Source organism: Lynx rufus, unplaced genomic scaffold, assembly GCF_022079265.1.
Source record: "Lynx rufus isolate CCGP_SWC_20201006 ecotype Redwood Valley unplaced genomic scaffold, mLynRuf1.p SCAF_3, whole genome shotgun sequence".
NCBI classification, from domain to species: Eukaryota; Metazoa; Chordata; class Mammalia; order Carnivora; family Felidae; genus Lynx; species Lynx rufus.
In genome coordinates, this window is record NW_025814845.1 from 132,587,136 (window position 1) to 132,659,224 (window position 72,089).

Consider the following 72,089-nt stretch of genomic DNA (forward strand, 5'->3'; position numbering starts at 1 on the left):
CTTCTCTATTTAATTTATAGAGTCAATGCAATCCCAGTCAAGATCCCTGAAAGTTACTATGTGAATATTGACAAATTTATTTTAAAGTTTCACTAGAGAGGTGAAAGACTCCCAGAGTGATATGTTTCAAAAAGACTTAGTAGCTAACTGAAGAGCCTCCCATTGACCATAGGGGAGACAAAATAATAATTAAAAATTATATAGGAGAAACACAGGATATTTAGGGTGGTGAAAATACTCTGTGTGATACAATAGTAGTAGATACGTGCCATTATACATTTATCTAAACCCATGGAATGTACAACACTAAAGAATGAACACTGATGTAAATTTTGGACTTTGGGTGATAATGATGCAGGTGCATCGTTCTAACAAATGTACCACTCTGGTGGGGAATGTTGATAAGGGGAATGGCTATGCATGGGAACAGGGGCTAATCTTTGTATCTTCCCTTGATTTTTCTGTGAATCAAGCTCTTATTTAAAAAAAAAAAGGTCTTAATTAAAAAAATCTAATTAATAGACATTTTGGAGGAATAAATACCATAATTCATGAAAAGCATTTACTACAGTGTCTAACAGACAGTACTGAATCATGGTTAGATATTCTTCTACCTTTTATTAGATTACTAAATATGTTTCAAACCCATCTACTCATTCTCTCTTTCCTGCCTTTCCCACAGTTTGTCCCAACTCATATTTCTACTTGAACATTACAATAACTTAGTACTCTATGTCCCATTTCAAGTCTTGAATGCTCCCATCTATTACACTGTGTGATTTCTCTTACCTTCAAGGCATTACACATAATTTTCTTTTCTCTGTTTTAATCCATCTTCTCTTCTCATCTTTATCTTTCTAGCACCTACTTAAATCTTGGCTTGTAAATTAGGTGTCTGTTTCTCTGAAAATTCTTCTCTGACTCATACCCTCCTCTAATAGAAGCTTTTCATACAAGGTATCATGGAATATATTCTACAAAATTTATCTTCCTATCTTCGTTTCTATATTCCCCAACAGATGGTAAGATTCTTGAGTTCTGGAACCTTAATATCTGCCAGGTTGACTACTATATTCTCAGTGCTTAGCCTGATGGTCATTACAAAGGTACTTAACACATGGTTTTTGAATAAATGAATAAATGAATTCCTAATCTATTTATTTTTGATAAGACATTAATAAGTGAGAATAGCTCGTGGCCATAGTTTCCAGGACATCTAGGCATCCCGATCCCACCCCTTAGAAGCTGCTAGAAATTTTTGGTTGGCTTGCTTATATATTTTTTAAAAACAGAATCCCATTATAAAATCAACAATTGACCTTTGATATTGTTTCCCGGTTCTATTCTGTTTGTTCCATTGTGATTGTTCTTGATAAATATTAGAATTTAACAATACTTTCCCAACAACTGGCATTAATATCTGTAAAAATTCCTCTTTAGTTTCTAGGAAAATATTTCCAGTGAAATATGCTTCCGTTTTTGCTTTAGAGAGGGTTACTAGGTGATATGGAATGTAGTAAAGAAAATATATAACTTTAGAATACTACACATTGAGATTGCAAGCCTTCCATAGTACTTAAGAGATCACATTTTCCTAACATAGACACTACACTGAGAGACTTCAGTACTTACGGCTTCCATATGGCAGGCCTGACAAACAAAGATCATCAATCTGTTCTCAAAAATAGCTCGATGCTTGGACTCAGACCTTGGGGAAATATTTCTTATTTATGGTGATCTAATATGCCTCTAAACTTGCCATTATTCAAGGTGTACGGTTAAAAAAAAATAAATGTGTAGCTGCTGGTTGGAAAAAATGCATGAGGAAGACAATGAAGAAGAGCTGCAGATTTCATCCTCTGTTATTTTCACCTGAAGTAAAGAGCATCCATGTCTTTCAGTTCAAGCTGATTCCACTCTTAATGCCTGATTTTCTCCCTATAGTTCTATTTCACTTTATTTATATATTTTTTAATGTTTATTTATTTTTGAGAGAGACAGACAGAATGTGAGCGGGGAAGGGGCAGAGAGAGAGGGAGACACAGAATCCCAAGTAGGCTCCAGGCTCTGAGCTGTCAGCACAGAGCCCAACGCGGGGCTCAACCCCACGAACTGTGAGATCGTGACCCACACTGAAGTTGGACACTCAACCGACTGAGCCACGCAGGCGCCCCTATTTCACTTTATTTAATGACTACCTCCTTGAAAGCAATCACTGTTAGATTCATCCTTCCCATTTCCTGTTTTATTGATCTCATAATTTCAGATCAGCTTTTATATTTACTTTCCCAGATGCCTAACTCTAGGACAACAGTTCCTATGGGTCATTTTTTGTGTTAAAAGTTTAATTTTAATATTTTCTATTATGAGGAACTCAACTCACCAGAGAGTACTATGTTTTTCTTAAGAACCCTGTGTTTATTTTCCTTCCTCAGGATGTACATAAAAATGATACAAATTGCTCACTATATCAGTGTTCTCAAAAGTGTTTTTCTTGAAACACTAACTAACCCCTGGGATGTTAATATGGTCAAACACATTTAGCAAAAATATTGTAAAAGTTACACATCTCTTTATTGTAAGACTTCTCAGGGTTCTTTTTTAAATATTTATTTATTTGGGGGTAGAGCACAAGTGGGAGAGAGAGAAGGGGACAGAGAATCTGAAGTAGGCTCTGTGCTGACAGGCTGACAGCTGTGGGGCTCAATCTCACAAACTGCAAGATCATGACCTGAGCTGAAGTTGGACACTCAACCAACTGAGCCACCCAGGTGCCCTTTCTCAAGGGTTTTAATAAGCTAATGTGAATTGTGACTCTCTAAGACAAGGTAATGTATGCAACATTTCCCAAATTTATTTGCTACTTTGTCTTAGATGTTTTCTCTGAATAGTTTGTGGAACATTTAATAGAAAAGCCTGCACTAAATATCATAGCAGCCATACAGTAACTTTTAATTATTCTTCAGTTTTTAATTAAATCAGGCAAAACTTTTAGTAAATTACTATACTGGTAGTAAATGTCCAAGTGTTTTATTCAGTTGAGGCCAGTTCATTTTCCATTTGACTTTTACAAAATTTATATTCAGAAGTGATACATAGAAATGAATTTCTTGACTTTATTTATTGTTTTATGTTGCTCCAAAGAGTGAATTCTATGTCAAATACCAAAAAAAAAAATGCTATTTTTTTCTACACCAGTCAATAATATTTTATTGCGTTTAATCAGAAAGGGAAGATCTACATTTAATTCTACTCATCTTTAATTAATCTATTCAGCCAGTTTAATAGTGACCACTATAGTACAATTAGTTCAAAAGGGTCTGTAAATACAATGATGAAAAAAGAAACTCTAGTCTCAGGGAACTTTAGGCCAGGGAAAAGCGGGTCTGTCTGCTTAGAAAAGGCAGAGATTGAGCTAATACCTGAAGGACAAGGAGACAGACAAAAGATAAGGAGCTGTCAATACATCACATCTAGGGAACTCAAAAAGCTCGCTCTTCTGAAGGGAACAGTGTGAGGAAAAGAACATCTTCTGGACATTCTTAGCACATGGTTCCAATTACAGCAGTGGCCTTAGTCTCTTTCAAAGACAGGGTCTTAACTTGATCCCATAGTTTTCTGATTTCTCCTATATAAAGGGTAAGTAAGGACAATGCTCATTAGACTGATTCTTCAGTTCAGTAATGAGTCTCTGAGAACAAGACCATAGCTAATGTACATACTCACAATAAAATAGGGGAGATTCTATGTGAGGGAATGAACAGCACCATTATTTTTGTAATACTAAATATAAGGGAAAATAGAATGCAAAATTTGGAAGAGAAAGAAAATTAGGAGAGGTAGGAAAGTAGATGGGAGGAGAGATGATAAGCTTTTAGAAAAGAAATCATATTCATTTCATTAAGAACCATAAAAAGTATGAAGTCTTAATATTCGGTGGTAGTGAAAACTGGAAAACATATATACATCATTTTTGTACACTGAGTACTGTCTTAGGCAGAAAAGAAAGATGGATATATGAATAAAATTATTAAGTATAAAACATTTCTGCAGTTTAAAAGCAAAAGATAAAGGCAAGTACTTAAATCAAAATGATGCCAGAACTCACAGAGCAAGTATATATTCTTCCCATCTGGAAATCTTTCTCGTCATTTCTCCATCTCACTTGCTTAAGATTTCCTCTTTTCTGTAACATAAGCAATGCTCCATTGAAGTTTTTTTAAACTAGAAAAAAAAAGAGGATTAAGGAAACCAATTTACTGAACCAAGTGGCAGGGTTTTCCGAACTTTTTGAAAGGCATATCATTGAAATGTAGAAGGAGGATCTGAGGCTTGCAAAAGTAACAGAAGAGAAAAGCATTAAAAGAATTGTTTTCTGCAAAGCTCTGTGGCGTTGGACAGGAATAGGATGGGAATAATTGCTAACTTATACAGCTATTTGTATGAACTGAATAGTGTTCTCAGAACTGTATGCATCCAATGCTTTAACTTTCTAAATGATTCCAAGAGATAGATTCCATTATTGTCTTCACTTTAAGAATGAGGTGTTCAGATACAGTGTTAATGCCTTGCCCCAGGTGACATAGCTAGTAAGTGACACAGAACAATTGAAATCCCTGGATTTGGCCTCCAGAATCTACAATCTTAATATTGATGCTAAACATATTATAAACACTAAATGATAATATTTTCATATGTTGGATACATTTTATAAAATCAGATATTTATTATAATTCTTTAAAGAAAGGACCCAAGCATATAAGGGTAATTGCCTAGCCAAAACATTTAAGTTATCTAGTTTGTTGTAACTTGTGTTCAAGGCCATGCTTGAAAGTATCAACCTATTAGTTGATTATTATAATATCTTCATAAGAAGCAGATCAAGTACCAATTCTATTCCTTAGGTTGATATATGAGTGCATCTATATATGGATTTATTTATTCTATACCTCATTTTAAAAATTCTAACTGTAAGCCAAGATTAAAATAAATAAATAGGTAAATAAATAAAGCAGAGAAAAATTAAAATAAACGTTCAAAGTGTAAAATGAAGTCAATGTTAATAGTATGCAAGTCATAAGATCCTGTCTACTTATGAGAAAAGAACCTACAAATTTTGTTTCAAGATTCCCATCTGTCTATACACACACATGGAAAAACAGAAATTTGTCAGAAGAATCATTGCTAGCATAGAAAAAAGAAATAAGCTTCTCCTATGGATTCTTACAAAGTAGTAACTATGGTCCAAGTAGTCAAGGAATAATAGTATTTACCACTTCCTTTATTAAATAAATAACAGATTTCATTTAGTAGTTGTTATTGTTTTATAATGCCCTTTGTTGTAAGCTGATAACACTATTCCAAAGCAAAATGCAATAAAGTTAATTTCTATATACTACCAGAAAAATAGAGACCAGACACATTATTCAGTAATGTTATAGATTAACAAAGCTAAACATAAAATATTTTATGAATGACAGTAAAATATATATATCATATATAAACACACACATATATAATGAAACAGCATATACTCTTACTATATGAGATGTACTCTGAAATTTGAATTTTATTTTAAGATCATGAATATTTAAAAGTTGGCTGGAAGCCATTAAATAATTTCTTGACCTACAAATATCTTATGACCTATGGGTTGAAAAATAATAACCTTAATCAAATTTAAATCCCACATTACCTGTTATTTTTCACATAATAAAACTTGATAGATACTGAACCGAGAAGTAAATTTTAATTTTTATTCCCTAAATAGAAGTTGGGACATAAATATTATATTTTAGTGATTAAAGAGGAACATTTTCTTTCACAGTTTAACAAAAGTCTGGATTCTGGGGAAAAGTTATTACCTTCTCAAGATGCAGAAGGCTGAAAATAATCTGACAAAATACTATATGTGATTACTCAAACTTCAGATAAAAATGAGCCAAGGGAACAAATATGAGTCCGACAACAGTCTAACTCAGAGAATCATTTTTAGTTTACTCTAACACTAGTACAAATGCATGATGAAGCCCCAAGATTTTAGGTTATTGACTGTAGCTTTAGAGATTTTATACTCAAAATTAAAAATCTCAAAGGAACCTTGTTAATGTCTAACTTTAAGAAGTGTAATATCTTTGTAAAGTCTCAAAAATAAACTGAGTTTTAAAATATACCATCTATTTGGTTATGGGAATAGTAGATTAAGAGTAGTACAAGTAAGATGTTACACTTGCAAAAGCACCCCAAAAACCACACAAAACAAACAAACAAAACTGATACACTCACATTTTACAAATGAGACCCATCCAAGAAACACTGGCTCGTGGTGTCCTGGCTAACTAGGAAGTATTTTATAGAACTGGTACATGGTAGGGAACCAAAAATATGCTTCTAGAATTAATTGCTTGCTTGTTTGCTTGCTTGATTGATTAATTAGAATTAGGTAGAAAATGCCACTTGCTTTGTCTAGTTGCTAAGACAACTAGACATAAAAGGATAACTTTTATAGAAGTGAGCCACATCTAGGCTACACCTGTATATTTCTCTAGTGATCAAAAATTCATAATTAATACATGATGAAATTGCAAAATATATTTTTCACTTAATGAAATAAAAGCAATCTTAGGAAAAGTCTACAAAAATTTGAAATTCTTTGAAATGTTCCTTGTTGAGTCTTTTGAAACTATTTTATGAATTTTCTGCTTTTATACTTTCTCTTAAACTACCAGCTAATGACTGGTTCAACTAAGATACTGTATGTAACTCTAATAAATTCTATCATTACTGTCTTCTCCCTTCATCTTTCATCTCCATTAATCAGCACTAAAAGTAAATGATTTATTATTGATCATACACTATGAAAATGTTAGAAATCAATGTTAACAAATAAATACAGAATGATTAATACAGAAATGGTTAGAACACAATTTTGTCAGAGATTTGAAATAGCACTTGATAGGGCTAACAAGTATCACTGTTTACAAAAAGACTATGACACTCACACATTTCTTTCTCTTAAAGATAGAAATTATGGCACTTCATCTTATAAGTAGGAATTTATCATTTACAGGAAAGAACACTGTAATAAAAACATTCCTTTTTCCTGGTGGAGTTGTAAAACTAATGAAAGTTGTTTATCATTTTCTCATGCATAAATATCAAAGCTAATGCTTGAAAATAAAATTTGTAAAAGCAGTATTTTAAATTATATTGGCAACTCAAAAGTTACCTCAACATTGTCAGAAGAATCTAAGTGGATGCTTACTTACTTTTTACTATGCTTACAACTCATTTTTTCATGCCTTTCCAAAGTTTTGCATTGCATAAGAATATCTAAATCAAAAGGAAAGATATGCCTTTAAAATGCATTTGCCCAAAATCCTCTAGTTTTCTTTTGATTTTTGAAAATGCCATTTCCATGCCCTTTGAAGTTTAGAAATTAATCTCTATCAGTTATGAGCATAAAGCCAACTCCTGATTATTTATTTTGATTAATAAATTCACTTTATCTAACTGTGGTTTATTTCTAAAAACCTCTAGACATACGTATTTTCTCTTAAAGCAGAATTAGATCGTTATTTTATCCCTAACTGAAGTAGGCATAGGTCAGGCCAAACTATATTTTCCTCTAGAATAGAAAAAAATTAAAATACTATTTATAAATGTAACTTTAGGAAAATAAAACCACAATAGTTACCCTGAATAATAAGGAAAGTGAATGCATACAATGGACATCCTTTCTGTTATGAAGATGAAAACTGATTCTGTTCCCATTTGCCATTTACTAAATCTTTAAGAAACCGTGTCTGTTTTTCACATTTACCTAGGAGGTTTTTAAAAGACCAGTGAATAAAGTAAAACTCGCTGTTGAAAATGAATTAGCACCATCCCCGAAAGAGTCAGACCTCACATAGGTGCCAAATGAAAGGCGTGATGACCCTCATAAACACCTTGTGTGAGTTAATAAGAGTGAAGGTTGATTTCCATAATGACTCCACATTTGCATCTGTTGCATATACCACTCAGGGTGCACCATAATATAGGCTGTACATGGTGCAGGTTGGCAAAAATCAACTGTGAATCAGGCAGGCTGTGATACTCATCACTTCAGTAATAAAAATGACCATGCAGACTTTGTATCTGGCCCAGCGCCCAAGTAACAACCATTAAATTGGCTTAACAACCACACAGCCTTTGAAGCACACCATCTGCTAGTCATCTTTGTTACTACTTCCTCCTCCTTGTGACTATATACACATTAATATACCATCAAGTATATCCTTCCAGAAGACCCACCTAGGAGAAGATGAAAAAGCAGATTCCCTCACTGATTTCCACTTCTGTTACCAACAGCCTCTGAGCCAAAGGAATAAAATAGCATGGAGTTGAATTTGATTATTCAGAATCGAAAAGACAAAGATAAAAATGTGAGAAGAAATAATATATTTTTAAAGGCTCTGCTGACCTGGAAAATAATGAATTGCAGGCCAGAAGCTCAGTGATCATATTCTTCAACACAACCACGGACTCAAAGCATTAAGATGAAGAGAAAGGCTCCACCTATTAGAAAGTGCTCTACCAAGAAAGAAAAAATACCTCTTTAACCATCACCAAAGCCCAAATTATTTCATTTCGCATTGAGAAAAAAACTATGCATGTGATTTTTCTTTCCATGTTTCCCATTACAAGAGAAATTTATGCAGTACTATTTAACAAAAGAAAAAAAATTTAAGTCAAATGAAAGAAATAAACATATAATTGACACATATTCATAGGACTAAACCACAGAATATCAATATGTGTCTGATAATGCAAAATACTTTTAGCATTGAATGCTAAAAGCAGCAGCAAACTGTCTAACTGTCTTTTTGGCTTGACTGATGTTAATTTTTACCCTGAAAGATACTTAACGTGATGAAATGAGAAAAACGCAAAAAGAAAAAGTTGATCGCTTTCATTTTCTGCTTAACAGACACTGCCTGTGTTGACTCAGCAAATGTGAAACTGAAGATGGTGGGAGGAAAGGCTGTCCAGAAGAGGATGAAATGGAGAAAGTAGTGGATGGAAGTGAAAATAATCAATAATGCTCTGATACATATTTCTTGAGAACCTACAATAGAAAGGAACCCATTAACCATTAGACATATTGAATGATCCATCTCAATTCCTTCACTAAAGACTCAACCACTACACTTTCTTATTCAGAGACCTCATTTTATTTTCTGACTTCAACTTTAATTGTATTACTGATGGTATTCATATCTGTAAACTCAGTCCTGTTCTCCCATTCAAACTCAAGCCATTAGTTTCAATCGTCTTGCACGCTTTTTTTCAGATAGCTTTCCCTCCTTCTGAAACTCAATATTAACCAAAGTGTTTTTTTTTTTTTTTCTAAGTAAGAAAGACTTGCAAATTTTCTTTGAAGTCTCTTTCACCTGTCCTATCATTTTTAATTTTAATGACACTAGTGTTGGACTATACATCTTCAAGCCTCAATTCCTGAAATAATCAATTCAATGGTCTCTCAAACTCTAAATTCTCTCTACCTTCATTCTCTGTCCTACTGCTGGACTAAACTAATTCAAATATTGTTCTCCAATTTTCAGCTTTTAGGGAAAGCTAATTCCCAACCATATTAAGTGTATTATTTCCTTACTTGGCTTCATTTAAGTTTTAGTTAGTATTTATTGAGCACAGACACTGAGCTAAGAACTTGACAAGGATTATCTGATTTACCAGCCGGAATATGGTAGGTGTTGTAATGTTTCTATTTTCATAATACGGAAACTGAGGTTTATGGCATAAATAACTTATCCACTGTCAGTCACAGCTAGTAAGAGTAGGGTAAGAATTTAAACCCGTATAGGGGCGCCTGGGTGGCTCAGTCGGTTAAGCGCCCGACTTCGGCTCAGGTCATGATCTCGTGGTCCGTGAGTTCGAGCCCCGCGTCGGGCTCTGTGCTGACAGCTCAGAGCCTGGAACTTGTTTCAGATTCTGTGTCTCCCTCTCTCTCTCTCTGACACTCCCCCATTCATGCTCTGTCTCTGTCTCAAAAATAAATAGACGTTAAAAAAAATTAAAAAAAAAGAATTTAAACACGTATAAAAAAGAAATAACTATGTGACATGAAGAGGTATTAGTTAACTCTATAGTGGTTATCACATTACAATATATAAATATATCAGATCAACACACTGTATGCTGTAAACTTAAGCAATGTTACATGGCAATTATATTTCAATTAAAAAATAGAAAATAAACCCATGTAAAAAACCCTATATCCATCAGACTTCAAAATTGGTGCTTTTCTCTGCTGTGCAGCTTGCATACCACCTACTTAGCCTTACTTCTTCCTAATGCCAACACATTTTCCTTTCATTTAGTCTCTCTCTCTGTCTCTACACAAACACACACACTTCTTTATGCCATTTTCTTTATACAGAACACCTTCCTGACCCTTCATATTCTCTATTTAAACATGACCAAGTTCAAGTCATTTTCAGGTTCTCTTTCATGAAGGATTTTATAAATATTTATCATTATTATTTTCCCTATGCTTTTAACGCTCACAGAACTCATGCTTTATCATGGAAATTTTTATACAGTTTGTCTTGTATCATTATTTTTTCTTGTATTTCTATCTCTAAAAAAGCAAGGAACTTGTAGTTTTCTATAATATACTACATCAATGTAAGTTATCAGTATTATTTTTATTATTACTTCTGGATTCTCTGTTCATAATAGTGTACTGACACATAACGGGCACTCATTAGGATTCACTCATGTTAATTTATTAATGGCAGAGTTAGAACTTAAGCATTGATTTTAGATTTCCCAATTCAGTTCAGATCTCCCAAAAGAGAATGAAACCATAACTTACTACAAGCTGTAAGTCGTCGGAACTAGAATCCTGGTAAAGGGAAGTTTTTTGTCCTCTGTAATTTGAAGGGCAGAACGTTCAGACCTGATTAACTGCAAAAAGGGGCAGCTGCATTTGTTATAAATAGCAATGAAATAATTCAAAATGTGTATCCACTGGAAAAAAATTAATACTGATGTTCAGTGGATAAAGTCACTAGTATTCATAAGAATATTATGAAGATATAAGAATAAGTACTTAGTAAAATTATCTAACGTTAAGCTTCTCTGAAAAAGAACCTAATTACAGGGGTGCCTGGGTGGCTCAGTCAGTTAAGCATCTGACTTCAGCTCTGGTCATTATCTCACAGTTCGTGAGTTCGAGCCCAGCATCAGGCTCTGGCTGACAGCTCGGAGCCTGGAGCCTGCTCCTCTCTGCCCCTCCCCCACTTGCAGTCTGTCTGTCTGTCTCTCTTTTTTAATAAACATTAAAAAAACATTAAAAAATTAAGAAAACATAATTACAAAGGTAATTCTGAGTGCAAAAAAGGATATTTTAGTTTAGACTAAGAAAGAAGTTTGGAGTTACCAGTTATGGTAATGAAACTTTACCCACAGTGGATAATTAGACATCAGACATGCAGTAAGACAGATTCCTGTCTGAGAAGGAGCATAAATGAATAAATGTAAGTCCATTTCCAAACTTTTTATTCTTGATTTTAGGTTTACATGTTGTTGAGTGTCTGAAATGTACATGGTTGAAACCACAGTGCTGCGTAACACACAGCAGAGATTCTCAACCCCGGCTACATATTAGATTCTCTTAGACAGCTTTTTAAATGTATAAGTACAACTGTAAATTAATTAAATCAGAATCTCTAGGGATAGGGTCTAGGTGATCATATTATTTTTAATGCTGCCCACGTGACTCTAGTGTGCACCTAGGATTAAGGCGTAGGCCTTAGAGCATGGCCTGGGACTTACAGAGGTTGACAATTACTAATTGGTTGCATAAGTCATGCAAAAACTGTCAAATCATTCCAAAACAAATCTGGCTTTGATCGGAGCCATATCACAATAATGACATAGAGGAATACAAATTAGATAAAATGATAAAATAATGAAAGTCAATACAACTGTGTTTTAGTTCTCACTTTTCTGTAAACATTTTGTGGGACTATGGACGGCTAAGTAAGTCACCTATTTCTGGTCCTCGTTTGTCAGTTTATTCTCACTTGTGACTCTATAAATTGGCCAGTGGGACTGAGTTTTCCCTTAACCAGCCTTACAGCTGCTAAATACTGCATCAAAATGTCCCATTTATGTGTCACTAGCCCAGAATGTCTAGGATTACAATAATATTACATCAGACAACAGTATCAGAAATTAGAATCAAATAAAAATTATTGATTGTGAACAAATTTCTCCCTTTTGCCTGTTTTCTACACAGTTCAGAGATTACTGTTGTTAATATAACAAATTCAAATGAGGGCATGAAAAGCCCAATTTGATAAAAATTAAAACCTAAAAGTTAAAAAGAAAAGTATTAAAAGAATCTTTGTTGCAAGTGATTAAAACGCACACCCACTCAAATACATCATAAATAGCACTATGTGACCTCAGTAATAGAGACTAAACTGAAAATACTTGAAGTTCTGGCCTAGATCTGTAATATTTTAAAATGCAAGTTAAAGGCAAATTAATAGGGCTGTGCAATGACCTGAACAAGGGAGACACAGATAGTAGCTGCTGTGACGCCATCAGACAAAAATGCTACCTTTTAAATGGTCACACAATTTATCAGAAACTCTTTCAATTAACATTTTTGAACAGACGTGATGTGATACAGCTACAGTATAAAATACACTTCTTAGTGCTATTGAAAACACCGTCATTTCTAAAACAAGAAAAGAAAAACTGTGAAATTAGGCCAAATCCTTTGTCAACGTTTAACATTCCATTTCCACAGCAGCCTCAGTGACCACCCAAAGGCATGGAGCTTCTTCTTTGACCCATAGATCTACACCACAATTTTCTGTGTGAGATCTGCTTTAAGATGTGCCCTCTTAAGGACTGTAGCCCATCCTCCTGACTGGAGGCTACAAGAGTGACTTCATACTGAGTTCCTGGGAATGTGCAAGAAAATTAAACTCTGTATCTTTGTAGCTTCTAGATCTTTTCCTGGAAGTTCTCAGCCATTTTTGAATTTGACTATGCCGCTAGAAGCCTGCCTGGATGACCACTTCTCAATAACCTCATATTCTAATGTTCATATAAGTTTCACAGCAAAACCCTAAAACCACGCTTTGTAAGAGAAAGTTGGAGGGGCGCCTGGGTGGCTCAGTCAGTTAAGCGTCTGACTTCGGCTCAGGTCATGATCTCACTGTTTGTGAGTTTGAGCCCCGTGTCGGACTCTGTGCTGACAACTCGGAGCCTGGAGCCTGCTTCGGATTCTGTGTCTCCCTCTCTCTCTGCCCCTCCCCTGCTCACACTCTGTCCATCTCTCTCAAAAATGAAATGAAAACATTAACAATTGTTTTAAAAAGAGAGAAAGTTGGAGAAGCTTCTTCAATTAACACAATCAAAAGCAGCACTGATCTCATAATTACTTAGTTTTATTTATTGGACAGCCTTCACAATACACAAGATGTTCTGAAGAGGAAGTCTGGCTTAATTATTGGTGAGTTCTAGTTTATTTTATGCACTGTACCAGATGAGCTGTCTCATTTAGCCAATGGCAGTTGAGTGAAGGAGTGAATTCGCCCACAACCCTGGCAATTTTATCCAGTTAAGAAAATTGATTCAAACTGCTGTTTCGTTTTGACACTGAGAGCCAGTGTCCTTTTATATGACACTGATATTTTACTGATTATATTTTACTTGTATATTTTACTGATTAATTTTTTATATTTTACTGACTAGCAACAAATTCACAATAAAAAGCTACCTTATTTTCCTGTCTTATCACTTGTTTCCAAGATCATTTTAGTGTTGTTTGTGAATACCCTGCAGAGTTTCTGATTTATCCCTTATTCTATTCCTATCTTTGTAGGTAAGGAAGGAAGAGAAGAGTAGAGATGTCAGCTAATTTTGTAATAAGAGCAAACATCATACATCTCTTTCATTGCAGTAAAAATCTCCAAGTTACATTAAAAATATTTTTGACCTACTTCTTATTGCTTGCTTGATCAAAATATTATGAATAAAAAGTTATTTTTGATTAATAATGAGTGAGAAATAGCAAAAATAACTAAAGTAGAACAAAGACTATCAAAAAAGCTATTCAATAAGATTTAATGCAATTGAGAGATAACCTTCTAGATTGAGGTAGCCAACAGAGTCCCCGACACAATGGATAAAAATAGACCTATACTGAGGTATATCACATTAAATTATTTTTAAGTTTTTTTTTAATGTTTATTTCTTTTTGAGAGACTGAGAGAAAGACAGAGTGCAAGCAGAGGAGGGGCAGAGAGAGACTGGAGACAGAATCTGAAGCAGGCTCCAGGCTCTGAGCTGTTAGCACAGAGCCTGACTTAGGGCTAGAATTTATGAGCTGTGAGATCATGACCTATGCCAAAGTTGGAGACTTAACCAACTGAGCCACCCATGTGGCCCTCACATGAAACTTTAAGGCATGAAAAACCAAGGTAAATTTCATTAAGTTCCAGAAATTAAGGGGGTGGGCAACTCATGCTTATGTGCAAAAGATCAACATTCAAAATGGCAAAATGGTTTCAGACTTCCATGAAGCTATAAGATACTAAGTAAGGCCTTCAAAATACTGAATTACTATTATTTCGATCTTGAATCTCATTGTCAGACAAACTACAAATAAAGTGTAAAGGTAGAATAAAAACATTTTTAGACAAACAAACGTTCAAAGAAATTAACTTTGCCGTGTACTCCCCTGAAAGAAGGTATTGGTAGAACTTGCTCTTAAAGTGATTTCAATAACCAAAGCCAAAAGGATGGGACCAACTAAGTAGGAACTCTCACATCTGAGACACATGATGAAAATATTATCATGGCGGTGAGGGGACATTTTAGGGTACCAAATCCAAACCAGGTGGTAGGAAAATTGTTTTGTGCTGGTCTCAGCCTATCGATAATGATGCCATTGGCTAGAAATGCCAGCTGTACCCACCAGGAGACCCGACAGACATTCCTCCTTTCTGAGCCAATGTTGTGGTTGGACCAGTCCTTGTGGCTCCTACTGTCAGTGCAAGATACATCTCAGCAACAACCATCAGGGAACTTATATATTATATATATATATATATACACACACACACACACACACACACACACACACACGCCACACAGTGAGGTTTCAGGGAGAAGGAGAGAAAGAAGAGAGAAAGAGAAAGAAAATGAGAGAGTGAAAGAGAAAGCACATGTGCCTGCGTTCTGTTTTTGCTGGGGTTGAGGTTGGGGTGACTAGGGGTTTCATGGGTTCATTCTTTATTGGTGAGTTTAAAACATAACGAGGGGGATTAAAACACAGGATGGAAGAAATAAGCTGTGGAAATTATCTAAGTCAACCAGAAATCTCTAAAACAAAGTAAACTTCAGGGGTGGTGGCCTCTTCATCTAGTTGTGTAGCTGGCAATGTGTTTTGGGAGAGGGCTGCCTTCGAGGTGGAGACCCCGGCAATCTAAAGCTTACTCAGGCCTTGCATTGCAATCAAAAGGGCCCACTCTCATGCTCTTACACTGAAGAGGATGGAATGAAGGTGGGGAAATAGTAGGCCCATGTGAGAAGCTCTGAGATGGTTCAAATATATTAGTGCATAAAAGAAACTAAAAATGAAAATGACAAGAGCCAACCAAGTATGTCTTTTAATTGTACACTTGGAAGGGTTGATGATAAAATCGTGTTTGAGTGTGTGCGTGGTTGTAAGAGAATTGTGTTTATTGTTCAAATTAGAGTTTCAGGGAAATTATTTTGAGTTTTGAGCTGATCAGCAAGGTATCAGAACTTCCAGTCACCATCATTAGTCATTGATTCCCCACACAAACACAATCAATAATTACAAACAGATGTTTGATTTCTCCGTCCTGTTTCAGTCAGGCATGCATTTTCTTGTCTACAGATGCATCTTCTTCAATTTCCATGAAGTTTTTTCCCCCTCTAGTTAATCTTCCACATCCACTGCTTGATTAAACTGCTCTAAGAACATAAATAAACTCACTGATGCTACATTTAGTAGACACTTTTTAATCTCCATCTGATCTGATATTTCAGAAATAGGTGGCTGACAATTGACCATATATTCTCTTATTGATAGTGTCCTCTGCCTTTCTTAGTGTATGTGGAATCCAATTGGAGGTCACTCTGTTCTGGGGACAGACATGTAGTCAAGGCCTGACTAAACACTATATATAAATATAGTATCCTTAGCATCAATATTTGACTGAATGAATGGACAGAGTGACATCAGCACTAATTCTAAGAATTTTAATTTAGTGACCAAACAGGAGTCAGTCCCTTTTCTAAAAACTTAGGGAAAGGAGAATGTAAACCTGTGGAGAATAAGTTTAGGAATTCCCTGCGCTTGCACCAATGGGTTAACCAGGCTTAGGATGAAAGCATCCAAGATTAGCTAAACAGGGCCAAAGTGCCCCCAGCATAGAAGTATAGAACAAAGGCATAGGAATAGGAAGCCACAGGATGAAAGTATTGTAGATTGGGTAAACAGGGCAGAAGTGCCCCAACATAGTACAATAGCAGAAAGCTGCTTTCACAGGAGGGAAGATCCAGAATAGGTAAACAGGTGAACAGGAATATAGACCACACAGGGTGAAATTGCCCAGAGTAGAGCTAACTAGCAAAAGAAAGGTGCCTTCTTGACCCTGAGGTAGCATGCTGTATCTGTCTTATCCCCTAGGCAAGCTAAAATAAGCAGACTGGCACCTTGTGCCTACCGTAAACAACCATCTGCCTGGCACCAGGATTTTGTTTTGAATTGACCCAAACCCCTAACAGTGGGTATCTTTGAAACAAACCCCTTTTGTCTCACTCACATGAGTTAATATTCACCGTTTCATTGTCTCTTTATGCATGTCCATCATGCTTATAAGCCTTCTCATCGTAATAAAAATGGAGCAAGGACCCTTACTCGGGACTCTTGTCTCCTCCCGGACATTAGCCTCTCTCACATCTGCTCTCTTGCTGGACAAGAGAGAACTCCAGACTCAAATCTGCGACATTAACCTAAAGAACAAATCAAATAATAAAGGGCAAAAACTTTAATAAGAACTTTGTGAAAGGATTTCAACCTAATACGGAGTCAGAGGTTATGAAATGGCGAAGTTCATGCGGTGGTCTCAGAAGAAAGGGACTTAATTTATTTTAATGTTTATTTATTTATTTATTTGTTTTTGAGGGAGAAAAAGACAGAGTGTGAAGGGGAGGGGCAGAGAGACAGGAAGACACAGAATCTGAACCAGGCTCCAGGCTCGGAGCTATCAGCACAAAGCCCAATGTGGGGCTCAGAGACACAAACCATGAGCTCATGACTTGACCTGAAGTTGGATGCTTCACTGACTGAGCCACCCAGGTGCCCCAGAAGAAAGGAACTCAAGAACTAAGAGACTGAATTTCCATAAATGTTGATTTACAGAAGACTGAGGCATATCCCCTTAGCTGTGAACTTTCATCAAGAATCTCTCCCCATCTCTCTTCAATCCTTCTCCAACTTACCTCTTGGACCTCATTCTTATATGTTTCTCCTGTAGCATTTACCTCTCAGCAAATGGTAATTCCTTAGAATTTCTTGGACAATTCCTTAGATCAAAAAGCAAAAGGATCATTGTTGACACCTTCCTTTATCCTACGCTAAACCCAATCATTCAGTAAATGCTATCAATTCCTCCTCTATTTGTATATACAGTTAGTTCTCTGTATCTCTGCTATTGTTCAGATCACCGTGTCTTTTATAACTATACTACATTCATCCAATTTTGACCCTATCTCTATCTCATATATTTCACAGAGAAGACAGAATGATCTTCCAAAAATGAAAATTGAATATGTTACTCTTCTGTTTGAAAGCTGTCAATTTCTTTTCATTTTTCTTAGAATGTAGACCCAAATCTTTGCTTTGATCTATACTATGATTCACCACATTGGTTTTCTTTCTGTTTCTTGATCAAACTCTTTGGCTACCTGAGAGTTGTTGGCAAGCCATCTTTTCTGCCTGCAAGTTCTTCCTGGCCTACTCATATTTAATCACGTCCCACAACTGTTTCTTTAATATCATAGAGTAGTTTTGTAACTTTCCAGTACTTACCACAAAGCTTGAGACTTAAGCATCAAAAAATGCTTTCCAATAATAAATGGCATTTATATAACATTTCCTTGTTGCTTATTATGACAAATAAAAATAGGAAATGAATTACTGTGCCTGCTTGTTAACCATTTCTATTTGGAGGCTGAAATGGTTACTTTCATATGTGAATTTGACTGGGCCACTGGGTGTCCAGATATTTGATCAATCAGTATTCTGGGTGTTTCTTTGAAGGTGCTTTTGAATGAGATTAACATTTAAATTGGCAGACTGACTAAAGTAGATTGTTCTCTACTCCTCATGATGAGGCCCAATTGGATGGGCCACATCCAATAAGTTGAAAGCCTGAATGGGACAAAGCATCTGATGTTCTCCTGAATAAAAGATAATCCTTTTCTGCCTGACCCCCTTTAAATGGAGGTAGATACTGGTTTCCTTTCCACCTTAATCTCAAACCAAGACAACAGCTCTTAGGTCTTGAGCCTGCCAGCCTTCTAATGGGAACTATGCGATTGACTCTCCTGGGTCTCAGGCATTTGGACTTGGACTGGAACTAAACCATTGGCTCTCTTGGATATCCAGTTTGCTTACTTGCCCTGCAATTCTTGGGACTTGCCCACCTCCATAATCACATGATCCAATTCCTTGTAATTACTCAGTAGATAGTGTAGAGACATACACACACACACACACACACACACACAGATTCTGTTGATTCTGTTTCTCTGGAAAATCCTGACTAACAGAGGCATTGTAAAAATATAGCAAAAGTGAATCTGTGATTCATTAAGAGTGTCTATGAATAGGTAAACCTTAGTCATATGGCATTGTTTTAGAATTGGAGTCTTCTCAATTAGCATAATCCATCCCCAAAATGCAGCTATATTTTTTTGCTGTAGGCTGCATAGTGCCTGGCATAATAGGCTTCTCAACAAATGTAATCTAAGTAAATATTTAAAAAGACTTACTCTATAAAATGCATTATACTTTCTATACATATTTAAGCAGATTGTATAAATAATTCTGTGCATTATTTAATAAATAGTTGCTCAAATAACTGTTTACCTACACAAGAAAACCAAATAGAAAACATACATAAAAATAAATTTCAGGTTTATCATAGATTTAAAATCAAAAAGCAAAATTAAAAAAAAATTGTACCAGAAAAAAAATGGTAAAATGTCTTTTTAACTACATAGATTCAATTTCTTTAAGAAGACATAAGAAATCTGAAAGGAAAAGATAAATTTACCTAAAATACATTTAAAAAACACAAAAAAATTATACACAAAGGATTTTCTGTAGTTCAGGAATGTTAAAATAGCTGGTATCAGAATAACTTTTGTTGTCAAAAACAATTATTAAAATGGGATAAAATAAAACAAAATTATCTGAAGAAACTGGAAAAATTAAGAAACTATCTAAAAGACACTATCCTTGAGAAAAGAGAAGCACAGCAAGTAAAATCTGTCTAACCCTATCTTCTTTGAGGACATTTTCAGGTTCTTCCTGCAGGAGTCTACACCCCAAGACGGCTCTGATCTCAGTGGGAAGGGAAGGCAGAGGTCAGAGACTTTGTGAGGCAAAGCGGATGAAAAACTAGGGACAAAGTAATGAACATACTGCATAGAGGACTGTGGAAGAAGTCCAAAACTCTGCATACAATTATATCCTATGTCATTTCCGATTCTTAACCAGTCATATCAATAAAAAATACAGCTACATGCAACAACATGGCTGAATCCCACAGACAGAATGTTAAGTGCAAGAAGCTAGACACTGAATAGTATATACTGTATGATTTCAGTTATGTGAAATTCAAGGACAGAAAAGTAATATACAGTGAAACTAACTGAACTTCAATGATGTGGAATGGTATATATCAATATTACTCAGTAAAAAAAAATGTATAAAGAAAACAAAGCAAATTACCCAAAGAACATGTATAATATGATAGCATTCAGTTAAAACTTAAAAATCTCAAATGAATGCTTTATCAAGCTTATGAATTTATACACATGAAATCTGCAGTTAACATTTGACAAAACTTGACAGAGGATACATTATTTTGTATATTGTTCTGTATGCAAAAAAATGTTTTTTTTTAACTATAAGGTATATGTGCTTATCTTTAAACACTCTTATCCTGAAAGTTATGTCATCAGTTGAAAAGTTGCAGCAATGGGAGCATAACCTCTGGTCAAAAGAACTGTGTGATTTTGATAGGATTATTACTTTAAAAATGAATTTCTCACAAGGACGGCTTATTTGTTATGTGTGGGTTGGATTTATTACAAAAATATGTATCATCTAAAGAAGTTTGTCTTACAGGTTAAGACATCATTCATATTCTATTTCATACTAGTAATATTTAATAATGAAAACTCTTGAATATTTATAATTTAAGAAAGGATACCATATCCTTATAATAAAACACAGTAGTGACTATGACATAATTTCTTCCTCAAGAACTACATAGTTTAGTAAGAAAAAGATAACTTTGGCACCATAGTTCCTTGTACTTCCAAATCTGAATTTCCCAATCAACCAAACAAAAGAATAAAATAGTTGACCATACAAAAATATATGGACACTTAGAAAGTTTTGTGTTTTTAATCTATTTTGGATCCAAACTCAATGACAGGATGTCAGGTCCAGTATATGCCAGTGTTTGCATTTCCAGTGTGCACTATTTGACATATTTTTAAGCCCCAATAGAGATCTTTTCTCAGTCAAAGAAAATACCTTTTTTGTTTGTTTGTTTGTTTGTTTGTTTGTTTAGACAGAGATAGCACGAGTGGAGAGAGGGGCAGAGAGAGAGAGAGAGAGAAAGAGAGAGGGAGGGAGAATTGTAAACACCCTCCATACTCACTGAACAGCCGGAAGAGGGGCTTGATTCCATGACCCTGGGATCATGACCTGAGCCAAAATCAAGAGTCTGACTCAACAAACTGAGCCATACAGTCACCCCAAGAACATATATATTTGAAAAAATAATAATGGTGGTGCGTAAGTGACTCAATCGGTTAAGTGTCCGACTTCAGCTCAGGCCCCACGTCTGGCTCTGTGCTGACAGCTCAGAGCCTGGAGCCTGCTTCGGATCAGGATGTCTCTCTGCCCCTCCCCCCACTGACACTATCTCTGTCTGTCTCTCAAAAATAAATAATAAAACGTTAAAAAAATAATAATGAACTTAAACTATATATACACATATATATACATACATACATATGTATGTATATAGTTTTTATATTTATTTTGAGAGAGACAGAGAGAGGGGAGGGACAGCGATAAAAAGAGAGAGAACCCCAAGCAGGCTCTGTGCTGTCAGTAGGACTCGAACTCATGAAACTGTGAGGTTATGACCTGAGCTAAAATCAAGAGTTGGTTGCTTAACTGACTCAGCCAGGCACCCCCAGAACTTAACTTATTTAATATATACTTTTATGCCTTTAATTTGCTTACCTTGAACAAGTCCATCCAGCAACCAACAAAGCAAAATCCACAATATCTGACATTTAATAAAAAATTTCCAAGCATGTAAAAATAGATATAAAGCCCCTAATGAAGAGAAAAAAAAAGAATGATAACAGAGTCAGAATCTATTTATCTATTGATCTATCAATCTATCTATCTATCTATTGATAGAATGTTTAGAAGATAATGAAGTTAAAAAAGCTATTGTAAACCTACTCCATATGATCAAGAAGGTAGAGGAAAAAGTTAGGATAATAAGGAAAGACATGAAAGATAGTTTTCTTAAGAAGACCCAACTTGAACACCTAGAGATAAAAAATACTATATCTAAAATAAAAATATTTGATATGAGATTAACAGAAGATTGGACACCATCAATGAAGACTAGTCAATTTAAAGTAGAAGACTTTTTAAAAATCTCCCTCTCCCATGCACACCCATAGATTTACTGTGGCTCCAAATCTCTCCTACATTAAAACTAATATTCTCAGCATGTTGTCACATATGTAGCATAGAATGGTACATTCCTCACCTATTTCCAAATTTCACCATGCATCCTGGTCTCGATTTCAGCAGGTTTAGCTGCCCTGCCCTTTTTCTGTATTGTCTTAAATTGAATATTTTTCAATTGCACATGATGTCTCATCTTCCAAAATTTTACTCCCCCATTGTCTCCCATCTTTTCCTAGTTACCTACTTTATTATTTATACTTTTTTTTTTAATTTTAAGGCTTTATTTAGATTCTAGTTAGTTAACATATAGCATAGGGACACCTGGGTGGCTCAGTCAGGTAACCATCTGACTGTTGGTTTTGGCTCAGGTCATGATCTTACGGTTCATGAGACTGTGGCCCATATGGGACTCCACACTGACGGTGTGGAGACTGCCTGGGACTCTCTCTGTCTCTTTCTGCCTTTCCCCCATCTCAAAATAAATAAATAAACTTAAAAAACACATATAGTGTAATATTGGTTTTAGGAGTAGAATTTAGTGATTCATCACTTACATAAAGTACCCAGTGTTCATCACAAGTGCCCTCCCATTTTGCCCATCCCCCAACCTACCTCCCCTCAAGCAACCCTCAGTTTGTTCTCTTCAGTTAAAAGTCTCTTATGGTTTGCCTTCCTCCTTTTTTTTCTTCCTTCACCTATTTTTATCTGTTTATTTCTTAAATTCTATGTATGAGTGAAGTCATATGGCATTTGTCTTTCTCTACCCAACTTATTTTGCTTAGCATAATACACTCTAGCTCCATCCAAAATCATTGCAAATGGCAAGATTTCTTTTTGATAGCTGAGTAATATTCTTGCGTGTGTGTGTGTGTGTGTGTGTGTGTGTGTGTGTATACATATATATATTCATCAGTTGAGCATTTGGGCTCTTTTGTAATTTGGCTATTATTGATAGTGCTGCTATAAACTTTGGAGTGCATGTGCCCCTTTGAATCAGCATTTTCATATCCTTTAAATAAATACCTAGTTGTCCAATTGCAGGGTCATAGGGTAGTTCTATTTTCAATTTTTTGAGGAAAGTCCACACTGTTTTCCAGAGCGGCTGCACCAGTTTGTATTCCCACCAACAGTGCAAAAGGGTTTCCTTTTCTCCACGTCTTTACCAATATTTGTTGTTTGCTGTGTTGCTAATTTTAGCCATTCTGACAAATGTGAGGTGGTATCTCATCATGGTTTTGATTTGTATTTCTCTGATGATGACTGATGTTGAGCATCTTTTCATGTGCCTGTTAGCCATCTGCATGGCTTAGTTACCTACTTTAAATATTGCCTGCAGCATCATTTCCTTGGGGAATCTCTCCATGATTCCATAGATTAGGTCATTATCTCACTGCCACGTCCTGTCATAGGTCTTGTGTTTATTTTATTTTTAATTTATCACTTAGTTGTAGTTTTACATGTTTAGTGTCATTATATTTTTTTAGTGTACTCCTTTTCCACTAGCAAATGGTCATAAGGATAGGAAATAGCTTTTGTTCACCAGTAAATTCCCAACACACTACCTAACACATGTTAAGTAATCAGTAATTCTTTTTTGAAAAAAAATGAGTGGATTTATTGTAAATTAAGAGTTTTCATTGGGTTATAATGTGTTTGGTTTATGAAGTCTCTGTTTCATTCAATATAATTATACAGGCACAATTTTCATTAGCATTTAAGCCCCAAATCAATTAGTTTCCTGTATTTGGAATTTCTGTATTTGTATTATTCCTAAGTGATAATGTCTCAGAAATATTAAGTTATTTATCAAGACTGACATACTAAGCTCAAGTACAAAGGGATTAATGTTCTAACTAAATACATACTAAAACATAATAAACAAAATACATTAAAATACAGCAGTATACATATCAAAATGCTAAAAGGTCTTAAATTTTATAAAATTTTAATCTGCGAGAACTTAATACAGATTAACAGTTAAATCATATAAAATCCACTGATAATATATAATACCAAAATGTTTTGTTTCTCATTACTAGTTATATAGTCACACACACACACACACACACACACACACGCACGCACAATTATATAGTTTGAATGACAAAAGTAACCACTTATTCAAATACCCATAATAAAACATGTGAAATAATTTAAGTCTTGATGATAAAATTTAGTGAGGATGCTAGTCTGTATGTACTAATAAAAACTCTCCCCGAAGTATGGGGAGATAATGAAATCACTTACATGAATCAAGGTGCATATTGAGTTTAGGGAATAGGAGTCTCCTCTGAGTAGAAGCATCAGGGTTAGATTTTAAATGACTTTCACATTCTGCAAGTTAAAAATTACTACTAGTACTGCTGCTGCTGCTATACAATGATTTTCTTTACCAGTGAAACCATTGGATGCTTGACAGAAAAAAATAAAAACCACACTGGAAAAGAGCATATCTCATTTCAGGTCTAAAGTGGTTTCCACTAAAAACGATCCATGAAGAAGAGCTCACATTTCAAAATTACAAAATGTATAAAGTTTTACCATAAAGGAGAGGCAATAGACACAATAAAGAGCAGATTGAGATTCTTCAGAAAACTTCAGAAAATAGTTGGCCATCTGAAAGATATTATACAACGGAATATCCAAAATTATTAAAAGTGTAAAATAAGGAACATAAAACAAGACAAAAAAATACAAGAAAAGATAACTTAGAGAAAGAACAAAAAACTAATTTCTAAAATTAAAAAGGAAAGTGAGGGGCACCTGGGTGGCTCAGTTGATTAAGGATCCAACTTTGACTCAGGTCATGATCTCATGGTTCATTAGTTCAAGCCCCACGTTGGGCTCCATGCTGACAGCTCAGAACCTGAAGCCTGTTTGTATTCTCTCTCTCTCTCTCTCTCTCTCTCTCTCTCTCAAATAAATAAATAAATAAACTTAAAAATAAAAATAAAAAAAGTAAGCGAGAAATGAATAAAAAAGAAAATTGTGATTGTCTAATAGCATATCTGGTAAACACAGAATTAATAAATTCCAAGAAAGAATTGAGTAAGTTACATGCCTCAGAGACAAACGCATAGCTATGAAAATGAGATTTAGAGACTTGAAAGATAAATTAAGAAGGTACTCATATCACTGCAGTCAATCAAGGAAGCAGAACCGATATGAGTTCTATGGAATAAGAAATTTGTTAAAATAACTGGACCTTAGACAATTGGGAGAGGAGGCCAAAAACATAATATAAAGTCAGATGACCAAAGGAAAGTCACTATTAAGTGACCTCAAAGAGGAGCTGGTGAAGAAGTGTATGAAAGGCTATTGACTTTGAATCTGGTGGGGGGCTGAAATTGCCATCAGTCAACAGGACGGTAGTTGATGAGAATAACTGGACACAGAGTGGGGGAAAGCAAGGACAAACAGTACCCAAATAGTAATATGTTCAAAGATAATCTGGAACTCAGACAGACTAACTGGAATTCAAGATGAAAAACTATATGAAAACAAACTAAAACAGTTTTCTTTCCATCTAACCTCAAAGATACAGGTGACGTGTATAAGAAATAAGTGCCTTTTGCCAAGTACTTAGCCCTGCTAAGGGAGGAGATATGATTAAAAACTGGAGAATCCAAGGGACTGAACATTGTTCCACACCAACGAAATGAGCCAACAAATCAGCAATAATAATGAAGGCGCTTCAGTAGTGCCTGGGACCAGATACAGATCTGGGACTTCACTTCCGCTTTCCAAATTTCATGCAAATTTTTCTGGCAACCAAGGCTAACCTGGAACCATAGAAATGAAAGAATTCTGGGAATGATAGTTCCAGCTTAGCTACATTGACCAAGTATGAATTCACCACCTTCCTCTTCTTTACAAATTGGCATCCATGCATCACTCTTTAGAACACATGTAATTATCAAACAAATACATTATTGTGCTTCCATCTATGCAATAATCCATTTAAAACTGAAAACAGATGCCCTTCTGCCATGTGGCAGCCCTGGCAGCCTCTGGCCTGGGGCACCCTGACCCTGCCCAACAGCCTGGCGCTCAACATGCACCCGGTCAAGAGCCACCGCCTGCAGGATGGCATAGTAAATCCAACAATACTAAAAGATTTGCAAATGGTACCGAAATTCTGTTGTCCAATTGAAGGATGCCCCAGAGGCCCTGACAGACCGTTTTCTCAACTTTCTCTCGCAAAACAGCACTTTATGAAAATGCAGGCCGAAAAGAAGCATAAGTGTAGTAAGGGCAGCAACTGCTAAGGCACCAGGCGGGACTTGAGAAGGCACCCAAGGATTGTGGCAAGACCTTCCAGTGAACGTGCGGCTGTCCCTATGCCAGCAGGACCGCCTTACAGTTCCCTATCTACCAAACTGGCCACGAGATCCCTGCAGAGCACAGGGAGCCACCTAGTAAGAAAAGGAAAATGGAAAACTGCCTGCACAGCCAGAAGCTGTCCAATAAGACCACTGAGTCATTGAGCAGTCAGCCAGCTCCAAGACCAGACACTCAAGAACTAGAAACTTCTTCTTTTGGAGATCTTGCAACCCTAATGCCGGAAAGCAGACTCTTACAACACCTCCAAGATACCCTCAGAAGTTGCTTTTACCCAAGCCCGGAGTGGCTCTGGTTAAACTTCCTGTTCTGCAGTTTTCTCCCACACCTGTCTTTGTGCCTATAGCCAACTCCTCGGCCCAGCCCGTAGTGTTGGGCGTGGATCATCAGGGTTCCGCCCCTGGCGCTGTGCACACACTGCCCTTGTGGGTCGGAACCCTGATCGTCAGCCTAGATTCCAAGGTTGGCTGTCTCAAGGAGAGTCTCCCTCTTTCAAAAATTGTAAATCCTGTTGCTCTGGAGCCAATTAGTACAGGTGTTCAGGTGAACTTGGGTAAGAGCCTGTCTAATCCTTTACAAGAACTAGGAAACACATGTCAGAAGAATAGCATTTCTTCAGTCAACGTACAGACGGACCTGTCTTATGCCACACAACACTTCATACCTTCCCCACAGTGGGCCGGCCCCGATTCCTCCGGATCGTCCTGTTCTCAAACGGATTTGACGTTTGGTTCTCAAGTCTCCCTTCCCGTTAGTGTTCACACTCAGACATTCTTACCCAGTTCTAAGGTAACCTCTTCCACAGCTGCTCAGACTGATACGTTCACAGATGCCTGTTACCAGTCAGGTGGGATCTCCAGAGAAACTCAGACCAGCGCGATGCAGTGTCGGACAGATGGCCGAGTCCAGATGGGCCAAGCTGTAATGTGTGGAGACATTTTTGAGAGCGTCCATGCATCCTACGGTGTTTCCACAGCCAATATCATAAGTAGCAGCCTAGTAGCAGGGACTGTCACTCATGGTTTGTTACCTCAGAACCACCCTAAGACTTTAAATCAAGACACTGAGAAATCTGCACCAATTATAAACTTCAGCGCACAGCACAGTATGCTTCTTTCACAGAACATGACAGATAATCAGACCCAGACTCTAGATTTATTAAGTGATTTAGAAAACATTTTGTCAAGTAACCTGCCTGGTCAGACACTGGACGATTGTCTGACACGAATACTGGACAAGACACCCAGCTCCCATCTGGCCCAGCCCAGAATCTTGCAATTGATTTTGATATCGAGGAGTTCTTTTCCGCCTCATATATCCAAACTCAAACTGAAGAGAGTGAGCTTAACACCATGACCCCTGAGCCAGTCTTGGAATTGCTGGGCATAGAGACCCAAACTGACGTCTTCCTTGCAGACACCTCTGCCTAGTCCTGTAGCTGTAGGGGGAAGTTCGAGCTTCTTAGGCCTTGAAATGTTTGACATACAAACACAGACAGACCTAAACTTCTTTTTTAGACAGTAGCCCCATCTGCCTCTGGGAAGTATTCTGAAACACTCCCGCTTTTCCATGAGTACGGATTCGTCTGACACAGAGACCCAAACCGAAGGAATCTCCACTGCTAAAAGCATACCTGCTGTAGAGAGTAAAGTTCAACTGAACAGCACAGAAACACAGACCATGAATTCTGGCTTTGAGACCCTTTGAGACTCAAACCGCAATGGGCAACTTTCTTCTGGCCGATTTGGCCTGGAACACGATGGAACCTCGGTTCAGCTCTCTAGAAACCGCAGAACTACACACGGTCTCCAACTTCTAAACGTGAAGTCCGTGCGTGGGTAGGCCTTTACAGTTTCCTTTCGGGTTCAGCGAACGGAGGGTAGGACAACAGTGTTAAGGCCACTGAACGTAGTTAACTGATGCGTTTACTTCGGTCCTTGGAGGTTCTGTGCCTTTCGTACTTGTAAACACAAAATTCGTGTATGAAGTGAGTGTATTATAAAGTATAAGATGTTGATCTAAAAATGATTGGGGCGCCTGGGTGGCGCAGTAGGTTAAGCGTCCGACTTCAGCCAGATCACGATCTCGCGGTCCGTGAGTTTGAGCCCCGCGTCGGGCTCTGGGCTGATGGCTCGGAGCCTGGAGCCTGTTTCCGATTCTGTGTTTCCCTCTCTCTCTGCCCGTCCCCCGTTCATGCTCTGTCTCTCTCTGTCCCAAAAATAAATAAAAACGTTGAAAAAAAAATTTTTTTTAAATGATTGTTTCGGGGCGCCTGGGTGGCTCAGTAGGTTAAGCGCCCGACTTCAGCTCTGGTCATGATCTCGCCGTCCGTGAGTTCGAGCCCCGCGTCGGGCTCTGGGCTGATGGCTCAGAGCCTGGAGCCTGCTTGGGATTCTGTGTCTCCCTCTCTCTCTGCCCCTCCCCCGTTCATGCTCTGTCTCTGTCTTAAAAATAAATAAACGTTAAAAAAATTATAAAAATGATTGTTTCTGTGTTGCCTCCGTTTGCCCTCTCACAGTTAGTCTTCCCATCTAAAAAAAAAAAAAAGTGTATCTCACACCTTTAAAACCCATCTGGCAATTAGCTGAAGCCAAGCTTAGCAGGTAGTACGGTGCCGACTTTTCAAATCTGCAAAACATTTCAGTTGAAATGTGACTCGCTTGACTTAAATTGCACCTAAAATATTTGACGGTGCTGGAGAGAAATTCCTGTTTCCTGATAGTAAATCTAAAGAACTCAGATGCCACGCAGCAGATTCAAGCACGAGTGCTTAGACAGCGTGGGACTCCGGCTGCCTGCAGCTTCATCTGCTTTGACATCACCCTTTTTTTCTGACTTGGGGACAAAGGGAAACTACAGCCAGCTTTAGCTTTTGAGACCATCTTCATGTAATCAGTGCTATTCTTCCTCCACACAAACTAGGAGTGGTCCCAACGTAAATGTACAGTACTTTCCTTACAAGACGTGTTTCTGTACAATTACTGCTTCAAGAAGTAGCGGCGAGCACCCAGTGTAAACAGTGATCCTTCTGGTCTAAGCGACCGTCTGTCATCCCAACCGCGGAAACGCTGCGTTGTGGAATCATGCCCGGTTAGCTCATACTGGAATGTGCCCTCTGAACACCCCTGCTGCTCTCCCCAGTAGTGGGGGTGGGGTGGGGTGCTCCAGAGCTGCTTCTCAAAGTGGACCCACGGGCTGGATCTGAGTTTTGTCTAAATGTTAAGGAAAAGAATAATGGAAAGAGAAAAGGACATCCCCCTCCCCTTAATTTCCATACTTTGTATAAGCTTGAATAGGGCAAGAGTGCAATCAATTATTCTCAACTGAATCTTCATCCACCTCTCATGTTTCCTGGAATAAGGAAAGACTTTGGCCCAGCAAGGGTAGCATTTGTGCCTTGAGGATAACAAGTATAGAACAGATCCACCTGAACTATGGCATTCTGCATTTTGTTGCTTTATTTAGATAGCAATACCAGTCTTCAAAGAAGATGAATACCAGCTACTTCAGTAATCAAGAACATCCACGTTTTTAGATGGGAGCATGGTCACACATGCTCTGGAGGTTTTCTGTGTTTAGGAAATCAGGAATTCTTGATTGTTGGCCAACTTTCAGCAAAGGAAAAATCGGTGCAGCCAATAAGTTTTCTAACTTTATTTAAAAAAAAAAAGTTCCTTCTGTGGCACAGGCTTTGCTGCTGAAAACTAAATCCTCAAAGTCAAATCTAAGGAGTGGACTAATAACTCATTAAATGGATGATGTTTGTATTAATTCCTATCCCATAGAACAGTTGATAGTGAATCAATAACTTATCCAGGACAGATGAACCTAACCTGATAGATAAAAGTTTGCTATGGTCACAGTGGCCTATGAACATGGGTTTCAAAACAGACGTAAAGCCTTAACTTAGAATTTTATTATGTTTTAGAATTGTCACTGCCTTAATGTTCAAACATTTATTTAAGTTCTCCTAGTCAGGGAGAAATGCTTGTTCGTTTATGGCTTTTTGCAAATATATATGCAGTGATCTTTGGCTTTACAAAAAAATTTTTTTGTCTCTTTTAAAATATTTGTTAATCCAGCCAGTAGAGTTACAGAAAAATGGAGCATGTCATAATTCTTCATGTAAAGTAAGAACTGTTTCCCTCCCAAACCTTAGCTACCTGAAATGTCCTATGATTATTCGTAAAAACTAAAATTCTGTGATTAAAGAGAAGTGAGAATTTAAAAAAAACTTAAAACAGTCATCTTTCACCATACAATAATACACAGTCACTTTATCCATCCTTGGGCGATTTTTATTCATTTTCTAGCTGAGTCTGAGTCCTTCTTTGATATCCTTTAATGTAACTCTGATAAATTATATACACACACATATAACACACACATATTCTTTTAAAAATAATTAAGGAGTATTCATAAAGCATGTAATTTTTATTTTTGTGACTAATCATATGATGGTAGCAGATATTTAAGCCTTCTTCTTCCCTTAATAATTCCATATTCTTTTAGCTCTCAGTAAGCACCTCTGCTTGTTATGGTTCCTTGCCTGATGGGGTGATCCCAAACTTCATTCATGAAATGTCTAGGTCATTAATGGGTTGCTTAGATTGAGTTGTTGTACTTGATTAGCATTTTTTATCACAGGAACATGAGATAGTGTAAGGAAACTTAATTGTCTCAAGTGTGGTCTGAACCTGGTAACTCACTTCCAACGAATAGTGTGGAAGGGAGAGTAATAGTATCTTTGTAGTAGTGAACCCAGGCAGACACCCCCTTAACCAAATGATTAAGGATAATGTCACTAAAGAGAAGTCAAGTTGAAATCAGTAGCTCTCTGATATGATGAGATGAGGAAATCATTTTACTTACATGGTACTCTTCCTGCAAATCCATAATTCCAGGATAATCATGAGAAAATACCAAAAAGTCTTAACACCAGTAGAACAATGAAATGTTTATAACTGTATATGTCATATATAATGCATATGTATGCAATGTGTACATATAATGTATATGTGTGTACATACATGCATGAGAATAAGAACACAAAATTGAGAATAATTTTTGCCTATGGGATAATGGGAAAGAAATGGGAACAGAGAGGATACTAAAGCTATATCTAGAATGTAATGGGTGTGTGTGTTTAATAATATAAAAAATGATAAAACATTAAGATTTTCAAAGATAAATTTAAAAAATACTTATTTTATAGTTTTTGAATATTTAGAATGCTTCACAATAAAAATATAATGGAAAAAAGGATAAAGCTGAATCAGTTTTGCCATTCAAATTAGAAAAAAATTTATTGGTCTTACTTGGTTTAAATTTTTAATATTATTTAAACTTACACCCTGAACATATTTGGAGGAGAATTAAGACTTTGTTATAAAGCACAAAATACTTGTTATTAAATACCTATCAGAGTTTATGTCTTATATTCATTGTAGCAATTCTCCTCCAGAGGAAAGACTAGAATTATTCTGATCCAAGCACATGATTGGTCCCTCACTTTAAATAGATGCCGTGATGTGATGCATAGCAGCAATGTATGCCAACTCCAGAATATGAATTTGGAATGTAGGAAAGGATTTCGTGAACATATAGCAATGGAAATGGAGTTGATCTTTTAATAACTGCAGCAGCTGTTGAAATAAAGAGGAAATACTGAATATTTTATATGAAAATAACCTCAGGATGTTTATTTTCTTTATTTTTTTAAAAAATATTTAATTCAATTATGCTGTTTCCATGGCAAAGCCATATAATTGGATAAAAATACACTTGAAAATGATGCCTTGTATTTTTCTGGTGCTAACACAAAATATTAAAGAATGAAGACAGCCATGCCTAAATATCCTCAGCTTACTTCTGAATGTCACTAATGGCATTTGCTCCTTAAGCAAGAGCATCACATTGCTGACTTTATCCTAGACAAAGCACAGGAGGTCAACACATTACAAGCATATTAAAAATATTTTTTAATTCCTCTTTTTTTCTCACTTTTGGTGTATGTATTTACCTATTTTTTTCCTTAATTCAATTTAACACTTCCCCAGGTTATATATTTCAATTATTATCTTCATAATCACTAAGCTAGTTTTTATTCAAATCAATTCACCATCTTTACGTCAACTATAAGCAAAATGTTTTAATAATATTTGTGGCTATATGTAAGAATAAAACGCTTATTTTATTTTGTGCTCGATGAATTTATAATCCATTGGAAGAGAATCACCTAATTATAAACAAAACAAAACAATGAAACAAAAAAAGCCCTGTTTTTAAATAAAATAATATTTTGTTTTATACTAAAGATGGCATAGGAAAGAAATAGCCAACGACTTATATATAGCTATCCTACAGTCTTAACATTCTTCTAAAGACCACATTTGTCCATAATATTACAGCATTGTGCAAAACCAACCAGACAAGTAGGAAGTAGCAAGTACTCTGAATACTTTTAAAACACAGGCATGCTGGAAATAAAAGGGGAAATACGAAGATTCAGGAGCTGTCACATATGTAAAATTTTTTAGGAATGCGCTGGTCTAAGGCAAGCCAGGATAGCTTATCTTAGCTAAAAGACAAGTTGTTGCACCATATTCCCCTATCAATAAATCACAAAGTGGTATAGCACTTGGTAGGTCTCAATGGAATTTTGAAGCCGTATGTACTGAGCTGGAGAAAAACTCTCCAACCTATTCTCAGGGCATTTGAAGGGTTATCAATTTTAAGTGAGGCCAAAAGGGACCTCAGTGGTGGGTGGTGGGTGGGTGACTCAGTTGGTTAAGTGTCTGACTTTGGCTAAGATCATGATCTCACAGTTTGTGAGTTTGAGCCCCGCAATGGGCTCTGTGCTGACAGCTCAGAGACTGGAGCCTGCTTCAGATTCTGTGTCTCCTTCTCTTTCTGCCCCTCCCCTGCTCTCTCTCTCTCTCTCTCTCTCTCTCACTCAATAATAAAATAAACATTCAAAAAAGATAAAAATAAATAAATTTAAAAAAATTAAGTGAGGCCAAGAATAAGAAATGCCTCTGTAGCAGGTCCCAGGCTATAAAGATATCTACTCAGCCATGCCAGTCATATGACCCAGCAGATCTGATAATGTTAGATGTAGCTCTGGTGAATACGGACGCTGCGTGGAATCTCTGGAAATCACCAACAAGTGTTATTGCAGAGCCCTAGGGTTCTGATGGAAGCCATCATCCTTCTGTGGCAGAAGACTGGCATGCTAATTTCTTTATCATGAGAGAATAGATAATTCTGTGCTCATCTTGAGTCAGTTATTGTCTGAATCACGAAATCGTATAGTTGAGTGGTGCTACACAATCCATGATACAATAGAAACAGTACATTTAGGATCATATCTGAGGTCTACAAGATATAAGTAAGGTTAGAGGGTTATTTTATTTATTTTATTTATTCTCCTCATTCTTTATTCTTGCTTTTTAAGTTTGTTTCCTTCATAAACTATGTGCATACAAGCCTGTTTCTCACCCTCTGCTTTCTGGAGGTATCCATGCTATCCAAGCAAGTAACTTAACTTCTCTCCACCTGCGTGTCTGCACTGGATTGAATTGGAAAGCAATCAGTAGTATTTGTCTCGGGGTGCCTGGGTGGCTCAGTCAGTTAAGTGTCTGACGCTTGGTTTCCCCTCAGGTTATGGTTTTACGATTCGGTGGACTGAGCCCTCCATCGGGTTCTGCACTGACAGAGCAGAACCTGCTTGGGATTCCGTCTCTCTCCCTGTCTCTGCACCTCCCCTACTCCCCACCCCCTCTCAAAATAAATAAATAAACATTTAAAAAATAATACTACATATCTCATCTGATTGTCATAAAGATTAAGTGAGGTACCAATTGTAAACACTTGAAACAGTGCCTGGCACATAATAAGCATTTTATATGTTGTTAATAATTTCAGAACAGATGAGGATAAAATTTTTAAAGATTAAATATGATCACCTTATATATATATATTTTCCATATATATTTATATATATATATACACATATATATATAAAATTTTCTAAAATAAATAACTTCCTATTTATACTGCCTTAAACTCCCAAACTTTTCTCATTTCTAGGCCATTAGAATTAATGTTATTTAGACTCTAGTCCCATAATGAACTTCTGATGATAATGTAAAACATGAGATACTAGATCTCTCAACATAATGAAAATCTTTCACTTAGAATAATAATAGAATTCCCAAATGAACAAACTGAAGATGCTGCTGATAACAAAATCTGAGCAGTAGTTACAAACTACATTGATATCAAGGGAAGGACTTTAAACATACAATTTCCAGATTATCATTATAAGTAGATGGATTGGATAGATAGATAGATAGATAGATAGATAGATAGATGATAGATAGAAGATAGATAGATAGATTCCTACTTCTTGGAGCTGTGGAGAAAGGAAGCAGGTATAGGTATAGAATCTTATGAATCCTATTTCTAATGGTCCATTCTCTTAAGGAAGTAGGGAGGAACACACCTGTGACGTTTCCCTTAGACCACCGACAAGCATCCTCCTATAGAAAAACAGTTGATTCACATGAATATATATTCACTCAAACAGCCTCTAGACTTGCACAGGAAAATACTTTTAAGAACTATTGAATTATTATTTCCTAATGTGCCATTTCTTCAAATATTCCACAAAATTATTCTCATAAGGTCTCTTTTCCTCAAAAGTATAATGAAATACATTATTTTTATTATAAAGAAAAATATTTCTATGATTAATATATAAATAGGCAAAATATATGTATTTTTTCATACTCTTAGAGAAAAAGGAAGTTTAATAAAGGTTTATATCTGCATGTAAGAAATTGGCTGACAATGACAGTGAAATCTGGATAACAACAACAAAAATATCTCCCAAAGCCTTTTTCTTCAGTATTTTGGGTACTTGAAAGTATTGTTAAAATATATTTTTTCCATTTTCAATATTCTTCCTGTCATAAATGTTATTATCTACCATGGAGGCAGCCTTTATGTTCAGCTATCACCCACAGACATGAGCCACACTCCATGTATGCATTATAGTATATTAAAAAAAATCTCAGGTTGAAATATTGCACACAATCAAGTGCTGTTACAGGGATTTTATCACTAAGTGGATTTGGTAGAGAGTATTAAAGGATTCATCTAAGTATAAAAAAAATCACTTGAGAATCATTCTTGTTTCTCATTTGCCCTCTAGGTAAAATGCTGCCTCCCTTCAATCATATTTTTGGAGACTAAAGTGTTATTGACTATACAGTCATTCTTCAGAGAACAATGTTAAACACATCTGCTCTGGATTCAACCCCTCCCCTCATCACATCCATCTATTGTTATGCAGAGAAAGAGGGAGAATGTATAATAGATGAGAAGTTTATTATTTTATAGCACTTGTCAACCTGACACTTAAAAAAAAAACCTGCATGGAAGTTTTGTTTTGAATAAATGACACTTTTCTGTTATGGAATCGAATCAATATTTCTTAGTAAATCAAAAGAAGATGTAGATTGCAAAGAATACAGTAAAGGTGTCTAATCATGTCTGAAAGGTAAATACAAGCACTATACCTTGTCACCATTCCATGCTGAGATATTAGCAATTTTCTTTTACCATTTACTTTAAATATTAGAGAGCTTGACTCACTTGACCTTAAAAGGTACTGTATATCAAAGGTGGAGTGGAAATAGTTTCCAGATGCCAAAAAGAGGGATCTTTTGGGATCTTAAATTGTATGCATTGTTTTTACATATTTAATTCAGATTATTTTGTTTCCATGTAAGTCAGATTAATAAATGAAAGCTTGGTTTCTCCTTCAGTCTGAGATGAGGCCCTAATAATTCACCCTTCCCAATTATAAAAGAGAAGATATTCTTCTCAATTCCTTACCTTTGCATTCAGCTTTCACCTAGTTTATATTTCATGATACCAAAGTGTATTACTTACCAGACACCCACCAATACCAGAACAGCTCCCTTTGTGAAATATGTCACCATGGTGCTTAGAGGAGAGTATGAAATAATTGAATACATCACCAAAAAACATGCAAGCACAATGCTAATTTTCCTTGTCTTTATAACTAGATATCTCTATGTGGGGTCACATAGAGAATCCACAGAATTCTACTAACTAAGTTATAAAAGGAATACAGATTTATTTTCTGTCATTGTTGAGTTTATATACAAGAAGATAAGAAGTAGACTGAAGAGTAAGATCCCATTAGAGGATCATAGACGAAAGAACAGAAGACCAAATTGAGATTCCTCCACATGCCCAAACTGAAAAAACAGGATAAAATACTCCTCTAACTGGAGCTCAGAGGGAAGACCAACAGTCTCAGATAAGTAGGGAGTTGATGTAAGAAAAATGGCTTTCAAGATACAGTAAGTAGAAGGGCTGACCACCTTGAATTTGAACAAATGACAAGTGATACATCACAGCAACATGGTATCAATGATAAAGACCATAGCTAATAAGAAAGGGGGGGGGTGATTGATGGTAAAGAAAGAGAAATAAAAGAAAGAAAGAAATTTAGTAAAGAAAAACAAAGAAATGAAATAAGGAGTTCATTTTGTAAGAAAACATAATGGAATGATCAGAGGAATATATAAAGACAAGAAAATAGAAAACAAATTCAAAAATCTTTTTTTTTAATTTATTTTTTTTTCATTTTTTTTAACCTTTTTTATTTTTTATTTTTGAGACAGAGAGAGACAGAGCATGAACGGGGGAGGGGCAGAGAGAGAGGGAGACACAGAATCTGAAGCAGGCTCCAGGCTCTGAGCCATCAGCCCAGAGCCCGACGCGGGGCTCGAACCCACGGACCACAAGATCGTGACCTGAGCTGAAGTCGAACGCTTAACCGACTGAGCCACCCAGGCGCCCCCTTTTTTTTTTTTAATTTTTTTTGTAACCTTTTTTAATTTTTTATTTTTGAGACAGAGAGAGACAGAGCATGAACGGGGGGGGGGGGGGCAGAGAGAGAGGGAGACACAGAATCGGAAGCAGGCTCCAGGCTCCGAGCCATCTAAATTCAAAAATCTTAAGACCACAATGATGAGGTTAAAAACTATTATTATCTAAAAAGGGTAAGCTAAGGAAATAAATAATCAAAACAGACACTTGAAAGAACTATATTACAGAACATCCAATAATAGAAGCTCACAGGTGAAAATCTGGTCATTGGCCCGAAAGAACTTGTGTTCATCAGTGTGAACACAAAAGAGAAAACAAAGACAAAAAAATCAGAATCCAAAACTTTTATCGATTAAACAAGAACACTTGTGCTTTCAAAAAAAAAAAGGGTAAGAAACATTGAACACCCTTGAAAACCCAAAATATGCTTGGATTTCAGAATATGTATGTTCATCTCCAAAACACAAAGCTCTGTTAACCTCTTTATCTCATTGCACCTCTGCAATAGCCACATGAGGTTAGAAGATCTAACTTTTTTTCTATTTAACAGATACATGAACCGACGTGCACAGAAATTGACTTGCCCAAGATGAAGTGCAAAGGAAGTTAAGGAGAAGTTATCAATTTAAATCTTCTTACTTAGAGCGGATGCTCTCTTTTGTTATGGAAAATTGAGTGCAAGTGGCCAGGTAAGGAAAACAGCAGTGGTGTGGGAAATATTAAGTGTGAAATTCTGAAGGCAGGATTAGAGCATGGTCATTTATTTGTCATTTAAAAATGTCATATATTTCTTTGTATGTAAGTTCAGGTATTTTATTTCAAATGATGTCTCCAGAGAAAAACTGAAAATAACTCAAATTGGATGAAATACAGCAGCAGATTCCTATAGGGACCAATTACAAATAAACAGCCTCATTAAAGCTGTAAATGCTTATAAAGTACATCAGAGTAGGAACATCCAACAGTGAAGCACAGGTGTACACAGTTACTACCAATATTTAGCATAATTTAAATTTGGAACATAATTTAAAGTAATTTATGGGAAATGTAGGCATAGGAGGATCTCCTAACCCAATAATGATAGAAGAAACTGCAGGGCAAGATTGAGATGTCTTCTTTGTTCTGTATTGTGTTTGTTCAATTTGCCCTCTCTCCCTATTTCTGTTTCTCCCTTCATTTTAGAAACTCTCTGGTGCTTTCTGTAATTCATTGATGTGCCCCACATTGACCTTCCCCCTTTGAAAATTATTCTGTATCTGTTCATATATTCTCCTCATTTAGACAAGTGATTACATTCTTTCTTACTTCTAAAGTTTTAGAACTAACTCTCATTAACATGACTAGGAGGATATTTACCAATATATATCTTAAAGTGCAAATACATTTCATAAGATGAATTTCTTAAAGAGAGGAAATTTAGAGGAATGGTTAAGGATGATGGGACACAAAAAGTATGATTATAAAGAAATGCCTGGAATTAAAATTTCCATTTTGCTTTCTAATAACAGAAAACTGAATTTACCATGGTGGATTCATTTCTACCACACCCAATACATTTCATCAATATGAGTCAATGCATTTTTATTGAGACTAAAATGAAATGTAACTAGCAAAATTCAGTTTAATGGTTTCAAAGTCAATAGTAAGTAGCTCTATAAGTAAGAATGATGTCTAGGGAAAAAGTTAATTTATTCTCAAATTGAATCCACAAACTAAATTTACTGACTGTAATTTTTACGTATACATTGGGGAAAATGGTTATCTTACACTAAATTATTTGAAAATCACTTTTGTGCCTGCCTAGAACCTAGTTAAATTTGATTTTTAAATTGTTGAAACCTGAAAATGTAAGTAGTCTGTATGTGTGACCTTAATCAAAATATTAACACTCTTGGCTATAGTTTCCTCATCAATAGAATGACTATTGGATATAGTAAATGAGGTGCTTTTAACTTTGGAACAAATAATCTTTTGTTAAGAAACTGTATGTTAGCCTCTCTCTTGAAGACATTTCTGAATGTCCTAGAATTTTATTGGCAAAATGACGTGTAGCTTCCTGTGTGCATTGCTTTGGAGAGAAGATCTATACATTTCCTTAGATTCTATGCAAAGCAGACTACATGTTTCTTTACCTCTCTTTTATTGATGCTGTCATGTTCTATCTGTCGTTCACTGACTGCAGAAGAATAATCTATGAAGGTTGTTGAAAATATGGATCATTGGGACACACCAAAAAAGTTCCTGATTCAGGAGGGTCGGGGTCAAGTTTACATGAGAAACACTGCCATATGCCACAGGACCCATCAAAATTAAGGATGTGATAACCAAAATGTAGTTTAGAGTATTTTAAAAATGATAAAACAATATGCTTTTACAGTCTGTGCTGATTAGTATAACAGATTTTCTGAGAAGCCAAGCCCCTTAACGTTTCTTTATTGATATGTTAATTTTTATGAAGATGGCTCTGGTGTCTACTTTCACAAGAAGGGCAAAGATTGAAGATGAAGATCCACTGAGTGGCTTTAAGTTTGTGTAGAATGTCTTATAAAAGGTTTCAATGTGTAGGAAAACAAAACTGTTAACTAAAATAAGGTTTGAGTTCCATACACCCACTATACTACCCCTGCAGATTTAATGTAGCTGCTTTAGCTCTGGGGATTTTAGTTTGTTTGTTTGCTTGTGGTTATGGTTGTGTGTTTTTTTTTCTTTTTCCTCTGAATTGGAAAGATCTAATTTCCTTCCTATAAAGTGGCCATTTTTTTTCTGCATTACTTGTAATTCTACAGAGGTTTATATATTAAAGGAACTCTAAAAACAATCATGTCACTATGGAATCAAAGACATTACTTTTAAATTTCTTCATTCCATTCCTTATCACTTCCACAAAGTCATCTCCTTTGAAGTCATTGAAGTCTCCTCGAGAATTTTCAGGGGGCATGAGACAACACCAGTTATATTTCTAATTATTACTGATAAGAAATGGAAATATCTACTTTGTCCAGATGAGGTCATTAGCTAAAAGCTAAGGAAATGACTGCAATACATTAAAACATTCATCTAATTCACTCTTTAAAAAGTCCTGCCAGGCTGAAAAATGAGGAATTTAACAAAACATAAATGTTCTTATAAAGCCCTTTATATTCAGTTGCAGCAAATTAGGACTTTTTCTTTAAAAAATACAATAAATAAATCACTGGTGTCTAACGCGTTTTAGGAAGTAATCATTAAATAAATGTCAAATAAAGAACAAATTCAGACTTAGTAGAGTCTTTATTCAAGGGGATAGTTGTAAGGTGAGAAAAGGCGCTATTACAATAGAAAGGGCTAACCTTAGATCAACAAACGTCTTAGGAGTGACTCAGAAAGGGCATTTCCCTTACAGAGAGAAGTGAATATAGCTAGAAAGAGCAGGGTGTGGGCAGGTTGGATGAAGGGCTTGTATGATAGGATGGTGGAATAAAGAATGCTTTACCCTGGGGGGCACCCAACCAGCTCCCTCATAGGGCATGTGACTCTTGACCTTGGGGTTATAAATTCTAGCCCCATGTGGGGTATAGAGATTACTGAATAAAATCTTTAAAAAAAAAAAAAAAGGAATGCTTTACCCTATTTACCCTGAACTCAGTCTATACCCAGGTGAGTTCTGAAGAAGGGCTGTAAGATGGCCCAGGCTGAGAGTGGCTCAAAAGCTAGGAACCTGGGGCAAGAAGAGAAGCTTGACCAAAATTTGGTTAATAAGCATTTGGTTCCAAAGGATCGGTGGGGATAACAATTCATCAAATCATTTATGAGGCAGAGAATAGGAATCTGGAGAGTCTATGTCTGGTCATGTCATAGGTAAACAAAGAGCATGCATGAGTCTTACCCAAGTTATCTAGAGAAGAGTGTTTCTTGCAGTTAAGCTGTACTCCAGAACCCCCAAATGTGGAGGATTTCTTCCCCTTCACTGTTTTCCAGGCTCACAGGACTCCGATAAAAGTCAACATAGTTAACAGATTTTTCCAAATGCCCTAGTAAAATACCACCTGCATTTTGTATTTCTACCTCATTGTACATTCTTTATAGACAGAAAATAATTCTCTTTGGTCTAGAGATGCCCTTCTCTTGGGGGAGGGGTGGGGTAGTAGAATAGGGTATCTAGATGTGATAGATAAATGCAAAGCAGAGTAGAACGAGTTTCCCTCACTGGTGAAAATTCAGAAAAGGAGCCATTCAGCGATGCATACTGCCCTGTCACTGAATCGAGCTTTGCCATGGCCACCCCATACAGAAGTGGTTTCAGACAGAGAATGTGGTTTAAAAAAAGTGTCTCTGTCAGACAATTTTAGACTCATGGGATTTTTTTTAAATGTTTTATTTATTTTTGGGAGAGATAGACACAGTGCAAGCCGGGGCGGGGCAGAGAGAGAGGGACACAGAATCTGAAGCAGGCTCCAGGCTCTGAACTGTCAGCACAGCCCAGTGCAGGGCTCGAACTCACAAACCACAAGATCATGACCTGCCAAAATCAGATGCTTAACCGGCTGATCCACCCAGGTGCCCCTAGACTCATGGAATCTTATATCTGGACTATGAGTTAAATTTAGAGAAAGAACATTGCTTTTCCCAATAAAACGAGTTGATACTGCTCATTATGTTCTAAGCACATGCTGTTTGCTGGGTTGCCAGGCATGAAGGCAACATTCATACGTAAGTTTTTTTTTTTATTTTTATTTATTTATTTTAATTCAAATATAATTAACATTCAGTGTCCTGTTGGTTTCAGGTGTACAATATAATGATTCAACAAGTTTATACATTACTCAGTGCTCATCGTGATAAGTGTACCTTTAATCCCCCTCACCTATTTTACCCATCCCCCTCCTTCCTCTGTCAACCACCAGTTTATTCTCTGTATTTAATAATCTGGTTTTTAGTTCATCTCTTTTTATATTCTTTTGTTTTCTTAAATTCCACACATGAGTGAAATCATATGGTATTTGTCTTTCTCTGACTGACTTATTATACTCAGCTTTATACCGTCTAGATCCATCCATGTTGTTGCAGATAGCGAGATCTCATTCTTTTCTATGGCTGCATAATATCCCATTGTGTGTATGTATATATATATATATATATATATATATATATATATATATATACATCCCACACCTTCTTTATGTGTTCATCTATCGATGGACACCAGGGTTGTTTCCATATCTTGGCTATTGTAAAAATTGCTGCGATAAATATAGGGGTGCATACATTTTTTTGAATTAGTGTTTTGTTTTCTTAGGGTAAATACCTGACAGTAGAATTACAGGATCATATGGTAATTCTATTTTTAATTTTTTGAGGAACCTCCATACTATTTTCCATTATTTTACATGGTGGCTGTACCATTTTGTATTCCTACTAACAGTGCATGAGGGTTCCTTTGTCTCCACATCTTCGCCATCACTCGTCCTTTCTTATGTTTTGATTTTAGTCATTCTGACAGCTGTGAAGTGATACCTCACTGTAGTTCAAATTTGCCTTTCCTTGCTAATAAGTGATGTTGAACACCTTTTTATGTGTCTGTTAGCAATCTGTATGTCTTCTTTTGGAAAAAAAACTGTCTGTTCAAGTCTTCTGCCCATTTTTAATTGGGTTATTTGTTTTTTTTGTTTTGGTGTTGAGTTGTATAAGTTCTTTGTATATGTTGGATATTAACCTCTTATCAGACACATTACTTACAAATATCTTCTCCCATTTGGTGGGCTTTTTGTTTTATTTGTTTATTTATTTATTTATTTATTATTTATTCTTTCACAGTGCAAAACCTTTTTATTTTGGTGTAGTCCTAATAGTTTAATTTCACTTTTGTTTCCCTTGCCAAAGGAGACATATCTAGAAAAACATTTCTGCAGCTAATGTCGAAGAGATTACTGCCTATGTTTATGGTTTCAGGTCTCAGATTTAGATCTTAAATCCATTTTCAGTTTATATTTGTGTGGAAGAAAGTGGTCCAGCTTTTATTTTTTCCATGTAGCTATCCAGTTTTCCTAACACCATTTGTTGAAGAGATCACCTTTATTCCCATTAGATAGTTTTGCCTCCTTTACCATAGATTAACTGACCTTATTACCATGGGTCATTCATATTTAATTTTAAATCTTCAGGAGTAACAACCCGTAGGCTATTTTCAAGGTTTATATGTGACCTAATGCTTCTAAATCAAATTTAGCATCACTCAAAAACAGAGTCTTAAACATTCCCATTGAATAAGCAATATAAATTCAATAATCAGCTTAGACATATCTCTGTACCTCCTTTTACCCCCTTTTCTTATCATCACCACCATCATTTAAAACAAAGTACACAAGATGTGGCATAATTGGACTGTTTTCAGAACCTATATGCCGTATGTCCATTTTCTCATCTGGCTGTTTCTCTCTGCTTCCTTCAGGGGAAAGCCATTGATCAGCAAGCTACTGATGGACACTCCTCCACCGGTGGAAATGGAATTCCTCTATTAGATTTCATAAAGGGTCATGGAGTTTCATAAGACACGCAAAGGGAAGATAGATTTGTGCAAGCTTCCTCGAGGCCAGAACAGATGGAATGCAGCTCTTCCTGTACCATGACGAAGTGGACCTTGGCCTCAGGCCTGGTGCTTTTAGAGTGTTCAGCAATTCTTATGATTGGGGAAAAGCAAACATGTATTTCAACAGCTAGTTCTAAAAAGAAAGAGACATAAAACAATGGAGCCTATTTCCATGGGCACCATATGGAATTGTTATTTTAATCATCACTCTGTATAATCACACATTTAAAAAAAAAATATTCTCTATAATTAGCCCTTAAATTTTAACTGCCCTTTGGTGATTAAATTTTCTAATCCAATGTGTTCCTGCTGTCAATTTAAACATGACTTTAGCTTATAAAAATATTGATGAATGTGGAAAAACACCTAGATTACAACGTTGCATACCTAAGAAGTGTAGTCCTAGAATTTGACCAGGTATGATATAATGAAAAGGTGTAATAGTTTTACATATATTGCCGTATGTTAAAGGTATCATTGACTAGGATGAGGAAACATTATAAGTAAGTACTAATAATTGATTAGAAGCTAAGAGGAAGTATTGAATATCATTCTGGTCCATGAATTTTTCAAGATTTATGCCTCTAAAGTATACATAAATAACTGTTAGAACTACAGTCCATAGATCAAAATATAAACAAATATGATTATTTAATTGTCTTAAGCTGTATACTTTAGTAGAAAATGGTGTATACATGTTCATACCAAACAAGTCAAGTTATTGAGCTTTGACTAGCTCACCTGGGCTTGACTTCCAGCCTCACCACTAATCTTGGGCAAGCTACGTCAGATGAGCCACTCCCTATCTCATTTCATCAGCTGTACTGTGGCTATTAAAATAATCCTAATTTCAAAGTTTGTTCTACCAATGAAAAGACCTAATTGACTATTATAAAGCTCTTGAAAATCCCTGGCATATTTTAAAAAGTAAATGTTAGCTATCATTAGGATACACAGCTTTAGCAAAGACTCATTTTTCTGTGTGCTCTAAATGAATCTGTTTCTTTATTATGTGGTCTTACTATGATGATTATTGCTAACTGATTGCAAGATAGGCACTGTGCTAAGTTAAGCATCATACACTCACTCAAACACACACACACACACACACACACACACACATACATAAAATTTCATTTGATTTTTTCACCATCTAGGGTTTATAACTATTATTATAATGCCTGTAATACCAAACAGGAATTGAGGCATAGAGTTGCAAAGTAACTTCTCCAAGATCATAAACCATTTAAATAATGGGGACAAACACTACCTTAAGCATCAACAAAACCTAGATTTTCACTCAAGATATATAATTTACAAGCTGTATTATCTAAAGAAAGCTGTCTGGCTTATGTCCTTACCTGTAAAATAGGAGTAACCTTATATATTCCTTCCTGTTTCTTGAGTTAGTAGAGAGAATCAAATGATGTCATAATGATGAAAACACTCCAACAAGTGGAATATGAATTGAAGATTCCTCAGCGTATGGTACATAGGTCTCTTTAAGAGTGCTTCAGGTTCCATTGTTCTTAGCCACCTCCTCAGTGAGCATGGAGCCTGGTTTTCCTTTGATGGATATTCCTGTTATTTCCTGCAGTAGTTTCTGAAGGAAAGGAGGGTCTTAACATCTATAATCATAGCTGGTGTCTGAATGTGAACGTGTGGGGCTTTTCTTCCCTGCCTGTGATTCCTGGGCTTCCAGGAAATGTAACTGCCATGTATAGATCTCATTTGAAACGCTAAATTCCAATAAATTTCTCCTCCTTGGGCCTTAAGATAAATTTGTTCTGCTTCTCCAAACTATTTAGGAGTTACCAAAATGGAGCTGCTGAGATCCTAATGACCCAATCCATCTTCTATAACACAACTATCTCCTCAAAATGAAGACTCTCACGAGCATTTGGGGAATTGGGTGTTTGAAAGACATAGATTCAGGGACTATGGCTAAACTCTACCTCTGTTCTCAAACGAGGAGCCATCAGGTCCTCTACAACACAGGCCTTGTTATTCACTCTTCCCCCTTCTGCCCAGAATCCTGTTTGTCCCCTAGTGTTTGTAAACTCAGGAGTCTTATCCTCTCTCTGACTTCTTTAAAGGACCCACAGTTTATCAAGCAAGTCTGAATCCACCCCAAACTTTGAATCTGACAATAATATAACTTTAAATCTGTCAGCATATGTTTTATAAAATTGACATTCTACCCTTATACCAATAATATGAAAGAAAAAAATATGGATATATGAATATGGCAAGTAATATGGAATCATAACTATGGTTATATTGCTTGCATTATAATCTTAAAATGGGGACAATCTGAAAAAAATACTGTTTTTTAAACATCTTTATGGAGTTATGACTTTAAATTTATTTTTTACCTTAGCCATCATCCAAATGGCATTGCTGAATATGATTCAACCTATTAACTCCCAAAAGGTGATGCATACTTTAACACTCAGATCTGAGACTCCCTAAAGAAGTAGGGGAAGGAATTATGAAGATAGAAAATCTTCTTGTTTCCTTAAAGTGGGTGTAGTTTCAAAAATGCCCGCGATGGTGGTAAAAGAACAATGGAGCCAAATAAAATGGCCACTATTTGTTATATTCTGATATATTGAGGATCAAAAAAAAAAATTATAGTTAATTACAAGGGTTCTTACCCAGCGACAATTTGCCACCCGAGGGACATTTTAATTGACTGAAGACTTTTTGGCTGTTACCACGAATGGACGTGGAACTGGCTTCTGATGAGTAAAAACAGGGGTATTCCTAAACACCCACAATGCACAGAATAGCTCCCCACAAAAAATTTTACAATTTCAAATGTCAATAGTGCTTAGACTCAGGGGTGCCTGGGTGGCTCAGTCCATTAAGCATCTGACTCTTGATTATGCTCACATCATGATCTTATGATTCATGGGTTTGAGCCCCACATTAGGCTCTACGCCGTCAGTGTGAAGCCTGCTTGGGATTCTCTCTCTCCCTCTCTCTCTGTCCCTCCCCTGCTTGCTGGCTCTCTCTCTCTCTCTCTCAGAATAAATACATAAACATAAATTTTTTTAAAAACTACGGGCTTAGACTGAGAAACGCTTAACAATGGAAAAAATTTCAGTTCATAAACAAACTCCAAACGGGGAAAAACTACATAAATGTAAATTAAGGTAGTTGTTTGCAAAAGAAGGGTAAATGTAATACATGTTTTTACCTTACTTTTAATGTGTGACTGAATTTGTCACCAGCTAGGCCCCAACACCTGACATTTACTTCCTGCCTGCTTGTACTCACTAATCTTTGTCTAACATTTTTCCTTAAACTCTTCTTTTTGGCTTACATCGTAACTCAGGCAAATGAAACTGAAATCATCCCTCAGGTGATGGTGACTGCCCTCACAAGACCTGCCACCAGCCCAGACCACCCAGACCTTTTGAGCTAAGCCCCCGACTAGCACCCGTGCAGCTGTACCATGGAGTGACCTTTGGAAGGACCAACAACTACCTTTACTTCATTATGCTAAAATCTCTGCCCGGGGAGGAGCCTCAGCCTCATTTACATAACATACAATGTGAGGACTGGCATTTTTCTTTAAGGTGCAACTTTATGCTTACCTCTACATAGGATGACAAGGCATCCCTATCTAAATACTCATTCTAACCCTAAACCGAAGGAACCCATTCACTCTGTCTCAGGGATTCTTGGCTTTGGAAGCCACTCCCCATAATCTCTTTATTTGTTGCAAATAAAAGTTTTCTTTGTGCGACAACTCAATCTGGTGCCATTTCTGACTCATCAAGGAGCAAACTCATGTTGTTTCATTGACATATCTGAGTGTGCTGATCTCAGGATTTTATTTGTTTTTATTAAGAATATGTGTGATCAAAGATATTTATTATTTGTTATCTGTGTGACGGGGGATGGTAGACAAAAGGAATGATGAGTGAGCCCAGCTGAACCAGAAAACCAAGAACTGTATTATAAACAAGAAGAGTGGTCAGCAGAAATGGCCATATAAAACAATCGGTTAGAAATAGGTTTTAATGGTGGATTGCAGGACCGTAGTGCAATCGAATGTCTGTAAGAGGATGTGGAAGGTGCAGACTCAGCTGTCTTAGAAGGGAAATCTCTGTATGGTTCTACTAATTATAATGAGGTATTAACAAGATATGGTGAAGCAAATAATTATATGAGGTATCTGTAGCCCAAACTCAATGGATAAGGGAACAAAAAGAGGAGGTGAAAGAAAAGGAATCAGTTTAGAAAGTCTGTGAAATAGCACATGAACTTGTACTAAAAGAGGGAGCCATACCAACTCGTATAGACTTGGAATTGAATCCCCTTGGGGTAAAAACAGGCCTTATTTTCAGACCAAGAACAAGTCATTAATAAATCAGAACCTGATATCTTGGCTTGAAAAAATATTATTTGGGGTACACTGTTAAGATTAGGCTATCCAAGGATATGAATGCAAATGCAAATTTTTAAGCCCATAAATCCAGGTATCAATATCTATATAGTGATTTAAGTGTCAGTATAACAATAAGATTTGTAATAATTGAGCTATTCTGTGTATATTTAATTTGTCTTAAGAGTTGAAGTATTGAAAAGATCTCTTGTATCAGATTGTTTTTATTGACATTCAGGGCTGGCTGGGTAAACAACTTTTAAATGGTTAGAATACTGGATTTATGAATGTATATTTATATTCATTAGAAATGTAAGTAGTATATAAATTTATAGGAAAGTTGCCTAATGATTTACAATCTTAATAAATTGAATGATAAAAAAGCAAAAGAAGAGGTAAGTGCTCCTTTCCATACACAATAGTCTCCCAAGATTTAATAATGAGAAATTGCAATAAGGAGTATCAGCAAACTATGGCCCACAAGTCAAATCTTGCCTGCTGACCATGTATGTAAAGCCTTATTACCTTTTTAAGTAGTTGAAAAAACTCAAAATAAGAATAATAATTTTTTAATGTTTATTTATTTTTGACAGAGAGAGAGAGAGAGACAGAGAGAGAGACAGAGCATGAGTGGGGGAGGAGCAGAGAGAGAGGGAGACACAGAATCCGAAGCAGGCTCCAGGATCTGAGCAGTGAGCACAGAGCCCGACGCGGAGCTCGAACTCAGACTGCGAGATCATGACCTGAGCCAAAGTCGGATGCTCAACCAACTGAGCCACCAGGCGCCCCAAGAATAATATTTTGTAACATATAAATTATATGGCAACCAAATTTTAGTGACCTTGTGTTCTTCATTGTGCTATTGGAACACTGCTACACTCATTCACTTATATATTTTTGTAGTATAATGGCAGAGTTAGCTAGTTGTGACAGAAACTATGCTGACAGAACTTAAAATATTTACTATATGGCCCCTTACAGAAAGTTGGCCAGTCCTTGGGATGGCAGTTATTAGAGTGGCCTTTAGAATAGGACTAGGTTTAAATGCCAAATCTTGCTACTACTAGTCACGATTCCAATGAATTTCTTAAACTTTGAGAACCTCACTGCCCCGTCTGTGAAATGGAGACAATTTTACCATCTACCTTATAGAGTGGCTATAAAGAGTAAATATTTGATACATGTAAAGCACCTAGAAGAGGGCCTGGAAACAGGGAGTCCTTTACAAAGGCTTTTATTAACACCAAATGGTACTGGGCTTACTTATTGCTAGTATTGGAATGATGGTGGAGGACTGCATACGCTGTCAACTTGGAAATGTGCGATTTTAAAAGTTGCACACATATTTACAATCATAATCTAAAATTCATATATCTTCTAAATGTCAGACCCCTGATGCAAAGCGGGTTGAACTTCCCTTGAACTCATCCCGAATCACAAAGAGTTGGTAGCAGAGGGAAGAATCATTGTGTGGTGGAACCACATGGGCTTTGGAAGCATTCAGGCTTCATAGGAATTATAATTCTTCCCCTGGCAACGTGGCTTAAAGCAGTTCAATATCCCTTTATCGAGCATTGCTTTTGTCATCTACATAAACACAAGATATATACCAGCATCACAAATGCATATACAGGTGCTCGGACCTGCTGAATCCCGAAGGATAATATGCAGATGTTTGCAATTAAAAAAAAAAAAAAAGCTAACGTGCTTTTGGTGCACATGCAGGCAGAGCTGAGAATCACAAAACTGAAATGTTTATGTGAAGTCTAAATGAGATAATGAATGTCAAACTCCTAGCAGGAGACCTGAGACAACCACTCTTCCCAAACCCAACACTTGCTAACATTCTGAACATCAGTCATTCAGGGTAATAGAAAACTTGAAGCTGGGCTGGATGTCTTCATCCCAGAAAATGAGGAAGGATCATCTCTGTGCAGTAACAACAGGTAATGAACAGACCTTGCATAAGTTGTCCCCCAAACTCTGGGGGGTAAAAATGCCTCTATCCAATGGCCAGAATTTCCTCAAACTCTCCATATTGGAAAAAAGACTGTTTCCAGAACCTTACAAAATCCTGTTAATGATTGATAGCATTAAAAGTTTTAATATAAGGGCACTGGGTGGCTCAGCCAGTTAAGTGTCCAACTCTTGGTTTCAGCTCAGGTCATGATCTCTCGGCTTCGTGGGTTTGAACCCCACATCGGGCTCTGTGCTGGAACTGCTTGGGATTCTCTCTCCCTCTCTCTCTGCCCCTCCCCCACTTGCACTCTCTCTATCTCAGAACAAATAAATAACCTTTAAAAATGCTTCTAAAATTGTCTGAATATAAAAAGCACTTTCTCTAAGGGTGATATTGCTATCAAAATTAGACCCTTTCTCCTTAAACACAGTTGTGAGCCTATTAACGCTTTAAAATCATTGGAAAACTTGTAAGGCAGTGCTTCCCTAGCCCTGCTACTCTGGTTCAGCATCAATACAAAGTCTCATTAACCTTATCACTTTCTAGTCCTTGAGCACAATGGGAGATGTCAGGCAGCTGCCACTGTCTGTGTGCTCTAATGCATAAACTTAATGGGCTTGGAGAACAAGACTTCCAGCAGGGCCAGGAGCTATTCATAGGTACTTTTCAGCCAGCAAATATGTTATTCTGAACCACCCAGCTATTATTGGAATGTATGGAGCCCTTAATTTTGGTTTAATGGTGTTTTTGTAAGGGAGGCTTCGATGAAACTTAGACCACATTTTAAAAGTCCAAGAAAAAGAAAAAGGACTCTCCTTCCCACATAGTCCCAGTGACATTAAACAATGCTGTGTGATGAGGTCCTCACCTCCCCAGCTGCTACCGAACTGGTTTTGAAAGATAAATTCACCTTATGGATTCAATAGTGCGAAGTCTAAGGAAAGCTCCAAAATAAACTAAACTCTCTTGGAATTATTGTAAGAGAAAACATTTTTAACTGGGCTTAATTGCCAGAGATGTCTAAAAGTTCTTTCTGAGGATAGAAAAAAGCAAGACAAAATATTGAACAAAGTATCTTTAGACCTGAGAGCCACAAAACCACTAACGTCATCCCCATCCCCACCACATGCCATAAATACGAATCTCTTTGGAATAGTGTGTCATATTTAAGAGATGTTTGATATACAGGCAAGAATAGCTTTGTGAAATGGTGTACTCAAAATTTAGCTGGGAAACCAATCTTGTAGTTAAAACAATTTCAAAAAAAAAAAAGAGAGAGAGAGAGAGAAATTTAGAAATCTATAATATTAGAAAGGGTATCTATTTTATGCTATTTGCTCTTTTAGTGGGTACCACTGCCATTCTCCATACAAAGAAGTCTCATTTTTAGAAAATGCCATAATACATTTTGTTAAATGCAATTGGATTGGGTAGAGTCTCAAAGAGCTGGGCCAGGTATGATCAAAGGTAGGTTCAATCCTATGTTGGTTAATCAATATAGTTGACCAGTTGATCAGCAGAAACCCAAGAACCTTGAACCATCAAACAGTTTTTTTCTTTTTTTTTTAATTTTTTATGTTTATTTATATTTGAGAGAAAGAAAGAGCATAAACATGAGCGGCGGACGGGCAGAGAGAGAGGGAGACATAGAATCCAAGGCAGGCTCCAGGCTCCGAGCTGTCAGCACAGAGCCCAATATAGGGCTCGAACCCACGAACGGTAAGATCATGACCTGAGCCGAAGTCGGACGCTTAACTGACTGAGCCACCCAGGTGCCCCATAAACAGTGTTTTTCTTATCCACTAACTTATAAAATCAAAAATGATTTTGGTGGTCACCCAAATGAACTCTTGCCACTTTCTCCCCCTACACATTGATTATATACCACACACAAATTAAGTATATATCTTTTTACTTTATCCCTATCTGTGGGTAGTACTTCAAGGTATGTAATTTATAGAGAGTTTCTGGATTTTTCTCTATGACTTTCACCATATCCAATCAGCTATTAAGTCATCTTTTTTTCCTTCTTTATGTGTCTTTTAAATTCCACTTTCTTTTCATTTCTACCACCCAAGTGAAAAGTCTTATTCCTTCTTACTCAGGCCATTGAAATATTTAATCTCTTTCTCACTATAATCTCACTTGTATAGTACTCCTTAGTCTATGTCAAGACATTATCTTTCTAAAATGGACCTTTGATCATTGGGTTAGGATATTCTTTTTGTCCCTTTGCATTCATTTTACACATTCTGCACTCTTCTCTGTGTCTGAGAGGTTATCTTTGGCAGACAGTGTCAACCAGCAATCATGTTCTCTGGTTTCCTTTCAGTTTGCCAATGACAGTCACCAACAGGAGGTTAGGAAGTAGGAGGACAAAGGTAAACATACCTTTTATCCACCACCCTGCTGGGCTGTGGTTTGGTGGTCGCTATATATGTCCCAGGTAAGGACATACTCCTATAAGATGACAGGGTCCAATACCTTCAGCTCCTTCAAATTCTGGCAATCACTTTCTCCTCCTACGTCTCCAAGTCTAATGTTTTGAACCCCACAGTGGTTTTCCCTTAACCCTGCCCATGGTTTTCCAGAGAGTTTCCATTCAATTCTCTTCAATCACCCTTTCAACTATTTCCTAATGGGATTCTGACTCCTGTAATTATGCTACTTCCCGATCAGGTACTTTCAAATGTCTTTTTATGACTCTAATATAAATTCCACTTTCCCATATCTGATTCTTAACCCCACTAAATTTAGCCCTAATCTATCAGTCGTAATGATCGTCAATTGTTCAGTTACAGGAGCACTACTCTCTAGTCAGACTACATCACTCACCCTGTCCCTCACATATCACATGTGTTCCCAAGTCCATTCCTTGATATAGGGAAATAATCTGGCTTGGCAGGTCAGCCTCTTTTTCTCTGAGATCTGCTCTCCATGTTTCATGTTATGCTATTAGCGGGTATATTTCTGCTATATGACTCTCCTCTCCATCCATAGAAAATTTGGCCATGCATACATACAAGATCTAAGTCCTGTTCTCAGGAACATGGATTTCTGAACAAAATTATCGGGACTAGATTCTTTGGATAATGGAATAACAGTAATGGGGCTGTAATAAAGGAAGGCCCATAATCATCCATCCTGGGCCCAATCCTTGAAGTTTCTTTGAAAAACTCTTCCTTGATTTCAGTGAGACACTAGAATGAATTCTCTAATAAATTTTCCTCTGCCAGCTCAATTTGATTTCTTTAATTGTAAAGCAACCATCACTAACACACTAAGTTTCAACATTTATTTCTTTTGGAATGACAGCATGCCTCACTCCATATATTTAAAGCAATGGTCTCCATAGTTGTGAGCACCAGAGATGGCTAAATAGTGTGAGAAAAAAAATACTAGAATATCTGTTTTCTATCAAAACAACTTTAAATGATTTAAAAGTCAACTTATATTAATATTTAATGTGCAGATTAACATTGGTACCCTCACTCAGCCTGTAAGTCAACAGATGAGGTGTCCTATACATACAGGGATGGAAAGGGAAGAGTGGGGGTTTTATAAAGTGGATAGGTTGACAATGGTATTATCTTTTCTTTATTTACTTTTAGCGAAAGTTAAATTATAATAGTTTATGTGTGCCCTATTAGATTGGCTTAAATGCTGAGTTTTTACAAAACAATGACGTGAGAAGGGAAGTGATTCTAATTTATTTCTGTAACATTCAGGGGTTCACTGTTTATGTCATGGCAAAGTACTTTAAAGAGCTGTCAAGCTTAAAGATAAATAAAGCATTTTTCTTTTAAAAAGATAAGTGTTCCAATATATTGAATTTTTGGTGATAAAAATTGCTATCTGTAGTGTGCTATCTAGCAGATATTTTTTTTTTAAATTCAACCTTCACTGTATCCTTAAGATAAAAATAATATCTTAATAACAAATGACAGTAACTCCATTTTGAAAGAAACTCCTTTGAATTTGGGTATTTGTTAGAGTTTCTCTCAATGTGAGATTTTTATTTTATTTTTGTTGTAAAAATATGTCATTTACATAGACTTTATCATCTGTGCGTTAAAACATAGAAATAGAAATTTTGAACCAGTTTCACATTCTCCAAATAGACAGCATTATTAAGCTTTGAACTATTTGTTTAAAATATAAAAACTCAGAATTCTAAACAATTCAGGAATAATCTATCAAGATCAGTTAGAATATAAAATTAAGAACTAAATTTCAGTTAAACACTTTTCAAAATTAGAATAGAAAAATGTGTATCATAATTACCAAATATTTCCAATTATTAAACTCTCCAGTGAAATCTACATATATTTCTCAGCTTTCACAGCCATCTTTTTAAAATCAGTATTCTATTGGGGCTCCTGGGTGGTTCAGTTAGGTGTCCAACTTTGGCTCAGGTCATGATCTCGTGGGTTATAGATTTGAGCCCCTTGTCAGTCTCTGTGCTGACAGCTCAGAGCCTGGAGCCTGTTTCAGATTCTGTGTCTCCCTCTCTCTCTGCTCCTTCCCCTCTCTCACTCTGTCTCTCTCTTTCTCTCAAAACTTATTAAGTATTAAAAAAATTAAAAAAATAAAATCAAAATTATAATATACTTAATTTAGAACCAAAACTTCAAAATATTATTCAAAATCAAAGCATTAAAATTCACTTTTCAATATGCTGAAGCATTTTCAATAGTATTTATTAAAATCAAAGAATTTTGGGTATGGCTAATAAAAATTAATGTAATAATTTAAAATGTCATTTATTTATTTTTATCTTATACTAATATTTCTCACATATATACTATAATATATATAAACATACTGCTATAGTAATACATGTATCTTATTTATAAATAAATTATATAACATAACTTATTTTATGAAAATTGTATATTATATAATATTCTATAGCATTTTTATGCAATAAGTATGGTAATGTATTTACAACTTACATATAGTTATATTCTGTAAATCTGTGCTCATTATTATGTAAATAAATTATACATATATACTTGTCTATAGTTGCAGGTGTTCATTTTTTTAACTATTAGGAAAATGGGATCAAATTTTTTAGACATGTCAGCTTTAAAAGTGGGGAATTAAAGACAAACAGAAGTTGCCCCAACTTGGTCATTTTTGTATCTGTACTCGGCATTTTATTTTTTATATTTTCTCTCCTTTGGGGTATTTTTGAAATTTCCTATTGAAAAATAGAAATAGACCTGAAAGCAAGGTCTTCCTATAATTATAGCTGTAATAAGTTAAACTTGTAAATGGACAAATAATTTATAGATTTCTCAAGTAAGGGAGAAAAATACTTTGGGGGATCAGATCCAAATCAAGTTTGTCCTCTATAAGAAAAGCTTTCGAAACCAGGGATTCTCTTTTCACTGAATTCCTCTCAAAGCTTGTGTAATTACTCTTAAGGTCCTTAATTTAATATTTATTAATTTTCATATTTTTTAAATTTTTTGTAAACATATATGTTGTCAATTCTATTATAGTTGACCCCACACAAGAGGGATTAGGGATGCTGATCCCCATGCAGTTGCAAATAGATGTGTAACTTTTGACTCCCCCAAAACTTAACTATAGTTTATTGTTGACTAGAAACCTTACCAATAACATAAATGGTAGATTAACACATGTTTTGTATGTTATATGTATTACATACTACGTTCTTACAAAAAAGTAAAATAGAGAAAAGAAAATGTTATTAAGAAAATCATCAGGTAGGGAAAATATATTTATAGGACTACATTATATTTATATTTTTAAAAAATCCACACATAAGTAGACCCACACAGTTCAAACCCATACTGTTCAAGGGTCAACTGTATTTTTGCTAGTTCTTCAGAAGCAATCATTGTGTTTTGTGGTTGTGTATATCTACCTTTTGGTCTTCTCTTCTGTGCTCATTTTCACTTGATCCACTCCTATGTTTCCTCATGACTATTTTGTGTCTTCTGTTTCTCCAAGCTTCCAAAATCTCTTTGTTTATTCTTATTCATGGCAGATCATCTCACCTTCTATCTACTGAAGCAATCAGAAGAAAACTCCAAGAGCACTTGGGTGGCTCAGTTGGTTAAGCGTCCGATGTCAGCTCAGGTCATGATCTCACGGTTTGTGAGTTTGAGCCCTGCATCAGGCTCTGTGCTGACAGATCAGAGCCTGGAGCCTGCTTGGAATCCTGTGTCTCCCTCTCTCTGCCCCTCCTTCATTCATGCTCTCTCTCTCTCAAAAATAAATAAACATTAAAAATTTTTTAAAATAAATTAAAAAAAAGAAAACTCTGAGAAAGAAAGAATTCTAATAAATGCACCAACTCATGTTCCTGCATCTATGACCTCCTTTGCTTCTATAACCTAGGTCAGCTCTTTACCTAAGCTAGATCACATCGTCTCATCTGCTCAGACTTAGCTCTCATAATGATCCCTTGTCTTTCCTCCATTGTCACCATTTTCCTCTCAGCTTTATCTCTTCATTAGCATACAAACCATGCTTTATTTCTCTTACCTTAGAAAGTGAGTCAGATACCATATGTTTTCAGTCTTACATGGATCCTGAGAAACTTAACAGAAAACCATGGGGGAGGGGAAGGAAAAAAAAAAAAGTTAGAGAGGGAGGGAGCCAAACCATAAGAGACTCTTAAAAACTGAGAATAAACTGAGGGTTGATCGGCGGTGGGAGGGAGTGGAGGGGTGGGTGATGGGCATTAAGGAGGGCACCTGTTGGGATGAGCACTGGGTGTTGTATGGAAACCAATTTGACAATAAATTTCATCAAAAAAAAAAAAGTGAGTCCAGGGGCACCTGGGTGCCTCAGTCAGTTTCATCAGTTAATCGTCAGCACAGTGGGGAGCCTGCTTGGGATTCTGTCTCCTCTCTGCCTCTCCCCTGCTCACGTATGTGGGATGGTCTTTCTTTCACTCTCTCTCTCTCAGAATAAATAAATTAAATAAACATTAAAAAAAAGTGAGTCCACTTTGCCTTCCAATTCCAACTTTTTTTTCTTCAGGTTTCAACAGAAATCTGTTATTTGTCTACATGTATAAAAAATATTTTCTATATTTGCTGAATCCATTCCCTTTGAACACACTTAGTCAGGCTTTTACCTCTACTCTACTACAAACTGTTATCAGCATCATCGATGATCATTCTATTGCCAAAATCAATGTTCAGTTCTCCAGACCTCATTTTCCTTGATCTATAAGCAATTTTGTCAGAGTTGATTACTCTAGCCTCGTGAAACTCTTTTTGTACTATCCCAAAGATACACTCTGGTTTTCCTCCTTCCTCCTGGTTGGCTTTTCTTTTTCTCCTTTATTTGCAATTGTGGACCTGGCTTTTAAACATTGGAGTCCCTTAGGATTGGAGTCCCTTAGGGTTCTCTCTTCTATTTTCTATTTTCTACATTTAAGTAGTAGCTTGGTGTTGCCATCCATTAAATATATATATATACCTTGTCTACCCTTTAGTCTATATATATATATATATATGCATATGTATACATATGTAATATGTGTATATATATGTATACATATGTATACATATGTAATATGTATATTTATATGTAAAACAACTTTTGTAATCCCACCACCATAATAATCACTGTTTATAATTTTTGCAGTATTTCAAGTCTTTTTTAAAAATAAAAATAGCCTTTTTTATTGTAGAAATACAATTCACAATGTAATAAGTATAAAATTAGAGAAATATGTTCAGAAAGCAAAATCATCTAAATGCTGAAGAAGGAAGTTGAAAGAGAAGGAATTGAAGGAGGAGGAAAAAGACGACAAGAAGGAGAAGGAGGGAAGGAGTAAGGAAAGAAGGAGGAGATGGAAGAAGATAAAGATGAAGAAAAAGGAAGGAGGAGGAGAAGGAGGTGAAAGGAATATGTTTAAAACATCAAAGCTTGTCTCCAGTCCCAATGTTTCTCCTCAGACTCTAATATCCAACTGCTTAGTCAACTTCTCTATTTGGGTGTCAAGTCAGTATCTTAAACTTTACACATCTAAAACTGAGCTCCTATTAATTTCCCCAAACCTGATGCTCTTACAATCTTCCACATCTCAGTAACTTCACTCTTGTATGTGATCAGAACAAAATTTTTAGTCTTTCTTTCCCAGTCCCTTCTTAAGTCTATTCTCCAAACAGCAGCAAAGTGATCCTGCTGACAACTGTTAAATTATGTTTTAGCCATGGCCAAAATTTCTCAGTGACTTTACAATATTTTATAATTGTACAATGGGTTTTAACTGTAAACATCTGGGAAAACCAGAAAACTAAAAGATTTTCTTTGTATCACTAACATTATTCCCAGATAAAATATTTTTTAATGTTTATTTATTTTTGAGAGAGATAGACAAGTGCAAGCAGGGGAGTTGCAGACAGGGAGGGAGACACAGAATCCGAAGCTGAGCTGTCAGCACAGAGCCTGATGTGGGGCTCAAACCCATAAACTGTGAGATCATGACCTGACCCGAAGTTGGATGAATAACCGACTGAGCCACACTGGAGACCCAGTTCCCAGATAAAATATTATTAAATGCTGGCCTCCTGAAAGCACCACCAAAATAACCTGTTGATAAAGCAGAACTGAGACTATTGCATCCTCTAGTGAGGGAGAACCTTGGGTTGAGAGGATTGGTAGCATTTCAGAAAAGCGAGAAAAATTGGGTTACTTTTGAGGCTTTAAGTTATAAAATAGATTTCTCAATGTGGGAGTTTAATTAAAATGGTAAGGATCATGGTATACTAGTGAAGGATTGGTAGACACAGATAGATGAAGATTTCGAGGCAAGACTCTCATGATGCTGTCTGTGCAATATTTATTTTCCTGGGCAATTATTTCCTGGAACAGCAGTCATGTTGATAAAAATAGTGCAAGAGAAGGCATGCTATATGAAGATACAATCAAATAATAAAGTTATATTACTGTAGCTAGTAATCTGTTTTAAACATAAATGATTTTGATTCTCACCAGATACACCCACCTTCCCACTGGCTACCCATGCCTGCTCTCTGAAGTCAGAATATTAAAGAGTCTTCCTATTAATACATAGGACACATCAAATACAGAACATTGGGGGCACCTGGGTGGCTCAGTTGGTTAAGCCACTGACTCCGGCTCAGGTCGTAAGTTCGAGTTTGTAAGTTTGTAAGTTCGAGTCCCACGTTGGGCTCTGTGCTGACAGCACAGAGCATGGAGCCTGCTTCAGATTCTGTGTCTCCCCCTCGCTCTGCCCCTCCCCTGCTCACGTTCTGTGTCTCTCTATCTCTCAATAATAAATAAACGTTAAAAAAAATTTAAAAAATACAGAACATTGGGTTGATTCATACATTATCAGCCCACTTTGGTCATTAAAAATATTTAAATACATAACTGCCAAGATTGACAGTGTTTATTGACTTAATTAGATCGACAGTACATTTATGTGCCAGAAAAGTATAGCATCAAAATGCTAATTTGATTGAAAATTAATAACTTCATTAAATATCCAAAATGCAAGATCTGCTCACCAATCGCACTGTTTCTGCCATGATTCAAGCCACCATCATATCTCATCAGAATTAGTGCAGTGACCTCTCACTCTCTACTTGCCTCTCTCTTGCCCATCCTTTAGCCTATCCTCCTCAGAACAGCTGGAATGATCCTGTTGATAGCTCTCAGATTATGTTAAATCCTTGGCCAAAATCTCTCAGTGTTTTCTTCCCCCCCATTTTCCTCAGCTTCTGTTAAACTCCACAAAATCAACCTTTATGGGAATTTTTGAGGGTATCTCTCCCTAATATGTAACATCTCGTCATTCGGAATGCACCCTTAAAAATCATCAGTAGGAGCAACATCCAGCCCACTAATCCCAACCTTCACCTCTAGGCTTGTAATATACACTCCAACCACTAGAGGCACACTTCTCAGCAACAGAACAGGACTTCTCCACTCCCAGAGGACCAACAGTAAAAATTACATAAGTCTTCAAATCCTGCTCCTTGGAAATTCCAGCAATTAGAACAAAGTCACACAAACCACTCCCGTACTTAATAAAAAGCACTCACATTTCTTTAGCCAGATGCTTCAGAGCACCACCTTTCTCTTGCGGAAGTTCCACCGCTGACTCCTGGTCCATTCTCTTGGGATTACAAGGTACTCTAAACTCTTCAAAATGTCCACCTTCAGAACAGTACTTCTTATTATCTTCATCTCTACCTCTCGCCGGCTCGAAGTGAGCCAAACTTTTTACCATGGCTTACAAAGCATTTTCTGACCTAACTGCCCGTTAACTCTGATCTCATCTCCTGCTTTCAGTTACTTCGTCTGCTCTAGGCATACTGGCCTTTCCCTTCCTGGTCCATGTGTGGCTTGCTTGCTCCTGCCTCAGAGCCTCAGTGCTTGATATCTCATCCACCTGGAATACAATCCTCCACGTCAACACATACGCGCTCTTTAGCCAACTTGTTTTTATTTTTCTCCATTGCACTCGGCACCACCCAATACACTGTATTTCTAAATCCTTGCCTTTTTTTCCATCTGTGTTCTTCCGCTGAAACATAGGATCTATTATTTTATTTCTGAATAGAAAACTTTTTACACCTAGTGATGGATCACAGGATAAGGTTCACAGTCTTTCAAGGAAGGACACATTAAGCCTCACATGTATTATTTACAAAATGTTACCTGAAAATCATAAAAATGAATGAGTCATCCCTCTTGTATGTTCCTATGATCTTCTTCATGCCTTTCTTATACTGTTTAGCATATTCATTATAGTAGTGGTGTTCTTATTTATCTTTCTTTCTGCAGTAAGAAGTCTCTGAATTAAAAACATGCTTTATTCACATTTCTGTGGCCAGATCCCAGTGTACAATTGATATTCAATAAGCAAGATATAGGGGCCCCTTATTCACATTTCTGTGGCCAGATCCCAGTGTAGAATTGATATTCAATAAGCAAGATATAGGGGCCCCTGAGTAGTTCAGTCCGTTAAACACTCGACTTTTAATTTCAGCCCAGGTCATGATCTCATGGTTTGTGAGTTGGAGCCTACATTGGGGTCTGTGCTGACAGCTGAAAGCTTGAAGCCTGCTTCAGATTCTGTGTCTCCCCTTCTCTCTTCCCCTCTCCCACTCTCATTCTGTATCTCTCTCTCTCTCTAAAATAAACATTAAAATTTTTTTAAAAAAATAAGCAAGATGTATTGTTTGATCTCTCTTTTGTGATTTTATTTATTCATTTTCTCATTTATTTTTGCATTTGGAAGAGAAAGCAGGCATTAAAAAGTAAATGTTGAAAGCTCCTCACCACTCTGCAGTATAGGAAAACTGAGTAAAGTCAAGTTCATGGGGCTGTGCTAATTACACACTCCACCAATTGAAGAGATCCTTTCTGTTCTTTCTTCCCTTGTGTTCCTATGACTGTTATTGACAATTCCCCCATCTCACTATTTCTATGTCATTGGACTTTTCTGACTTCAGTTCTTAGATCCAAAGATACATAGAAAAGAGACATGCAGATAGGAATAAAAGGGAAAAGCAGAACAAGGATGAAGAAAAGATAGATGAGGGAGCAGAGTCCAGGACAGAGGAAGGAGCAGGAAATTCTAGGTCTGCGGGACATTTGCATCCTACAACTATTCTGCTGAAAGGGAAAGCAGTAAGAAGTAAGCTCTGGAAAGTGATCACATTCAAACTGAAATGCCAGGGAAAGAATGGAAGAGAAGTGTGCCATAAGAAGAGGTATACTATAGAGTAGAACAGATGAATTCACACATTACAGGTTTCACAACATGGTACATACTATAAGAAGTGTTAATTTTAGTGTATGTTTCTCAAAGTTTGAGAAGCTGAAGGATGATGGTTTAAATAAAACTGTCACCATTGGTGGGTTTAGGTTTCTTTTCTGTTTATTTTTCTAATTAGCTCTGTTTTAAAATACTATGCTTTAAAATTTTTTTAATTTTATTTTTTATTTTTAAAAATGTACATCCAAATTAGTTAGCATATAGTGCAACAATGATTTCAGGAGTGGATTCCTTAATGCCCTTTACCCATTTAAGCCCATCCCCCCTCCCACAACCCCTCCAAAACCCTCAGTTTTTTCTCCGTATTTATGAATCTCTTCTGTTTCGTCCCCCTCCCTGTTTTTATATTACTTTTGTTTCTCTTCCCTTATGTTCATCTGTTTTGTCTCTTCAAGGCCTCATATGAGTGAAGTCATATGATTTTTGTCTTTTTCTGACTAATTTCACTTAGCATAATACCCTCCAGTTCCATCCACATAGTTGCAAATGGCAAGATTTCATTCTTTTTGATTGCTGAGTAATACTCCATTGTATATATATACCACATCTTCTTTATCCATTCATCCATCGATGGACATTTGGGCTCTTTCCATACTTTGGCTATTGTTGATAGTGCTGCTATAAACATGGGGGTGCATGTGTCACTTTGAAACAACACACCTGTATCCCATGGATAAATGCCTAGTAGTGCAATTGCTGGATTGTAGGGTAGTTCTATTTTTAGTTTTTTGAGGAACCTCCATATTGTTTTCCATAGTGGCTGCACCAGCTTGCATTCCCACCAGCAATGCAAAAGAGATCCTCTTTCTCTGCATCCTCGCCAACATCTGTTGTTCCCTGTGTTGTTAATGTTAGCCATTCTGACAGGTGTGTGGTGGTATCTCATTGTGGTTTTGATTTGTGTTTCCCTGATGATGAGTGATGTGGAGAATTTTTTCATGTGTCAGTTGGTCATCTGGATGTCTTCTTTGGAGAAGTGTCTATTCATGTCTTTTGCCCATTTCGTCACTGGATTATTTGCTTTTTGGGTGTTGAGTTTGAGAAGTTCTTTATAGATTTTGGATACTAACCCTTTCTCTGATATGTCATTTGCAAATATCTTCTCCCAGTCTGTTGGTTGCCTTTTAGTTTTGCTAATTGTTTCCTTCGCTGTGCAGAAGCTTTTTATTTTGATGAGGTCCCAGTAGTTCATTTTTGCTTTTGTTTCCCTTGCCTCCGGAGACATGTTGAGTAAGAAGTTGCTGCAGCCAACATCAAAGAGGTTTTTGCCTGCTTTCTCCTCGAGGATTTTGATGGCTTCCTGTCTTACATTGAGGTCTTTTATCCATTTGAGTTTATTTTTGTGTATGGTATAAGTGGTCTAGGTTCATTCTTCTGCATGTTGCTGTCCAGTTTTCCCAGCACCATTTACTGAAGAGACTGTCTTTATTCCATTGGATATTCTTTCCTGCTTTGTCAAAGATTAGTTGGCTATACGTTTGTGGGTCCATTTCTGGGTTCTCTATTCTGTTCCATTGATCTGAGTGTCTGTTCTTGTGCCATTACCATACTATCTGGATGATTACAGCTTTGTAGGATAGCTTGAAGTCTGGGATTGTGATGCCTAATGCTTTGGTTTTATTTTCCAAGATTGCTTTGGCTATTTGGGGCCTTTTCTCGTTCCATATAAATTTTAGGATTATTTGTTCTAGCTCTTTGAAGAATGCTGGTGTTGCTTTGATAGGGATTGCATTGAATATGTAGATTGCCTTGGGTAGTATCGACATTTTAACAATATTTGTTCTCCCTATCCAGGAGCATGGAATATTTTTCCATTTTGTTGTGTCTTCTTCAATTTCTTTCATAAGCTTTCTATAGTTTTCAGTGTATAGATTTTTCACCTCTTTGGTTACATTTATTCCTAGGTATTTTATGGTTTTTTGTACAAGTGTAAATGGGATCGATTCCTTGATTTCTCTTTATGTCGCTTCATTGTTTGTGTATAAGAATGCAACCGATTTCTGTGCATTGATTTTATATCCTGCAACTTTGCTGAATTCATGAATCAATTCTAACAGTTTTTTGGTGGAGCCTTTTGGGTTTTCCATATACAGTATCATGTCATCTGCAAAGAGTGAAAGTTTGACCTCCTCCTGGCTGATTTGGATGCCTTTTATTTCTTTGTGTTGTCTGATTGCAGAGGCTAAGACTTCCAATACTATATTGAATAACAGTGGCGAGAGTGGACATCCCTGTCTTGTTCCTGACCTTAGGGGGAGAACTCTCAGTTTTTCCCCATTGAGGATGATATTAATGTTGACTTGTTCATATATGGCTTTTATGATCTTGAGGTATGCTCCTTCTATCCCTATTTTCTTGAGGGTTTTAATCAAGAAAGGATACTGTATTTTGTCAAATGCTTTCTCTGCATCTATTGAGAGGATCATACGGTTCTTGTCCTTTCTTTATTTATGTGATGAATCATGTTAACTATTTTGAGGATATTGAACCAGCCCTGTATCCCAGGTATAAATCCCACTTGGTCATGGTGAATAATTTTTTTAATGTATTGTTGAAGCCAGTTGGCTAATATCTTGTTGAGGATTTTTGCATCCATGTTCATCAGGGAAATTGGTCTATCATTTTCCTTTTTAGTGTGGTCTCTGGTTTTGGAATCAAGGTAATGCTGGCTTCATAGAAAGAGTTTGGAAGTTTTCCTTCCATTTCTATTTTTTGGAATACCTTCAAGAGAATAAGTGTTAACTCTTCCTTAAATGTTTGGTAGAATTCCCCTGGAAAGCCATCTTGCCCTGGACTCTGGTTTTTTGGAATATTTTTGATTTCTAATTAGATTTCCTTACTGGTTATGGGTCTGTTCAAATTTTCTGTTTCTTCCTGTTTCAATCTTGGTAGTGTACATGTTTCTAGGAATTTTTCCATTTCTTCCAGATTTCCCATTTTATTGGCACATAATTGCTCATAATATTCTCTTATTACTGTTTTTATTTCTGTTGTGTTGGTTGTGATCTCTCCTTTCATTCTTGATTTTATTTATTTGGGTCCTTTCCTCTTTCTTTTTGATCAAACTGGCTAGTGGTTTATCAATTTTGTTAATTCTTTCAAAGAACCAGCTTCTGGTTTCATTGATCTGTTTTGTTTGTTTGTTTGTTTGTTTTTTGGTTTTGATAGCATTAATTTCTGCTCTAATCTTTATTATTTCCTGTCTTCTGCTGGTTTGGGGTTTTATTTGCTGTTCTTTTTCCAGCTCCTTAAGGCATAAGGTTAGGTTGTGTATCTGAGATCTTTCTTCCTTCTTTAGGAATGCCTGGATTGCTATATACTTTCCTCTTATGACCACCTTTGCTGCATCCGAGAGGTTTTGGGTTGTGGTGTTATCATTTTCATTGACTTCCATATACTTTTTAATTTCCTCTTTAACTGCTTGGTTAGCCCATTCATTGTTTAGTAGGATGTTCTTCAGTCTCCAAGTATTTGTTACCTTTCCAAATTTTTTCTTGTTGTTGATTTCAAGTTTCATAGCATTGTGGTCTGAAAATATGCACAGTATGATCTCTATCTTTTAGTACTTCTTGAAGGCTGATTTGTGTCCCAATATATGGTCTATTCTGTAGAATGTTCCATGTGCATTGGAGAAGAATGTATATTCTTCTGGTTCAGGATGAAATGTTCAGAATATACCTGTTAAGTCCATGTGGTCCAGTGTGTCATTCAAAGCCATTGTTTCCTTGTTGATTTTTTGATTAGATGATCTGTCCATTGCTGTGAGTGGGGTTTTGAAGTCTCCTACTATTATGGTATTACTATCGATGAGTTTCTTTATGTTTGTGATTAATTGATTTATATATTTGGGTGCTCGTACATTTGGTGCATAAATGTTTACAATTGTTATGTCTTCTTGGTGGATAGACCCTTTGATTATGATATCATGCCCTTCTGCATCTCTTGATACAGTCTTTATTTTAAAGTCTAGATGTCTGATATAAGTATGGCTGCTCCAGTTTTCTTTTGTTGACCATTAGCATGATAGATGGTTCTCCATCCCCTTATTTTCAATCTGAAGGTGTCTTTAGGTCTAAAGTGGGTCTCTTGTAAACAGCATATAGATGGATCTTGTTTTCCTATCCATTCTGTTACCCTATGTCTTTTGATTGGAGCATTGAGTCCATTGACATTTAGAGTGAGTACTGAAAGATATGAATTTATTGCCATTATGATGCTTGTAGAGTTGGAGTTTCTGGTAGTGTTCTCTGATCCTTTCAAATCTTTGTTGCTTTTGGTATTTATTTATATATATATATTTTTCATCCTTTCTCCCCTCAGAAAGACCCCTTAAAATTTCTTGCAGGGCTGGTTTAGTGGTCACAAACTCCTTTAATTTTCATTTGTCTGGGAAACTTTTTATCTCTCCTTCTATTTTGAATGACAGCCTTGCTGGATAAAGAATTCTTGGCTGCATACTTTTCTGATTCAGCACACTGAATATATCCTGCCACTCCTTCCTGGTCTGCCAAGTTTCTGTGGATAGGTCTGCTGCAAACCTGATCTGTCTTCCCTTGTATGTTAGGGACTTTTTTTTTCCCTTGCTGCTTTCATGATTCTCTCCTTGCCTGAATATTTTGTGAATTTGACTATGATGTGCCTTGTTGATGGTCAGTTTTTGTTGAATCTAATGGGGGTCCTCTGTGCTTCCTGGATTTTGATGTCTGTGTCTTTCCCCAGGTTAGGCAAGTTTTCTGCTATGATTTGCTCACATAACCCTTCTACCCCTATTTCTCTCTCTTCCTCTTCTGATGTTGTTCCTTTTTAATGAGTCACTGATTTCTCTAAATCTTAAATCGTGCTCTTTTGCCTTCATCTCCCTCTTTTTTTTTTTCTGCTTTATTATTCTCTATACATTTGTCCTCTTTATCATTGATTCTCTGTTCTGACTCATCCATCCTTGCCACCGCTGCATCCATCTGTGATTGCAGCTCAGTTAGAGCATTTTTAATTTCATTCTGGCTATTTTTTACTTCTTTTATCTCTGCAGAAAAGGATTCTAATCTATTTTCGACTCCAGCTAGTATTCTTATTATCGAGATTCTAAATTCTGGTTCAGACATCTTGCTTGTATCTGTGTTGGTTAAATACCTGGCTGTCGTTTCTTGGTGCTCTTTCTTTTGGGGAGAATTCTTTCATTTAGTCATTTTGAGGGGAGAAAAGGAATTAATGAGGTAGAAAAATTGAAATTAAAAAAATTAAAATTAAAAAATATTAAAATTAAAAATTAAAAACACACCCACACACAAAAACCAAATAGATGATGCATATCCTAGGTGTGTTTTGGTCTGGGTGTTGAAAGTGGTTTGACAGATTAGAGAAAAAAAAGGTGGAGGGAAGAAAAAAGGAAATAATTTGAGAATTTGAAAAAATGAATATACTGAAGTAGAGTAAAATGAGATGATGGGGGTAAAATAGAATTTGAAAAAATATACACAAAGGTACAGAATATAGTAGAAAAAAATTAAAGAAAAATATTTTTAATAAAAATTAAAAATAATATGATTTTTTCTTTTTCTGTATTTAAGAAAAAAGAAAAGAAATGAAAAAGAAAAAAGATAAAGAAAAAAAGAAATCGTTTGCAAATTTGAAAAAGTGAATACACTGTAGTAGACTAAAATAAAACGATGGAAGTAAAATAGAATTTGAAAAAATTTACATAAAAGCAAAAAATATAGCAAAAAATTAAATAAAAATATTTTAATAGAAATTGAAAAATGAAGTTTTTCTCTTTCTGCATTAAATAAAAAGAAACAAAAAAGAGAAAAAAGAAAAAGAAAGAAAAAAAAGGAAATTGTTTGAAAATTTTAAAAGGTGAATACACTGTAGTAGACTAAAATAAAATGATGGAAGTAAAATAGAATTTGAAAAAATTTACGCAAAATTTAAAAATGCAGTAATAAAATTAAAGAAAGATATTTTTAATAAAAATTGAAAATAAAAATGAATTTTTTCTCTTTCTATATTAAAGAAAAACAAAAGTGTAAAAGAGAAAAAGAAAAAAAAAAGAAAAAAATTTGAATAGATGAACCTGCTAACAGATTGAAGTAGGACTGAAATTGCTTCATTTTCCCCTAGAGGTCAGTCTCTGTAGCACTTTATAGTCCATAAACTAAGCTGCTGGTGAGACTTGTATTCTTGAAGAGCAAAGTTGGCCCTGCTGGGCGGGGCTCAGTGTAATGGCTCCGCTCTCCACTAGATGGCGCTGCTAGCCTACTGGGTTGGATTGTTGAGGCGCTTGTAGGTGCGTATGCGCATGCGCGGGAGTGCTGAAAATGGCGCTGCCCAGATACCCAGTCTGTTCTTCTGGATCAGCAATTGTGCACCCATCCTCCGTTGTCAGCTCTTGTCCACTCTCCAGTTTTTCACTCTCTGTGACCAGGCCCCAGGCAGTACCTCTCTACTGAATTTTGTCTCAGATGCGGCTGTTTTCCCCGGCCCTTTACTTCCGAAGGACTGTGGCTTTGACCCACTCCACCCCTCTGCAGGAGGGTTTCCCCGAGCAATGGCTGAATACCAGCTGCACCCGGGAACGCCCGCTGGACCCTGTTGTTGCCGGTGCCCCGAGACTGCAGCCAGGTGCCAGCCTGCCCCAGAAAAAGTTCGCGAGACAGTGTAGCAGCCGCATTTCAGGGATTATGGAAAATCGCAACACACATCTGGCACCAGGCTTCACCTTCAACAACCTTGCCCCAGCACCAGCGAATGTGTCTGCCTTCCGGGGTCTGCTGGGACCAGGTGGCTTCAACAGTCTCTACCAAGTGTCCTTCCAGCAGTGGAACCGCTTTTCCCCGTGTGGCCCGAAAACCTCCCGGACCCCACTCTGTTCCTGGGGATTCACCCTTCCCACCAGAGCACTGCCAGGTATCGAGCTGCTGAGTTGCAGCGTTTGCGCTCCCCTTGTTTACAGTCTTAATGGAATTTAAACCCTCTCCTTTCTCCTTTGTCCCTGTTTAGTCCCTGCGGCTGTTTCCAATTTTCCACTTTCTCTCCAGCTGCTTTTGGGGAGAGGTGCTTTTCCCATATTCTCCCCCTTCCCAGTCTCCATCCTCTCTCTGCTCAAAAAAGCACCTCCCTTCCTGCTACTTCTCGCTCCCCAAATTCACCTCTATGCGCCTTGTACCTGCTGAATTCTGTGGTTCAGGTTGTGCCGATTGTTGTGTTAATCTTCCAATCAGTTCTCTAGGTGTGTAGGATGGTTTAGTGTTGGTCTGGGTGTATTTCATGGACGCGAGACACACAAAAAACTTCCATGCTGTTCCACCATCTTGGCTCCTCCTTCTAAAATTTTTTTAATGTTTATTTATTTTTGATGAAGAGACAGCAAGCAGGGGAGGGGCACAGGGAGAGGGAGACACAGAACCTGAAGCAGGCTCCAGGCTCTGAGCTGTCAGCAGAGTCTGACATGGGGTTCAAACCCACAAACCGTGAGATCATGACCTGAGCCAAAGTTGGACGCTTAACCAACTGAGCCACTCAGAAACCCCAAAATACTATGCTTTTAAATATCTGCTTTTCTAAAAGCTAAACTAAAACTTTCTTTTTTTTGTTTGATTGCTGCTTTGTTTGCAAAAGGGTTCAAGGGACACCAAAAGCTTGTTTTAAGAAAGATGCTTTTATTCATTAGTATTGTATTGCCCTTATTTTGATTTATAAAAGTTTTTCACATTAAACATTTAGCAAGTGACCTTGAAATGAGGCTAAACTCCAACTCAAATGTCAGCAGAAAGAAATATCACGTTTTATGAAAATTTTGCTTATGAATTTTAAATGTTAGAATAATGTCCTTTCATTTTTAAAAACATTCTATTCTCTTTCACCTTTATTACTGCTATAACCTATAATATTTCGGACAAAGACTTTTCAATTGTTTGAATTAGTAAAATTTATACAGAGGGAACTTATGAATATTGATCATTAAAATTTTTCCATTTGCCAATACTAAAGTAATTTCTAGAACTAATTCTATGACATTTAACAAAATTTCCAGGTATACTCTCTGGATTCTTTTATCAATGTTCTCTTTTGGAATTTTTAAAAATATTGTTTTATTAATATGGTGCTATATACATAATTAATTTAGATTGGAAGCAAATACCAAAAAAAAAGAAAAAAGAAAAGAAAAAAAAAGAAAAAGAAAAATTAAGTTAGTAGATGTAGAATAGAACAAGAACCTTAATCACAAAGTAGGAAATCAAGGCAGGTAGCCAAAAGCTACTTTAGAATTATAATTTATTATAATTAATTTTTCAGAATTTTTCTTTTTACTTTCACTATAAAAATGATACTGCATGCTACCTTTTTCCAAATCTCTTTCCCTCTCCCAGCTAAAATATGAAGAGTAAAGGAATATTATGTTAATCACTACTAGGTATTTAAAACTAATAGCTTGGGGGCGCCTGGGTGGCGCAGTCGGTTGAGCGTCCGACTTCAGCCAGGTCGCGATCTCGCGGTCCGTGAGTTCGAGCCCCGCGTCAGGCTCTGGGCTGATGGCTCAGAGCCTGGAGCCTGTTTCCGATTCTGTGTCTCCCTCTCTCTCTGCCCCTCCCCCGTTCATGCTCTGTCTCTCTCTGTCCCAAAAATAAATAAAAAACGTTGAAAAAAAATTAAAAAAAAAAATAAAATAAAATAAAATAAAACTAATAGCTTGTATCAGTTTCCATTAGCCACCAGGGAATATTTAGAAGTTCTGTTGGTTTTCCAATATATTAAAGCAATTTATGATAAACTGAAAGCATCAAAAAAAAACCTTTAAACAGAGCTTGATTATAATAAAACTGTCACTGTGTGTTTGTAAGTGTTTTAACATACCTTATCCTGTTTAAATATTATAATAACTCTATGAAATAAGTGCCATAGGATAGAATAAACATTGAGACTTAGAGAGTTCCATGAACCTGTCACACAGTTAAGTGCTGATCTAGAATTTTTTTAATTTTTATTTATTTTTGTTTGAAACATTGTGAGCAGGGGAAGGGGACAGAGGGAGAGAGAGAATCTTAAGCAGGCTGTATGGTCAACATGAGTCCAATGCACAAGGCTTGATCTCACAATCCTGGGATCATGACCTAAGCCAAAATCAAGAGTCATATGCTCAACCAGCTGAGCCACCCAGGTGTCCCTGATATGAGATTTGAATTCAAACTTGTCTGACTCCAGCAACTAAGTTTTTAAATAGTGTGGCGGATGGTATTGCCTGTTCAAAATGTCTGCTGTTCTTTTCTAGGTCCCCTTTCTATGGAGGACTATACATATGGTCCCCAACTTATGATGATTTGGCTTACAATTTTTCTAACTTACAATGAGGCAAAAGCAATACACATTCAGTAGAAAGCACACTTTGAATTTTGATCTTTTCCAGGCTCGGTTAAGCAGTAGGATATTCTATTATGATGTTGGGTGGGGACAGTGAACCTAGTTCCCAGTCAGCCACACAATCAGAAGAGCAAGGAACTAGTATAACTACAAACACTCCATATCCATAAAACCATTCCTTTTTTTTTTTAACGTTATTTATTCATTTTGAGAGAGAGATAAAGAAAGAGGGAGTGGGGAGGGGCAGAGAGAGAGAGAATGCCAAACAGGCTTCACACTGTCAGCACAGAACCCCATGCGGGGCTCAGACCCACGAACCGTGAGATCATGACCTGAGCTGAAATCAAGAGTGAGACACAACCAACGGAGCCACCTAGGCACTCCCCTATAGCCATCCTGTCACTTTCAGTATAACATTCATTAAATTACATGAGATATTCAACACTTTATTATAAAATAAACCTTGTTAGATGATTTTACCCAACTGTAGTCTCATGTAATGTTCTGAACACATTTAAGGTAGGCTAGGCTAAGCTATAATGTTTGGTAAGTTATACGTATTAAATGCATTTTGATTTACGATACTTCTACCTTACAATGGGTTTATTGGGACATAATCCCATCCCTAAATCAACCTCACTGGCTTGTTCATGAGACTCACTG

The 72,089-nt window shown here is 36.5% G+C and overlaps 1 pseudogene; it reads left to right on the forward strand.

The window, feature by feature from the left end:
• The first annotated feature begins 26,115 nt into the window (after positions 1 to 26,115).
• LOC124520089 (ATM interactor-like) lies at positions 26,116 to 28,238 on the forward strand (annotated as a pseudogene).
• The last annotated feature ends 43,851 nt before the right edge of the window (positions 28,239 to 72,089 follow it).